This window comes from Dipteris shenzhenensis, chromosome 18 (assembly GCF_047967505.1).
Source record: "Dipteris shenzhenensis isolate YYH24624 ecotype China chromosome 18, Dip_SZ_1.0, whole genome shotgun sequence".
Classification (NCBI taxonomy): Eukaryota; Viridiplantae; Streptophyta; class Polypodiopsida; order Gleicheniales; family Dipteridaceae; genus Dipteris; species Dipteris shenzhenensis.
The window spans coordinates 20,536,740-20,608,828 of record NC_141613.1 but is presented as its reverse complement, the minus strand read 5'-3'; the positions used below and the strand labels follow the sequence as shown (position 1 = coordinate 20,608,828).

Here is a 72,089-nt window from a genome sequence, read left to right as displayed (position 1 = left end):
TATCACTTTTGGAACAAGAGAGGAAAGAATACAGATCTTGAAACAGTCTAACAAGTTGAAAGGACTTCCAGTGTGGATTGCAAAGGAACTCACAAAAACTCAGCTGAAGAGCAAAGCCTCAGAGCTTGCAAAGCTGAAGGCGGCTAGAAAGGAAGACAAATGGGCTATCTACCGAGATGGCAAGGCATTGATCAAAGATTTTAAAGAAAAACCAATACACCCTTAGTCTATAACTGATGTACAACCAGTTGTAATTGGAACTTTATGTGATTATTAGTCTCTTGAGACATAATATAAAAAACTACTTTTTTAGCCCAAAAAATACATGAGCAATTTGGATCCCTTATATGGATAACACAAGTGCCATTTGGAGACAAATGAAAGGTTGAGAGTATTAGCATATGCCTTGGTGCCACATGGGCCCAAGTGGTTGTAAAGAGAGAGAGAGAGAGAGAGAGAGAGAGAGTGGTATAAGGAATAGGGTTGGCCCTCCCTTCAAAAGGTGACTTGTATAATAGGCCAAGTGGTTGACTTTGGTCTTCATTGTGTAGTTGCAACATTTGGAATACAAGCTCTCATTCTCCGACTCTTGTTCATGGGTATGGTTGCTTGCTTTCTTAGTGTGTTGCCTTGTGATTGCCACTCATCCCCTTACACTTCACCTCTTCTCTCCCACCCCCTTCCCTCTCTTCCCTTCCCTTCTCCCTCCCTCTTCCTCTCGTGGAATGACTTGTATACCTTCCGATAGGCACTTGTGTGACACAAGTGTAGGCTTCTGCATTAAAGGCTCCCACAAGGAGTAGCTCGGGAGTGGAGACTCCGACGGTGTCCCTCCAAGATCCCCATGACATGTGTGTTACCGCAGGAGAACACACAAAGCAACAAAGATAATATCGTTGTGTGTATGGAGTAGTGGCAAAGTTCGGCCTGTAATATATTGAGCTTGAAAGATGGTTTGATGGGTCTAATAGGGTAAGGATTGCAAAATTATCTCTACAAAGGATTTGTTCATACTTGTAAAATCATGATCTAGAGTAAAAAAGACTCCCATTTTCATGGAGGAGAGAGAAATACACTTAAAGTGTACGTGTGAGAAAGACTTACACTTTTGTGTAAGAAGGAAAAAGCCTTACACTTCTTGTACAAGTGGGAAATTTGGGAATTGCTATCCTCACTTGAAATGTGTCAACTCTATTGTTAATATTACAACATCACTTCTATTTCATGTATTATCTAAAGTCATAGTACTAATGTGTCTCTATGAATACCAATATCACCTAATGTTATATTAATAGATTAGTACTTTTATGAATTTCTTATTAACCTAGTGAACAAAAAAAAGGTCACTACCACCTACCATTGATAAAAATAGTTTTGGAATGGGTAGCTAGGTCAAAAGTATATAGCTTCTTGGATGGGTTTAGTGATTACAACACCTAAAGATCAATATAAGATTGTCTTTGCCATAAAATAGTGAGGTAAAAATGATCACTTGAAATGTCTTGAAGATGTATTGAAAAAAAGCAGAGAGTATGGCATCTCCTTGGCTCCTCTAAAATTCCAATTCTTGGTCACACATTGACTAGTCTTGGGACACATAGTCTCTAGACATGAGATGGCTACTGACAGATTAAGATCATCATGGAAATCCCCTCTCAACAAAATGCTAAGGGTGTCCAAGTATTCATGGGCCATGTAGAATACTATAGAAGATTAATCCTTAGGTATTCCATGATTGCAAGTCCCCTATACAAGCTACTAGTAAAGTTCATTTGGATAGAAGATATATGAGTAGGCATTTGAAACCGTCAAGTGGAGATTGCTCATATCTCTTGTACTAATGGCTCCAAACTGTGACATTGAATTATATCTCATGTACTCATGGTTGCAATCGTGCAGTAGAGAGTGTACTTTGTCAACCTGGTAAATATAGCAAAGACTACCCAAAATACTTTGCACAAGCAGGCAATTGAATGATGCAGAGGTGAATTACAACACTACAAAAAGGGAAGCCCTAGCAATGGTCTACAGTATGAAGAAAATTTTGGCATTATCTATTGGCCATTGACTTTGTATTTTACACTGATCATCAAGCCTTGTTGTATCTTGTTAATCGACCATGTACTACTAGACAAATAACTAGGTAGCTTCTACTCCCACAAGAATTTAACTTCAAAATAGTGGTGAGAAAAGGAGCTCAGCTTTACACCATAGATCACATCACAGGCTTGATGACAAGAGAATAGCCAAACGGAGTAGAAGGTGACTTGCCAGATGTAGCATTGTTTCAAATTAATGCTGCCCTCACTGGTGCATAGACATAATTGGTATTTCATTATATGAAGACCACTACTTGAATTGCAATCAATGGATGTGTGAAAGTTGATCCTAAAAGTTGCCCCAACCAATTGATAGCAGGTCAACTACACAAGATGAGGGCATAGAAGGAGATCACTTTGCAGGTGAAGCAACAGCAAGGAAATCCTCGTGGCAGGATATTGGCGGCCAACACTTTGGGCAGATGCCTATAACTATGTGAAGAGATGTAATGTATGCCACATAATAATTAAGACCCAACAAAAAGACTTCAACCCCCTAACAATTGTTGTTACACAAAAACCATTTGAAAAATGGGGGACTATTTTTGTGGGACCCATACATCTAGCTGCAAAGGGAGCACAAGCATGCTACATCATTGTGGCCATGGACTTCTTCACCAAGTGATGCTAAAGCATTATGAAAAGCATATGCCCCAGAAGCACAGCAAAGTTCTTGTATGAAATATGATTATATGGTATGGATGCTCCATCAAAATTGTGTCAAATAGAGGCACACATTTCAACAATGAGGTAATCAAGGAACTTTGACTAACTTTATGGCTATCCATTAAAAAAAGCAGAGCCTACTATTCCCAAGGTAATGGACAAGCAGCTTCCACAAACAAAATACTATGCATTTTCCTCACCAAGATAGTGGAACCAAAGCAATCTAATTAGTGAAAAAGCTAAGTGTAGTGTTATGGACATATCAAACCACACTCAAGGTCAGCACAAGATTTATGCCTTTTCAATTGGTGTATTGGAGTGGAGGTAGTGGTTCCACACGAATTCATCATACCCAGCCTATACATAGCAATGCAAGAAGGTATGGGATATCATGAGTCCCTTCCAAAAAAGTCTCTCAATTGGAGAAGCATACATAAATGAGTTTAGTATCGTAGAAGAAAGGCATGATTTGACAAAGACCTCAAAGATAAAGATATCAAGGAAGGTGACCTAGTTCTACTCCACAATGACAAAGTTCACAAGGGAACACTCAAATACCTAGGTCAAGGGCCTTATAGAGTCAAAAAGATGAATCCAATTAGAGATGTGCTACTAGAGACAGTTGGATGGAGGCCAATTCTCTTTAACAATCAATGGAAGCATACTAATGCACTCCTATATCAACATGCAAGCCTTCCACACAAAAATTGAAAATTTGGGAGTTAACTAGATTGTAATATTGTATCATGAGCACTCACTTGCATATTTACGTAGACACTATAGGTAGTCTCAACTGTACCTAGGGCCTAGAGGTGATGACTAGGTCCTGGTTGCCCTATGAACTTGCATATTTACGTGGATACTATAGGTAGTCTCAATCATACCAAGGTCCTAGAGGTGATGACTAGGTCATGCCCTATAAACTTCCTAGAAAAATAAGCATATAGGAGGAATTCCCACCTCACTAGTCATGCATCACTCACACATTTTGAACACCATGAATAAATTTGACAAAAAAAAGCCCCAAGGGAATCTTGATTTTGTCTGCACTTATGACACCCTCATTAAAAAAAGAGTAAAATGCATCAACCACTCACAAAAGAAGCATGCAATATTGGAACATGGCACTGTTGGCACAAGGCATTGTAAAAAAGGGAGCTAATCAATGTATGCAAATGCTAGGCTGAGGATAGCTCGATAGGATGGAAAAAATATCTACATTACCATTGTCAAAGCAAAACCACGTAAAACGACTACATGCTCAACATTGACATCCCTCCCCAAATCACCAATCACCCAAAATGCTAGCCCAAAAACGACCTAAGATAGTGGTTTTGGACATTGACATTGATGAGGAAATGTATTCAACATGCCAAGAAGAGCTACTACAAGCCCTCAAGGACCTACAGTTGGGAGAACTATAGGCAAAGTCACCAACCATGCAAAATTTAGATAAATATCACTCTAATATTTGAGCTAGTGTGGAGCCAAGAGAAGAAAGTACAATACAATACTTGTATGGCCAAGAGTCTCATCGTATAACATTTCACATACATTCTTGAAGTCCAAGCGACCATGAGGCTTTCTTAAGAGGTTAAAAGCTCTCATGTGTACACCAAAAATGACTGAATATGTCATTGAATTCATTATTTCATGTCAAAGTAGAGAATCACAAAAGGATAAATATGGTATGGTGACTCACAATGGGAAGCCTACTCATATCTACCTTAGGACTTCAAAAGTGTAGGAGGCCTTAGCATTTTCAACTCCAGAGGAACCTTATCCTTTGAAATGAGCAAACTGCAAGGAGACTGTAAGAGACTCAAAAATCCCAAATTGATTTCCACCTAGCACAAAGTCAAAATGCGATGTGACATGTTTTTAGATCCTCCATGCAAAGAAATAGCTAGGTTCGTGGCAGAGGTACTAAACGTCAAGGGAATACAAAAATAATTCATACATGTAAAACCCTCGATACTCCTCGGTAAGCAAAAAGTGGTAAGAGCCCACAATTGTAAGAGCCACATTTTGCATCTACTGGCTAGCATAATTGGATTTGAGATACAACAAGAGAAAGACCCTACACCAATCTCACCACAAGAAATAGAGGACTTCAATGCCTTGCTATTATCTCTTGTATGGAAATGGAGCCACCACCCACTCTCAATGAGAATGAATGGAAGTTAGTCACTCAAAGCAAATACAAACTACTGAAATTGACAATCAGGAGCTCCGCAAAAGAATTCTACAACTCTTAACTATGAGGAGCTCCACAAAAGAATGCTATAACTTAGTTCAGCCATCATAGATGGACTTGAGGGAACAAATACAAAGGTAGCCATGTCTCATGTAGACTTTGCTAGTGGACCAAATAGAGCATCTAGATAGGAAACACAAGTCAACAATGTCATTGACCTTCTTGTCTGATTAACACAACTACAAAACAAATATAGTGAAACTCAATAGCAAGCTAAAATTCAAGATTGAGGAAAAGATGCTACATGGGTGCATGGGAACCAATTATATAATCAATACAAGCAATCATATGGCTCACTGTCAACAATTTCAACAACTGTAAGAACTATTGCTAGTATGGCATTGGAAGAGTAGCAACAAGAAATGGAAAGGCAATGATCCCATCACTTCAAGCAAAGTTGCAAAAAGTAGAGGAAGAAATTCCAAGGCTCAAAGAAAGCATGACATAGTAGATATAGCAACAAATTCTTATACAAAGTGCTCTAGAAGAAAGTAAGAAGGATGCAATACAAATCACAGTGACCCTACTACAAAAATACATGTAGCTTTCATATGCCTTAAATAGTAAGGAAGAGGTAGAGAATTCACTCTACAACTACAAGTGTCTTGTGATGAACTGAAAAAAGAAATAGTGCAATTAAAAGAAAGCTTGATGCAAAAAGATGATGAAATACATGAAACAAAAGACATAAACAATGAGTTGCAGATAAGTCTCAAGGATTGAAACATCAAGTGCAGGTGCTAAAGCAAGACTGTACAACATCAGCAACTCGTGAATGCCAATGTAGAAACCAATGCTTAGGCCCAAGTGTTAATATAGCTACCGAGAATTGATGATTAATTGCCAACACAAAAGAAAGTAGCTCAATAGTTCAAGGGTCTACAACTTGACTATACCTCACATTTAATAAGTACAGAGAGAAATGCACAAAGCTACAAAAGTGAGAAGACTATAATTCTCAAACTGGAACTCTAGCTTACTAAACCAGATTGATGGCGATCTAGAGGAGTCCGTAAAGATCTATTGCTTCAAAGTACCATAGCATTGTACCAAGATCTTGTTACAGTCCTAAGATAAGATGATCATGTTGAAGGAAGAGCTTAAATTCAATGGAGACACTTGTAGCTTAAAATTTACAGACATTGCCTAAATTCAATTGGGACCGGCCATTGGGTGAAGATACTCTCCTTGATCTATGCAACAAGATAGATGAAGATGAGGAAAAATTGTTGTCTCTCAAGACATGAAGGCCTCCTACGGATCAAACAAGGTATAGTAAAGATCTATGAACACTTAATGGGAATCCCTCCTCTTTAAGTAGTAATGGACTATTACCCTTTATTGCAACAGCCATCATCACCATCCTTGGGATTTTCTTCCAAGTCAAATCCAACGTTGAAGGTTACAATGCCTTTGAAATTCAAAACAAAATTTCTTGAAGAATATGTGGTCTACCTCAAATCCAACATTCCCTATCTCACCACTCTACCTCCTAACATCCCTCCTTGACTCAAGTAGCATACATCTTACCTTTCCTAAAATCCAGGCTAGCCAATATTCCTTACCATGCCTCTTTTCTCATGCTTCTTGCACTTTCAACTAATCCAAGAGTCTCAATCATGTGATCTACTAACGCCTAACTTTTATCCGCCACTTGAGAACCCTTCCTTATAGGACTTTCAAGTAGCCCAAGCCATTTTCCATGCTCTTCCTCCACTTCTCGCCATCCTCCCTCCTCCCCCCTTCTCTAATTCAGTACTTGCTTCCACCTCCTATCTATCCCCTATAACTTATTCCTCTCCTTTAAGAGCACATCTTCCTCATACACCCATATTGGAAAGAACCAAAAATGTTTCCATCTATCAGCTTCACTATCTAGACAATCCAAGTTGAACACCCACATGGGAGTTGGATCATGCTACATAGTACAGAAAAAGAATTCCAATGCCTTGTAATCCCATTGGCGACTTTTGGAGACAATACTTAGAAAAGAAATCAAGAGGAGGATGGGACCTCTTAAAAATTTCCATGCACATTTGCCAAGAGTAGATCACTCAAGCCATTAGTGTGACAAATTAGAGCCACAACTTGCATGGAGGAGACCAAAGTTGCTCAAAGAAAAATACCTCCTTTAGTATCTCCAAGCACCATCTTCCTTCAAGATGCATCCCATGTTTGATGTGGTACGTTGTTGCTACAGGTGAGATACCAGTAAACATGATCTAGATAAGGAAGATGCTCCTCGTAATTGGCCCCTAATAAATAAATCCTCCAGGGTGAAATGGACAATCCAAGACACTCATAAAAGCCTTGGACAACCACTTGTTGTGATAATACGCCAGTTTTGCAAGCTCAACAAGGATATAGTCAGTAATGATTGCAAATTGTATCTCCAAAGTACCCAAGTTTTGCATCAATTTCTCCTTAGCTTCTAGGATCAACCAACTAGCTACCATTCTGTTCAAGCCTGAAAGACTAGCAGTGAATAATTCCACCCCTTCTTTAACAAAAGATGAATAGAAGTTTTCAAACCTCCAAGGTGGATAAGCTTGCATAGTCAAAGCTACATATTGCAAAGTGAAATTCTCCTTGACTGCACTTAGAACTTCATCTCCAATGGAGTCATATATTCATCCACAAGGCTCACCTTCCCTCAATTGCAGATCTGCTGGTAAATCATCATGGACAACCCTTCTCGTAGGTTCCATCAAGTTTAGGATATGACTATGGTCCATTATTCCTCCTTCATTAATGTGCCACCTGCCCTATTGCTTGCCTTGATGCCAAAGTCTCATCATTACTGACAACTTTTGATTGCTTTGTATCAGCACGAGGTTTACTTTATAACGAGTTTTTTTGTAGCGAGTCCACAATTTTTTCTAGAGTATCATTAAAACATGTCAAGCCATAGCAAGACAAGGTATTGAATAACTTGATTCCAGATTTCTCATCTCACTTATATAACAATGCCTTTAGTTCTCTACTTTAATATTTTCACAACCTCAAAAGAGATTTTTTGTTTTTCTTCTTCATCAAAATCATGCACTCCATCGTCACCCTTCATATGTTTCTTCTCCTCTCATTGTTTTGTCTTCCTTTCTCTCTCATAGTTCCTAATGATAGTAAGAGTATATAGGTCATGTGAGTTAGGATCCACAATTCACAATGCAGTCCTTCTACAATCGACTGCAAATGCTATAATAATTAGTCAAGGAAATAGCCAAGATATCGAGAATGTCTTCATGTAAACAGTGGCTATTGACATTTACCTCCATTTAAATGTATTCTCTGCATTGCAATGATACTTGCCTAATCAAATGCTAATGCATAGCTTTCCATATGTCTGTAGATAGGGGGAGAGTGGAAAAATAGGGAGAAGATGAGGAAGGAAGGAAAGGAGAGAGTGTCAGAGACTGCAATGATGCCGAGAGAGAGAGAGAGAGAGAGAGAGAGAGAGGGGGGGGGGTTGTCTCATGGTATGGCATAACTAAATGCCAATCCTTTAAAGGCACTATTTTTTGAACTTTTTAAAGGAAGGGACTAAAATACACAAATACATTTGAACTTAAAAAATTAGAATGTGGGTTGTTTTGAAACACCCTTGCAATATGGAAGCTGAAGCGTGCTCTTCCACATAAACTAGAAATATGCTGCACACCCAAGCAGTGCATGCATGAATACAAGATGGAGGCTCCCTTAAACCTCAAACTCTAACTAAATTTCAAAATCAAAGCAAGTAGATACCTCGATCCAAATGCAAATTAAATTTCAAAATCAAAGGAAGTGTAGATACCACATAGTTATCATCAAGATCATCCAAAGCTCCCATGCCTTCTAGGTTCTCTCCATCTGATTCACATGTCATCCTCATGAGGATGTATCATCACCTCAACAAAAGGGGGGCCTTTTGTAATGAACATCTTTCACATGAGACTCTTTTCCTAGCCATTTACCCAACTCCAAAACAACACCATGCATCTGAGGTGTGTTTAAAAGCTCTTGATATGCACTAGAACCACTACTTAACTTCATGGAAAGCTCAAGTAGAGTGCATTCACTCCCACATGATAGTACAAGAGTATGCCTAAGCCATATTTGTGAAGATCTTGGTGGCATTGAAGCATTAAAAAACATCAATCCATAAATATCACCAAAAGGAGTATTTTAAGAGAGTTGGATGCATACCATTAAGTTGGATATGCTTTGATGTGACTGGTCGTTTTGAAATCCCCCAAAAATGATTTCATGGACTGCTCTTTTTGACATCCCCCGAATTGGGACATGCCAACCTAGTTTACAAGAGCGCTATGTTTAACCAGTGTTTAACCCGCTCATCCTTGTCATGTAGAACAAAACTATAATGGATATCACCTTTCACTGGGTGCAAAGATTCATCTTCAACAATTTTGGATGAGAAGATTAAAGATTTTTCATTAGAACTCGTGATGAGAAAAGTTTGAGACAACAAGGGAAACAGCGGGTGAGAAACATGGGAGGGGTGTCATTATTGGCATAGCATCTGAGGAGGAGATTCGGTGAAAGATTGAAGCTTGTGGAGGAGAAGGTTGAACTTGAAGAGATTAAGAGCCCAACCAAATGTAGAACGTTGAGGGGAAGAAGTTTGCATAAGAGACAAAGCTTGGAAGAAAAGCTTCATAGAAGCTCGTGTGTCTCTACCCGCACCTGCAAGTGAAAAAAGTAGAAAGAAGTAGCTCGAGCAAGTTTGAAGATGTCCTCCATCAAATGTATCGTATGTATTTCCCTCTATAGTCTATAACATTGTGTTGTTTCAAGCCTGAATAGCATGGTTATGGGCACCCAAATTATCCTGTTGCTTACAATTCTACCATCCAACAGCTCAAATTTATGACTCTACAGCTCTTACTTGATTCTTACTGTAAACTTGAGCACGTTGATACTTGGTGCAACCATTTAGGATCATAAGGATTCATTGAGCATTATGAATTGTTTCAAGAGTATGCTAACATTGGCAAGATAGTTGTAGCAACAAAAAGCACACTTCCAAAGCAAAAGTCGTGGGGTGTGGCAGTGGGTCTGCACTTCGGCACATAAGAGCACTCTTGAAAAGTGTGTAAACAATAGCTCAAAGGTTCAATCATTCAAAGGTGTGCAAAGCTGAAAAAAAAGCCACATGAAAAGCCAAATACTTCACGAGAATATGCTCCTTCAAGGATAGCTTTCCCGAAATCTACTTGGCTACAAATACGTTTTTGCTTTTCAACGGGGTGTCTTTGAGTCCAACTGTGTGTGGCGCCACATGCAGTCAAAGGACAAGTTAGGAAAGATAGAGAGTTTCAAGGGCTTCTCAATCTCAATGTAATCTTAGACTCATCATCGTTCACACAACCTGCAACCATGGCCTTCATCATTGCCTTCCTCTCCTAATTGTCACTTCCTCCTCCTTACTGAGATCAGTCAATTAGTCTCTTTTGTTATATAAGTTTGGTAATGTATATGTTCTTAATTGACTATACCTAACACTTTTTTTCCCCTCACATCCATTTGATGTTAGACTTAGTCGTTTTGGTTCTTTTATCTCTTAGGTTTATCACCCATTGTTAACGTTAACATGGTCTAACCTAAGGGTGTGGATTACCCCCCATTTGATTATTTTCTTGTAAGGGTGAGGTCTACCCCTCTTATTATCTCACACACTTTAGTCACAGATGTATCTCTTTTATGCTAGATCTGTGACACCAATTGTACATATGGCATGGTATTTTCAAAAATTTACTCGTGAATCTAGACGGTTGTTTATGTTCCTAGGTAAAGTAATAACATGCCAGGGAATATAGGCATTACCTGTCTACCCAATTGAGACTATGATGTTCTAACACCTATTTTTTCTTGGATGGTGGCAGGTAAGTGGACCCTGACCTTGGAGCTTGGACTACTTGACGAATTCGACACTTATGTACCAATTGCATACATATTTTATGTACACCCATAAGATGAGAAATTTATAATCCACCCTTATTTAAGCATCGTGTGTCGTGTGTGTTAGTTAGCCAGTGGTAGTTAGGTTAGTTAGAGTAGTGCTAGTTAGCTAGTTAAGTTAGTTCAATTTAGGGTTAAAAGTCTCTTAGGACTTAGTTCTTTCTTTCTCTCTCTCTCTCTCTCTCTCTCTCTCTCTCTCTCTCTCTCTCCTACTTATCTTTCTATTATATATATATATATATATATATAAAGAGAGAAAAAGTAATTTAGAACGTTTCCCCCTATTTATGAAATCGTTGTTCCTCTTGATATATATAATGATTGACTATATATATAATTATATATGACATATATATAGTATTCACATTCTATCCATTTCTTAGAGCTTATATATATAGATAATAAAGCTTTTAGACGTTTTAATTTTTAAAAAAGCCCTTTTAGGGTGCTCTTTTAAAACTTTTCTTTATGATTTCCTAGCTAATTTCTTTTAAAGTTTTCTATTTAGGTTATGTACATGTTTTAACTCTTTGTATAATCTCTTACTAAAATTATTTTACTGCTTCCTTTTGGACTTATTGCATCAACACTTCTTTTTGTCAACATTAACTTCTAGTTAAATCTATTTGGTTATTTGCTTGTTATTTTGGATGCACCAACACTCACTCTCTCTAGCACTGGGCCCTATGGGCACCCTTCAAGCTGCAACTGACAGAAAACTAATGTGGGAAACACTTGCATGAACTAGGCTTTCTTAGTTTGCTGTTCTTTCTTTTTTACTTGTGTACTCTGACTATGGATACGGGTGCATATATGTGTGCTTGAGTGGTGCAAAGTGTTCCCTCAAGCAGGGCTACGTCTAATGATGCACTATGGATCTTCAAGTTGCCCCTTCGAATGTGTGCGGTGTTGCACACAGTCGAAGGGTGTGGCATGGACCATGAATGCACCTTCAGGACCTCAATGATCTACCAAATGCTAGATTCAAAACACTTTACAAATCAGTGAACTACATATGCAGCACCAAATAGAGATATATTTATTCTCCTAGGACCATTCCCAGATCATAGATTCCACACTATTTAAAATCCCACTATGTGCGGGATCTTCAACTGTGTGTGACGCCGCACATAGTCAAAAGGGGTTGGCTCATGGGCTCTCTCATTCCACACTATTTAGAATCCCACTATGTGCGGGATCTTCATCTGTGTGCGAGTGGCTTCCTTCTTTCCTTCAGAGCATGTCACTTCCCCTTTGCTTTTTTTATGGAAGCCCATCTTCATCATCAGAGAATAATACAGGATACCACGTGCTAACACATCACATGACCATTGCAGTATAAAACATGCACACAAACCCAAGGTATTTTAATGTGAATGGAAGTGACATAAGCATCAATTATGTTTGCAAGGTTGTTGGGGTTTGTATCATTGGCAAGAATGATATACAATTCACATGGCCATTTTTTGAGAGGCAACGATGGATGTGAGTGAAGCATCTTGTGAATAGAATGCATCGAGAAAATGTGAGGAAAAGTCATACATACACTTTGACCATGTTCAAAGGGTGCATGGATGGATATAACCCATGGTATGAGACTAGACTATTAAAGAGTATTACTATCTTGATAGTGGATTGCAAGTCTATTTCATAGTGGAGTTTCTGTTAATAGTGTGAGGGAGCTACTAAAAATTTCCATGTGTGAGTCTAAGAAAGAGGACATAGAAGCGCTACTGTTTTTACCACCAATGAAATTGTACAAAAACTTGCATTAAAACCATCACAATTTCATGGGTTTATGGTAGATGAAGCTGTAGCAAATTGCCAAGCAGTGAGGACTATATATAATGGAGGGCCAAACAATGTCATTAAAGGAGAAGAGCGAGCATGTGTTTTTTCATTGGAAGCAAGGATTGCAAAGAGTCATATACAAATACATACACCAAAGACATTGACAAAACACTTAGAACATTGTAGTGCCTAGAGAAATGCAAAAATAAGGGAAGAGGCAATATACAACAATCACGTATCTTGAGATCATGGTGGAGAAACAAGGAAGTGACATCCCATTCTTGGATGAATGGATGTCTGTGGAGGAGAGGATAGCTCATTGGGCTAATTTCATGGTTCAAGCAAGCAACATATATTTGTGTGTGAATTTTGTTTTCTTTTGGATTGCAATGCAATTTGTGTTGCCTTATTGGATTCATAAGGACTTATCAACACTCTAAAGACAAACTTATCAAAGTCTACATGGAAGCTGGCTAGCATTGGGACCGTTATATAAGACAACTATCATTGTATGATACTTTTGTGTTGGGGACTTGACTACTGCATCATTGCAAATTGCACAATCTGAGCAACAATGTGAAATATTATTGCATATTGAAAGAGGTCCCTCTTTGGAAAATCTTTTCCCCATCAAGGATTGGTCAAACTAGATCAAGCTTTGATTGGCCCATATCAAGCAATCAAATTTGCAAATTCTCCAACTAGTGTTGCAGTTGTTGGCAATGACCCTAAATTTCTTCCTAGTGACCTTAAAAGTGTAAAACTGAAGTAAGGGTAGGTGAAGGATTCAGGATTCATGACAGCCCCACCAACAATAGCTATGCATATGCAATGCATCCGATAAGAAGACCTACAACATCTACTGCCAGAGAAGAATTCTCTAGCAATTGAGAGAGGCCTCCAACTTCCTCCACCAGGTGTGTAGAATGCACCTAATTTTGACAATATAGTACATGAACAAGGTATCGGTGATGTCTTTTCGTCCACACATAGGGTTGAGTGAGGAAGCAAGGTGTGTTGTCAAGCATGTCTCTCACATATTGGTCGCAAGTGTGGAAAACTTAATAATGAGAATAAAACGGGAAAAATCCATAACATGCTCTAAAGGAATAATGGACCACAATTAGGTTCAAAAGCTGCAATTCTTCTAGTTTTGTGGAGATGATGTCTCCCATGCATGGTCACCAAACAATGTAATCATTATTGCACCACCTGCACCCTTGATAGGGCTATTAAAAAAGGGGTACGAGCATTTTCTGAGCAAAATCTTCCGAGCGTCCGAGCGAAGGGAAAAAAAAGCTTCCAACTATGCAAAAATATGGCAAAAATGGATCAGAAGTAAACATAGTTTCACTTAGAAATATGCAAAGTATCATAGCAATACCTATTTTATACACAAATCTTTACATGAATCTTTGGGAATGGTGAGAACAGAATGGGATGGCTTTTGAAGAAACCCACATGTAGAGTGGACTTCTCCATGAAAGTTCCCTTATGATCCTTCTTACGACTTTTACTTAATAGGGGGTGACATTGAAAAATGTCTCTCAACCAATCTTCATGAAAGGGCTCCTCTAAAGAAAACTCATTGAAGCAAGCCATAAAGGTAGTTTCGCCAGCGAAACCCCTTTGAAGTAGTCTTCCAAGGTAGTTTCGCTGGCGAAACTACCTTGGATAGCACTTTTAAAAGTGACATAACTTTCACATCCAATGTCCAAATATAGTCATTCAGCCACTCAAATTGATCGGAAAACCCCATTTGAGCACATCTATGGGATTATATTTTGGAAAATCTTGCATATATAGTATCAAATATTACATGCATTTTATGAAAGTGATATTTAAGCCCAAGTTAATACTTGTTTATAGTAATTTAAACTTCTTTAAAAACATGTCCATAAATATCTTGTTATTAATACTATAAAAACAATAGAAAGATATTGCCATATGATATAAATGTGTTTAATAAGTAATTATTTATGTATAATATTATTACATTGAGAGTGATTATGAGGGATGTTTCTTAAAGGAATTATTTTTCAACACGTTTTTAAGGTAATAACAAGGGTACAAATGAATGTCTATGAATAAGAAGATTTATGTTATGTAAAAATGAATGAGTGACTAGTCTATATAAAATAAAAGTGAAAATACCATGTTTCCTAAAGAAATACTATTTTTTAAATCTCTTGAAAATAACGCTCGGATAAACCTGCTCATAGGTTTTTGCTCGTAAAATTGATGCATCCTTAAAAAAGGGAGTAGATTTGCCATCTTTTGAAGCAAATTTTTTTTACATCTTTTCAAGTAACAAAAGTGTAGCCTCATATCGATAGAGGTCTTCCAGCTATTGACCTTTCAAGAACTAGCTTGATATCATAGAGCTTTTTTGGTTATGCTAACTATGTCTTTAAATCGCTTTGCATAATTTTGGGATGTTTTAAACCTTTGATAGGAAATGCTATGTCATTGTAGTTTTTGGATTATATCTATCAAAACCTTCTACTTCTCAAAATTATTTTTCTTGTGGATCAAAGAAATGGGTGGTTGGGTGTGAAAGAGCATGGGCAGGGGGGCGTTGTAACTTTGTTTGAACATTTCATTACAATGAGATTGCAATAAACCATATGGATTGTAATTTGATGGCTGCAATTGCTGTCATCTATGATATATGACTCTAAAAAAGGCAAAAAAACTTTCAAATTCACTGAAAAAAAGCTCGTCAAAAAAACACCCCCCGTATCAGCACCCTCCCCTCCACACCTATCTGCCTCACAGTCCATGTACTCACACATAGAACCTCCCTCCCTACCTAATTGTGCATAGCCTGGGATGTCTCCCTATACGAGGCCTTTCTTCATGAGGAACTAAAGTGAGCATTGCCTGAGGATTATGAAAATTTAAGTCCAAGTTAAAAAGTGTCTCTACTATCTGCTTTAGTTGAAAGTATTTGGAGCTCTACATGATAGGGATGATGAATATGAAAATTTGAATCCAAGATGGGATTGTATGATGGCAACAAGCTTTAGAAAGTAAGTTTGATGGGTTGAAAACCATTTAGGACTCCTAAGTCCAAGAGCTATATGAGACTAGTGTTAGAAGCAAGTTATTCAAGTTGCGAGATGGCAAAATCAAAGTGCTAGTGCAAGGCTAATGTTGCATGCTTAGATGAGAATGGACCGAGTCAATCAACAATGAACAGACCCACAACTAGACAAGCATGTGCATTGGAAAATGCAATGAATCAAAAAATAGATTCAAAAAAGAAGCAACACTTGTGATACATTTTGAGAAGATGTCATTGAATACAAGTTAGTATACCAAAAGAAAGCTAAAGCATGCAGTCCATTGATAAGAAAGAAGCTAAACAAATAGTCCATTGATAAGTACAAGGCAAGGTTGGTTGCCTAAGGATACACTAATAAGAGCGGGGAGATTTTGTTAGGTGGCAAAGTCTAATATTGTCAAGAGTTCTTTTCATGGTTTTACAACTCTCATGGCAATGCCAAACATGCATTTTAAATGAAGACTTTTGCATGGAGCATGTACCATACATACATACATACATACATACATATATATATATAATATATATATATATATATATATAGGGGATGATAGAAACAACTCAAGGCTACTTTTTGCACGTAGAGTGAGATGATAGATTTGGGGCAATTGCACCAAGGTGGCATCTTTGTTAGGAAAATTATGCTAAGGACTTAATTTAAAAATATAAAATAAAAAGAAAATTGAAAATTTGTATATAGTACTACAAACTATTTCCCAACCCAAGGAGATAGAGCTAAATTGGGAGGCTAAGTCGGGAGAGCCAAATGTGGATGGTAGTCTTTATAGGATGCTAATTGACAACCTAATCTATACATTGAGCATTAGGCTAGATATTGCTCATGCTTTCAATTGTGTTAGTCAATACATAGCATATCCCAAATTGATCCATTAGAAGGGTGCCACAAAAATCCTCACATGCATCAATTGTACTACTGTCTACATTGTTGCGATTTTTGATAACCAATCCCAAACTCTACGGCTAGAAGAGGTTTTGTGATAATGGTTGGGTAGGTATAATGACTAAAAGTCCACCCCTAGACATGCATTTTCACTAAACAATGGAAGTATTTAATGGGTTAGGAAAAAGGATAACACTTTCTTCTATGGAATCGAATATATGGTTACTACCAAACTAGTGTGTAATGAGTTCTTGTTGAGGTTGGCCACGTGTTAAGTGTTTGGGTCGGAATTTGAGAATATTCTAGCTCTTGGCCTTACCCCTCCATGGCCCTCCCCTACCTTGTCGAGGTCGCCTTTCTGCTCAGATGTGATTGAGCCGTTCAAATTAAGCGGCTCATTAGGCAAACGATCCCGTAAAAAAATGGCAGAACCTCAACAGGAAATCAAACGAACGAACGATGTACGTACACATCAACGAATGAAATAAATGACATTTTTACAAGTCAACAAAACCACAGAGAATATTTAACCATATATCATGAGGTTGTGATGGGACGAAATGGTAGCGAAGTGACTATGACAATGAGGTGTCGAGCAAGTGGTTGCCACGTGGTGAGCAGATGACACACAAGCACACATGGCAGACAACCAACCAGACTGTGCATGCATGGCGACGCACAAGCAGAGAAGACATGTAGTGACACAAGAGGTGAACAACGTGGCAGAGGTGGGTGCCACTTAGGCGAGGTTCATTAGACTAGGCCGGCGGACACAGGTGGTGTGAAAAGAATGCAAGACAAGTCCGCCGGTGTGGTAGTTCACACCACCCGATAGACAATGCTTATAAAAAAGAAAAGTATGCATGTTTGGGTCTCTCCACGCGGGTTCAACCCCCACTTAGCACCTTTCGCGTGCTTTTTTATTTGGTCGCCCATCTTCACCCCACAAACAACTCAGGTTACTTTGAACGTCCGGGCCTGTGACCGCATGGGCGATGGCGCCCTTGCAAATTGCATTTGGGAACATGTTGGTCGGCCTAGTCTGAACTCGCCCTCTGGCACGTGTTGGCCATCCCAATTGAAATCCGGGAAGATTCTGGTCTTCGGCCGCGAGTTTGGCACGCGTGTGGCCCTTCCCTACCCCATGTACTGCACGGATGATTCTGCAAAGTTCCACTCGCTTTTTTTTTTTTTTTGACGGTTGATTTGGTACATCCATCTTTTTGCTCTGGAAGCCTGCATTGCTCTGATGATTCTGCACTGCAAGTTTTTTGACGGTTGATTTGTTACTCGAGAATTTTTTTGCAGATCATGGTGCTCCTCTGATGTTCTGAAAATGCAAAGAATCAGAGGTAGCAAGTTTTTGGATCAGCTCCTTGCCAATGTTGCTTCTGTGCCACCTGCTTCGTGGAATTCACCGGTTGTTTTTCAATCCGTGAAATTGTGCGGGCAGCCTGCGTGCATTCAGAAAAGCCCTATCGAAGACAATTGGCGATGTAGAAGCTGGCCTCCTTTCCAAATCTGTTTGCCTACGTATGGCGCCATTCTCTATAGCCCTCAGTTTTCCGGTGGCATTGTTATGCGAAATCATCGGTTGTCCTGCAATTCCAGGAGACTGTCTTCGCTGGCTGTATCTGCTGGCGAAAAGGCAGAAACCTTTAAACATGTTTCTTCTGTAACCACTACCACAGATCTAGCGCGCATCCTTAGACATTATGGGCGGTGCTATTGGGAGCTGTCGAAAGCACGTCTCAGGTACACTTGTTCCCCCTTTAAAATGCTAAACTCAATTGCTTCAAATGTGAAATCCCAGACATCAAGATTATGTATTGTATTTCCAGAGCGTTGTAGGGCTGGCATACGGGTTGACATTTATAAAACATTTGCATGTTTCTGTCGTGTTTTGTTAATTGATGAATGCTGGGACACCAGATCTCACCCTGCCATATTTTCACCCGGTTGTGCCTGATATCGCGATACTTCTTTGTATCTATACTAGTCTATATTTCCTGTCAACTAATGTGTACTAAAATTTCTCTTCAAGTGGTGGCTTACATCATGACTAAGCTTGCCCTTCGATATTTTCAACCTTCTAGAAACTCAGTAAAATTGTGTATGGACGTTTGTCTGCAGCCTTGTAACATGAATGCGAGGTAAGACCTCTGACAATCTTTCTGTCTTATGACAGAGTATCGAATTTGAAGACTAAATGAGATAAGAGAGAGAACAACATTTGCATGCAATGTCTAACACATACTAATAGACTATTGGTCACAGCAGAAGACTTGAGTATGCATGTAAATGACCAGGTGCACATAGATCTATCTGAGCCTTCAGGGCTGGTTATAACTGTGTTTCCTTTCTTTTGTTTACTTAGCATCAAAGCTGCTCATTTAGTATTGATTGTCTATCCTTCTTATTTTTGGATAGGACAACTCCACACATTGTGTTCTGTGTTTCTGAGCACACATTTCTGTCTCTCAACACAACACCACCTCACACTATTTTGTGTGTTTGTCAACACACAACCCGGTCTATTGATTTGTGTTTTTCAACACAAAATAGTAATTGCATTAGTATCATGAATACCATGAAAATTAGAAGCACCCAATCTTCTATTAATGGAAGGAGCCGAGATTCGCATGGCCTATTTAGAAGACCAAGAGTGTTACCAAACCCTGCAGTAGTGGTGGTTCATCCTCCAACAGCTGCATGTGCACCCCCCGGCAGCTGCACGTGCAACCCCACTAGCAAGCAATAGGCTGAAAGCTGCATGCTGAAGGACTGGGGTAGGCTGAAGCCCTCGTCCACCACTGGCTGGACGGCTACTGCTGATCTGACTTTGGAAGACTACGGTGATGTTCGGCTGCTGGAAGCTGATGACTGAGGAGGCTGATTGAGCGGACAGGTCTTTTCTACAGGTTAAACCTCCTCTGGAGTTGGATCATTGCATCTAGGTCTGACTGATAGCCGATTGCCCACTCTTTGGCCTGTTGTGGGCCTGTCTGCCCACCTGGCACTCGACGTGGCAGTCCCATATGGACTGTCTTCGGTCGTGATAGATCTATGCTTGCTGCTGCTGTATGTAACCCTTGTGGTGGCTGCTTCTGCTGTTGGGAGCCCCTGTGGCAGCCCTAGGCAGATGCTCATGGACCTGTAGCATTCCCTTGTGCTCAGACTCAAACAGACTTAGAGACCTCTAAGATCTGCTCTGGAATCTCCTGCTGATGATCTTCTAGGATGTTGGATTTGACTCGACTGTCACCTAGGAGACAGTACATACTTGCTTTGACTGGTACCGCCATATCCTGTCTGGCTTCAACTAGATGCCTTTCAATTTCTGGCATTCTCGGTAAGAGAGAATCCGGTCATGGAGAGATCTGCCGCTAACTTGCGACGAGGGAGCTTGGGAACCATCATAAGAATTCTAGATTGTATTGCTGTGTCTTGGATTATGATGGTGCAATCTTCTCAACTCACTAGCTGTATGTGGACCGCAAGCCACTGTGCTCCGTCCCAAGCTGGTGATGATGAATGCTAGCATCAGTGCCATCCATAAAGATGGATCATGACATCTGATGCTGCCTGATTGCTAACTAGATGCTGAGTGTCACCAAGTGGCTGTGCAGGTTAAGTACATTTGCAATGTGCTTTGTAAGTGAGTTGGCCGCCATGGATGTATGCTGAACAACCAAATCCTTGGATCCGCTGTCATCAAAGTGAACAAAAACCTTGATCCTTTTATTTAGATGTGCACAGAAGAATGTCTTTGACTCGCTGACCTGGTGGTGCTAATGGAAGGAGGTATCGTGACAGAAACCGTGCCAAACTGAGTTTCTTTGGAATTGAAGGAGATGCTGTCTGTGGTATGGTTGTGGTTTCTTGCAGATGTAGGTGATGTAAGCTAAGGCCTTCTCTCACAAGCCTGCCTAGTGCCAACTGATTGAGTGCGGAAGTGTGAAGAATGGCTGACACAAGAGAGAGAACATGTGCATGCATCAGGCCTACTATGGGTAATACTTACACATAGATTACTGCTCACTGTGGAAGACTTGAGTATGTTAATTATGGCTCTAATGCATATGGCCCTGACAAATCACTTATCACACAAAGAATATATCTGAGCCTCTAAGGCTGGATACAGCCATGGCTGTTCCTCAATGAAGAGGCCAAGAGCTGCGTTGACACATCCCAGCACTCCTGAAACCCCTGATCTGCAAAATAACCACACACAACATCAGAACTGAGCAGGCTGCTCACCACCCAACCGTGACATCTACGGGATATGATCCCGAATCAGAAGATGTCCCCCCGAGCCACGAGCTGAGCTACTGGCACGAACTCCCAATCAGATCCCAACCAGCCTGGTGTCCCATACCACCAGGTGGCGCTGTGAAGCCCTGGATCTGCCACTGGGCCTTGGGCTACGCTAAGATGCAGGCGCGCGTCCGCGACACAATCCAGGATCAGACCTAGCACCTGGGAACAAGACTTGCTCCCAACTGCACTCTGAGAACTGAACCCCCTGGGCCTCTTTTATAGACTCGGGCCCCGGTGCCAAAAATAGCGAAGACCTATAAATAGTTCGTACCCTTGCCACTCAACCCGAGAATCAAGCCTGCCTAGCTCTAAGCCTCCCCAGGCTAACCTGAGCTAGTTCTGTGTACCTAGTACACGTCAGATACCGATCCGTGCACATGACATACTCCCCCTCCTCTAAGAACTCACTCCTGAGTTCGCTAAGAAATCGGGAAATGTTCTTTGGAGGTTTTGTAATGTCTCCCATGTTGCATCCTCCTCAACACGATCCTTCCACTTAATCTTGTATTCCGTGATAGTACGATTTCGAATCTGTCTTTCACGAAATTCAAGAATAGATTCAGGTTCGTGAGGAATAAAAGTTAAATCTGTAACTTCTATAATCTCATGAGGAGAAACAATTTGATCATCTGCACCCAATACTTCTTTCAGTCTACTGACATGAAAGACTGGATGTACTTTAACATCAGGAGGCAATTCTAGTCGATATGCAGCTGGTCCAATTCTTTTAATGACCTTGAATGGGCCACAGTATCTGGGGGATAATTTCGGAACCAAACCAGTACTTAGGCTCTTGGATTCCTTAGGAATTCTCAAATATACCATCGTTCCTTCAGAGAACTCTCTAGGTGAACGATGTCTATTAGCATAAAATCTGTCCCGATCTTGGGCACTTCTAATAGACTCCTTGGCAAACTGCAACATTTCCTGCATGTCTTGCAAGAAGTTCTTAGCAGCATCATTTTGAATCCCTTTTAATCCAACCATAACTGGTGACTTAGGTTGAAACCCGTACATAAGCATAAAAGGACTATAACCTGTACTAGAATGCTTTGCACTGTTGTAAGCAAATTCAATCATGGGTAGATAATCTTCCCATGAAGACTGTCTCTTAGATACATATGCCCGAAGCATGTCTTCAACCAACTGGTTGACCTTTTCTGTACTGCCATCAGATTGTGCATGATCTGAGGAACTCATACTTAGAGTAGTTTCCAACTTCTCAAATACAAGTGTCCAGAAGTTACTTGTAAACTTTGAGTCCCTGTCACTGACTATGTCAGATGGCAAACCATACAGCTTGAACAAGTGGTCCACAAACTCGTGAGCCAACTGAACAGCTGAAATAGTTGTTCTTGTAGGTAAGAATCTAGCCATTTTTGTCAAACGGTCAACTATGACCCAAATAGAGTCATGACCCTTGCGCGTACGAGGCAAACCAGTAATAAAATCCATGGAAATACTCTCCCATTTATTACCTGGAATCTGTAATGGCTGTAATAAGCCCGCGCTTCTGAGGCGTTCAGCCTTAGTAACCTGACAAACTCGGCAACCTACCACATAGTTCTCTACGAATGCACGCATCTTAGGCCAATAAAAGGTATGCTTCACAAGAGACAGAGTCCTATGTATACCTGGATGTCCCGCACTAGGAGCATCATGACACTCCCAGAGAATCTTGGATTTTAGGTCCAGAACATCAGGCACACAAATCTTTTCATTCCGGAACAGCAAGCTGTTCCTAATCATCCACTGACCTCCCGCCGCCTGTATCCTAGGTGGCACAATCCCTGAGTCCTGGTCAACCATGGAATTCCCATCCTGGACTCTCTGCCAATAAGAACTGAAATGACTATGAGTTGCGTATAGCCCTCTCAAGGATTGAAATAGGTCTGAGGATATTTCCGTAAATGACAAAGCATTTACAAACTTAACTCGACTTAAGGCATCCGCCACACTATTCAACGAACCCTTACGATAACGTATTTCGAAATCAAAATCCTGCATTAACTCTGCCCATCTGGCTTTCCTTCCTCTCAATTCTGATCCATCACACACATACTTAATTGACTGCTGGTGATCAGTCAATACAAGGAACTTTGAACCATACAAGTAGTGTCTCCAAACCTTGAGAGCATACACTACTGCATAAAGTTCCTTCTCAAGTGTGGGCCAACGATACTGAGTGTCGTCTAGCTTCTTACTCTCAAAAGCTACAGGTCTGCCCTCTTGGAATAGAGCTGCCCCAATCGCATAATCACTCGCATCGGCCTCTAAAACATAAGGCCGGGTAGGATCGGGTAATGCAAGAACGGGTGCTTCCTTGATAGATAACTTCAAGGTTTCAAAAGCCTTGTTCATTGCATCTTCCAAGGGATCGGCTGAGTAGACCTGCGTCCACGACCTTTCAATATGTTGGTCAAGGGTACCGTGATTTGTGAATAATCACGGACTGACTTCCGAAGAAATACCGTAAATCCTAGGAAAGAGCGAAGTTGTTTCACAGTCTGAGGGATAGGCCAATCTAAAACCTTCTGGATATGATCCAGATCAATGCTAATACCTTCAGAAGAAATCTTGTGTCCTAAGTAAATGATCTCCTTCATAAAGAAGTCACATTTACTCATCTTGGCATAAAGCTTATGCTGTCTTAGAACAAGTAAGACAACCCGGAGGTGTCCTATATGATCCTCAAGCGTTTTACTATATACCAAGATATCATCTAAGAACACGACAACAAATTTACCCAGATAGTCTCTGAACAAATCGTTCATCATCTGCTGAAATGTAGCAGGAGCATTGGTCAAACCAAAAGGTAATACGAGGAACTCGTAATGACCATACCTAGTCCGGAATGCAGTCCTATCTATGTGTTTAGCATAGATACGGATTTGATGATAACCCGTACGCAAATCTATCTTAGTGAAATACTTCGCTCCGGCCAAACGGTCTATCAAATCATCAGAACGAGGTAAAGGATAGCGGTTCTTAATTGTAACTTTATTTAGTCGTTTATAATCTATACACATCCTCCAGGAAGAATCCTTCTTCTTTCTTAAGAGGACAGGTGCACCCCAAGGAGATTTACTTGGGCGGATATAGCCCATATTCAGGTAATCCTGAAGCTGGATAGCTAACTCATCCTCCTCTACCTGGCTCATCCTATACGGTGGTACACTGATAGGTTGAGCCCCTGGGACTAAGTCTATGCGATGATCTACTGCCCGTTCTGGAGGTAACCCTTCCGGCAGTTGAGCTGGGAATACGTCCTTAAAATTATCTAACAACGTTCTCAATTCGCGGTGTTCAAACACACTTAATTCATTTTTGTTAATTACCGAAACAACAAATGAAGAAAGTGGAATCAAAACACACTGATAGACATCATAATGAGAAGTGTTCAATATATTCCGAAGCTGCATCGCAGATACAATAGGCCCCTGAGAAGGGGTAATCTTATCACACTGAATACAAAATTGGGTGCCTTTGTCTACAAAAGAAAGCGTATGCTCCGTCCATCCAATCTGGATATTGTGGGTTTTAAACCACTCTATCCCGATCAGCAAGTCTACATGCTCTAAATGCATAACATAACATGTGAGAGCTCCCGTGTAGGCTTGAATCCGGATGGGAAGCGCTTCAACCTTGCGATCCCAAAACTGCTTCCCAGCTGGAAGCTGCACCTCGTAGGTGTGGTCGCTAGGTACTGTGGACAGCCCCATCTTCTGCACAAATTTGTAATTAACAAAATTGTGAGAGCTGCCCGGATCAAAGAGAATGTGAACCTGTTGGTCCCTAACTTCTCCATAAACTCGGAAAAGATCATGGGAACCAAATAACGAAGTATTAAAGGTACAATTACAAGAAAGGGGGCAGGTAATGACATTTACTGAAATACCTGTCATCGTAACCTGGTTGGCTCCCTTGGCTGCGGTACGTGGACCTGCCTGGAGCTTCGGTCCTAGCACCAATTTCTGGTTCTTCCGCTTAGGACACTCATTCTTCGTGTGGCCCCGCTCCTCGCAATAGAAACACCGGCCCTCTTTCTTGAGCCTAAGAGTGCGAAGGAAACGGGCCTTACCATTCTTCGCAGGAGTTAAGCTTTTCCTGGAGGCGTTGTCCGTAGACTTCGTCTCCCCAATACCAGTTGCATGCTGAAAGAACTTGCGTTTGTTCTTTCCGCTGGTCTCGGTAACTGTGGTTGCCTTGGTTCCGGCCATGGTATCATCATATATGCGCGCATATGTCATGGCCTCCTGCAATGTTGTGCACTTGTTATTCTTAATCTGTAACTTATAGGAGTCTGGCAAACCATCCACGAAAAAACCTAACAAGGTTACAGGATCCATTTTGGTGGCCCTGGTTTGCAGATCCCTAAATCTCTGAAGATAAACTTTAAAAGTTAAATTCAATTTTGACATATCGAGGGCTTTGAGCTTGCCGACGATATCATAGTCATCTTCCTTCTTCAGGAACTCCTTCTTGAAGATACCCTCAAATTCTGTCCAAGTGTCAGGCTTAGGCTGAAGTTCTTTCCACCAAAGCAAGGCTTTACCTGACATAAACCCTGCTGCTAGCTGAATCTTTTTCTCGTCTGGATAGGGGTGAAATTGGAAGTGTACTTGCCACTTGTGCAACCAAGTGTCAACCACCTCCTTTGTTCTTGATTTCTGGTCACCGGGAAAGGGATCCGGAGTGATATTCGGGCCTAGCACGGAGGCCATGGCATCCACATGCGTGAGTGCCTGAACCGTGCTAGCCAGAAGAGTCAAAGTAGCTTGTATCCCTTGGAGTTGCTGTGTCAACCCCGATTGATTAGCGTTGACCTGCTCAAATTTACCATCCAGAGCAGTCGTGAACTCACTGAAGGCTTTCTTAGTGATCAGGTCGTCATAGAGACCCTGATCATCCTCTCCCACTGGAGTGTAGTCTAATTCCTGCTCCCCCATAGTGAACTCGGGATTCGGAGCATCAGACATGGCTGAATACTGATTCGATTACAAACGGAGAGAAATAAATAACTGAAACGGAGCACGGAGGGAGATGGAGTAGAAGAAAACCGTCCCAGATAAATCTGACAGAAAGGATGCTGGAATCTGGAAGACCACGAGTCCCGGTGCCTCCCCGAATCTGCAACCGGATGCGCAGTCGACAATAGAGGCTGTACGGACTGCTGACGTGGCCTGTACGGCTGCTGACGCAGTCCGTACGGTGGCTGCAGAAGCTGACGCAGTCGCTGTACGGAGCAGCAGCAAGTACAAGAGCAGGCGAAACAGTCCGTACAGGCTGTACGGCTGTCGCTGTAACTGTACGGACTGGTACGGAAACTTTGGGAGCTGTGCAGGGCTGACGCAGGCAAGGCGGATGCAGGGAAACTGCTCGAACAGGGCGCTGCTGAAGGGCGAGGCTGGCTGGCACAGATCTCGAGGTGAGATCTCGAGACTCAAGGCTGCTTGTGGGTAGCCTAGCACCCAGCCCCCACCTATATAGGGTGCAGGGCTGCCTTATTTGAAACCCCTGATCTGCAAAATAACCACACACAACATCAGAACTGAGCAGGCTGCTCACCACCCAACCGTGACATCTACGGGATATGATCCCGAATCAGAAGATGTCCCCCCGAGCCACGAGCTGAGCTACTGGCACGAACTCCCAATCAGATCCCAACCAGCCTGGTGTCCCATACCACCAGGTGGCGCTGTGAAGCCCTGGATCTGCCACTGGGCCTTGGGCTACGCTAAGATGCAGGCGCGCGTCCGCGACACAATCCAGGATCAGACCTAGCACCTGGGAACGAGACTTGCTCCCAACTGCACTCTGAGAACTGAACCCCCTGGGCCTCTTTTATAGACTCGGGCCCCGGTGCCAAAAATAGCGAAGACCTATAAATAGTTCGTACCCTTGCCACTCAACCCGAGAATCAAGCCTGCCTAGCTCTAAGCCTCCCCAGGCTAACCTGAGCTAGTTCTGTGTACCTAGTACACGTCAGATACCGATCCGTGCACATGACATGCGTACTGATGAGCTGGGGTGGGCTGAAGCCCTCATGCACTGCTGGCTGAAGGGAATGAGGTGTGGAGGTCTCTGTTATAGGCTGAAACCCCCCTGGAAATGGCTGATTTGCCTTTCTGCCAAGGGACTCCTGTGAGCATACTCTTTGACACCCACTCCACTAGTGTGGGCAGGACACCCTATGAAGGAGCTTTTGGGATAAAGTTCAAGACACTTCTCACCAGGACATCCGAGAAGGTGTACGAGGCGGATCGCATCATGGCGTCCTATGAGCAAATCATGGAGTCCTATGAGCAAACCATGGTGTCCTATACTCCATCTGAGTTAAGGCATATCAGTTGAGCTACAAGGCCTGCCATGTGGTCCAGAAGCAGACCAGTCTCATCCACATATAGAACTAGATCATGCATATTTTGAGCAATAGCACGCAGAATTGGATAGCAATAGCATCAGTAGAAGACAAAACAGGTTAACATGCATAGTGACTTTTTGGTCAACGTTCGACTATTGGTTGACCTGGTCAGCGTAGACCATTGATAAGGCTTGTCAGAGAGGCCAGGGATGGTGGGTTTCAGCCTATAACAGGCCCTCCAAGCCCTTATTCTATTCGATCCACGGCTCAAGCAGTTCCTAGCCCCTCATTAGAAGAATCAGCCTGTTTAGCCATCAGAAGCAGCAGTTCCAGCACTCAGCCCTCTGCTTCAGTCTGCAGCAGCCCCCCCAGCATCCTCTCCATTCCCTCAGCTTCTCAATATTCAGTGCCATCGTGGGATCTTTCCTAATGCCTTTATTTATCTCAGCCAGTTCTAAGTATGGATGGCCAGCCATAGCCTCTACAGCTAGTAGCCCCAGTGAGGATCTAAAAGATGTATATAATTCCGTGGAGTGAGGGAAGCCTAGACTTGTGTTTAGTGGTGCTTTGGTGCTAAGAGTGCCAAAGAGAATACTTTGCAGAAACTCCTAGCCTTCCCTTATGCAATAGTTACGAGTTTGATGTGATGAGCCTTATGCATGCACACAATGTCTCTCCCTCTCTTCTCAGTTAGCATTCAGGCTTCCACACCCAGTAGATTGTATTGGCACAGCTAGTGAGAGAGCATGTAATCTTCATGCCTGTTACAGGGACTTCCATTATTGTCTGGATTTTGAAATGTGGCAGCTTAAGCTATCCTCTCATAGGTAAAGTATCTAAAAGACCTTTTGAAAGCGTTTGACACGGGGAGTGTAAACCTTAATAAACTCCCATGGAAGCCGAAAGATCAACAATACACTGATACTGATACTGTTGCAGAAAAGCCAGATCCTAATATAGAAGAACCTGATATGATTAGAGAAAAGCCAGATCCTGTTACAAAAGAGCCTGATGGGATTACAGATGAACCAGAGACTTTTACAGAAAAGTTCAGACAACAGGTTACCCCAATGCAAGATGCAAGTCATGGACATGATCATGAAGATGATCCATTGGTTTCTTTGCCAGAAGAAACGGATGTGGAACTTGATTATGTTTAAATGGGTTCAGGTGGCAATAGTTTTTTATGAACAAAAATCCTTGTACCACCAGGTGTGCCAGCTTTGTTGGATGCCACCTGTTATAGGCAGCTTGTTGGCCATTACCATGCACTGTGGATTGGTTTGTACCAAAGATGATGAGATTGAAGATGTTTGACATAGAGATGTGGTGGGAAGAAGAGTCAGAAAATTTTGTGAAGGTGAAGGACAATGATGAGTGCTTGGATTCATCTAGGTGCTTTACTGGTATTGCTGACACAGAGGAGGATTCTTTGACAGGACCTCTGGATCCCAGAGTTAGATGGATGCCTTGACTTAGGAGGGTGGCACGAAAGGACTATACATGGAAACCTATGGTCCATGTAATGTGGATATTGTTTTGGGAATTGATTTATCGAGATTGTTGTTTTATTATACACCTTGCCAGATGGAGGATGGGTCGAAAGAGACCTTGAGAGCATGGTGACTGGAAGACCCCAGGCTGTTCACTTATCATGAGGGGGACAACTGGATGATGTGGGCAACTAGATTGCTTGAGGTCAAAGGCAGGAACGTGGCTAACCAAGGTGGTACCATCAGGTGCTACCAAGGATGGGGACCTGTGTACCAGGGTGGTTTGCTTATGCAAGACCGGATCTGGAGGGACAAGAGCAATTGGTTGAAAGACCAAGAAGTGACATCGACACCGCAATATTCAAGAGGGCTTCATCATGGGAGTTATTGGAGCATCTTCTTTGACAAGTTGGGATCAGGCCAAGATGTGTTGGTGGGAGGGGGTGTTGGAAAAGTCACCTCCATGTGTATGCTGCCATATGAGGGAAGCATAGAGAAGGTGTACTTAGGGTTTATGGGGCTGCCATATGGGCAGCACATTGGCTGCTATGTGTAGACACAATCCACACATAACACACAATGCTCATGAATTATGCTCCTTCATTACAGGATACCCCCCTCCCTTACACCTTTATTGCATTCTCTTACACCTCATGAACAAGAAGATACTTAACTCTCTTCGCACACTTACTTCAAAGATGCCACATCACCCTGGCTATCCACACTCTATATCCATATATATACGCTCTATACATCAACAATCTCCCCCTCAAGCTCAACATGAGATTGTACATCACATTGGCCCAAGGCCTCTCTAAAAAGACAAAACTTATCTTTACGTAATGAGTTGGTAAAGATATCTGCAACCTGGGCATCTGTCCTGACAGATCTCATGTCAATCTCTCCACTGATCACCTTCTCCTTGATATAGTGATGGTGGATCTCTATTTGTTTAGTCCTTGCATGGTAAATGGGATTTTTGGCCAATTCCATCGCTGTGGTCGTCTTCCTCGTCGTCATCATCACCATCTTGAAGAACACAGGCAGAGGATCTTCATGGCTTTTACTGATGCAGACTGAGTTGGCTCAATGGATGAAAGGACAGAGCTGCTGTTATGTCAGTATGTGAAGCCACATGGCTGAGGCTTGCTCGTAGAAGATCAGAATGATATATAGTTTTGGTTGCTGATGATAGACGCTTTATATGCTTTGCAAATATTTGCCTTTGCCTCCGCGGGTCTTTAGAAACCCAGTATAGCTGCTTATGCTTGGGCACTGATGACGACATAAGTGTTGCTTTGCTTGCTAAGTATGTCTTCCTTTTGTTTTTTTTTTAAGTTTTTGTTTACCTCTTTTTTCTTCTCTTTCATTTTCTCTTTTATATTCTTTGTAGATTTTGATCTTTAGACAACAAAAAATCTAAATTTGTATGATTGGACTTATTCTAGTCTTACAAAGGTATATTTGCCTTTGCCTTTCCATGGGCCTTAGGTTACAGCTGCCTGGTTAGTGCCATTATTACCCTCGATGAGTCGTATTAGTTCCTGTTTCTATTCCTTCTAAGCATTTCTTGCATGAGATCTTGAAGTGAGCTGCCGTATCAAAGCTGGAGATACATTTCTAATTTATGTTAAGAATGACAGGCATAAGTATTTCATTCTATATTCTGTCTTTAAGAGTTGTGATGTATGTTAGTTCACGAGGGCGAATCCCCTCTCATATCCTCCAAGGAGACAGCTTTCCTCTGAGTTGCAGCATTCTGCGAGCATTGCTTATCTACAAATTATCTATCATTTCATACGCTCATGAGGGCGAAGCTCCTCTCATATCCTCCAAGGATACAGCTTTCCTCTGAGTTTCAGCATTCTGCGAACATTGCTTATGTATTAATTATCCTGCAATATCTATCATATATATGTTGAATTGTATACGCTCATATAATGATTAAGGAGCGAAATCTAATGTTGCTTGGGATAACACATGAATTGTCCATCCTTTGCATCTCTTTCTTCTATTGTTCTAGCATCTATGACATGTTTTATGGAAGATTCATTGACAATCTTCCAGATCCCTTGCTAATGAGAAGCATCTTTGATGTGAGCTGTCATACCCATGCCTGTGAGCTTTTTTTCCACACTGTTTGCTATTCCCACAGAATGCACAATATTACCTTAACCAAATGAGTCAAGTACAAGGATTTCTCATCTATATGCACTTTGGTACTTAATCACCGAGGTTCAAATCAAAAAATGCATGGCTCAACTGGCGTTGATTGAGCTCGACGGTGAGCTTGATGTCAATATGTGCCCTCTTTGCGTACATGTCACCGCTTCGATTCCCTTATCACTATGCATATTATATTAAGCCATACCTGCCAATAAAAAGACCACATCTGCTAAGAAAAAGACCTAACTGTGGCTGAACAATTGCAAAGAAGACACTAGTATCTTACAAAGGAGAAAACCCTAGGTGGGTTTGATAATATGCCAAATTGGGATTGTTGGGAAGTTTCCTCCTCACAGCACTTGCAAACTTGCACCAAGTATCAAAATACTACTAACCACCTCATTTGCATGCCAAAACGGTCAAATTGCACTAAAGCTGATATAGGTGGCCTTTAAAAGTGTGCAGTCTGTTGCAAATTGCATTGTTATGCATGCTAATAGTTTGTCACAAGAAACTGCATAAAAATGCTGCATGCATTTTCTTACAGGAAATGTGTTATTTGTGATTTTAACGCTTGCAAAGCTTCTGGCACAATTGTAATTTGTACGACCATTTTGACCATGTTTATATGGCAGCACAATACTCAGGACTTACCTGGGGAAGCACAAAAGTTGGTAAGTATTTTTTAGAAAATGCTGAAATTCAGCTTGAAACAATGCACGGGATGTTTAGAAACTTAAGAAATAGTGTGTGCAATAGGATGAAGCTGAAAGAAAGCCTTCAAATGCAATTGCTTGCTGACCGTGGGTGGGCTTTGATACCACTTAAAGATAAATAGGAAGAAGAAAGAAAGAAAGAAAGATGTATTAACTGTTGGGTGCAGGAAGCAATGGAATGAGAATGAAGTGCAAAGGGAGAAAACAACAAATTGAAGCAAGAACGAAGTACTGCCCCCAAGTCAACCATGTGGTTGACCAGAGAAGTCAATTCGTAGAGTTGACCTGACCTACAAGGCTCATACCAGGGCTAAGTGCTAACAACCCCCCCCCCCCCCCCCCCCCCCCCCCTGGTATGGCTGAAGTAAGGTGTAACTCTCCGAAGAGTGTCTCTAAAGCTGCCCCAAGTTTTCAAAATGGAAGCCATGAGAGGGGAAGAGGGAGACCTAAGATGGGCTGAAGTAAAAATCCATTTGGAGCTGTCCATCGAATCTGCCCCATGAGAAGGTGTACAAGATTGAATGCTGCGTAAGAAAAAATCTTTCCAAGGCTCCTGTCCAGACATCAATCCTCTCACTACAAATTTGCAGAGCAAGGCCATACACTGCAAGTTCAGATCAATAATATTGAGACCTCCTTCCCCTGTGGGGAGAATTAGGGTCTCCCAAGCCACCTTGGCTACAACATCTGAGGTGCCATCTAACGCACTCCATAGGAAGTTCCTGATAGGTCTCATGAGCTGAGATATTGAGTGATCCCTCATGTAACAAAAGGAGGCAAGTGTAAAACATGTGAAAATGCCTCAAACTTGGGCCCAGACAGTCGCTCTCGAACATACTGATAGTGGACCTCAATATGCTTTGTGGGCGCATGAAACACTGGGTTTCTAGCAACCGCCAAAGCACTCTTGCTGTTGGTGTAGATCGTAGTAGAGTCGGGATGAATGATATCAAGATCTGCAAGTAACTTGCGAAGCCAATCTCACTCTATTGTAGCTGTGCAAATTGCTTTGTACTCAGCTTTACAACTGGATGTGGCAACTGTAGGCTACTTCTTGCTGAACGAATAGATGCATGAAGCTCCAAGCATAAAATAGTTGCCGCTGTGTGACACCCTAGTATCGTAACATCCTGCCTAGTTGCTGTCCGTGAATGCATGCAAAACAAGTGGGGCTTCTGAATCATAGAGTAAACCGAAATGCTGTGTGGCCTTAAAGTATCAAAAGACCTGCTTCACTGCTTGCCAATGCTGCGTACTAGGCTTGTGCATGTACTTGTTGAGCTGGGAAATGGCATACTGAAGATCAGGCCGGGTATGACAAAGGTATATGAGGCAACCAACAGCCTGCTGATAAAGGGATGCATCAAATGGTGGACTTCCATCCTTGGAGGAGAAACGAAAGCCAGGCTCCAATGGAGTAGAAAGTGGCTTGCAATCCTCGATCTGGAAGCGATCAAGGAGCTGTCCAATATACTTGAACTGTGACTGACTCATCATCATAACCCCCCTCAACGTATGCAAACTGTATGCCCAAGCAATAGTGCAACCGGCCCATATCTGTCATGGCAAAAGACTGTTGTAAATCAGCCTTGAAATCTGCAATTTGTTCCATATCTGCCCTAGTGATAAGCATGCCATCCACATATAAAATCAGAATTAAAAATTCTGATGCACTCTTTCGGACATAAAGAGTGGCCTCGGTTGGGCTGTTCTGAAAGCCACAGGCTATCAAAAATGCATGTATCTTCGCATACCATGTTGGGGGTGCCTTCTAGGGCTCCCCTTCTCCTCCCCCGCCCCCTCCCCTCGCCCTCCCTCTCCCCCCCCGCTGCTCTCTCCCTCCCTTTCATGGCATCCATCCATTCCTTGTTGTCAAAGGCATCCTTGTGACATAAAGGTTCTCATTGCATGCAGTAGCAACCAAAGCTACAGCCAAATAGTTGCCATGCATCTGTTTAGTGCACCTCTAGTGTGAGCTGGTAAAGGCTCAGCTTGGTTGCTGTCCCTCAGTGTGTCCAAAAGCCATCTCGGGACTGATTTTTGCTGTCTAATGAAAGCACTCTCCTGTGCAACTGCCTGCTCAATAGCATGGTCATCAAGTGAAGACATATTAGGCTGAGTAGGAGCTATAGGTGGAGAATGGGCACTGCTAGAAGTGTATGGCACAACACTGTGCATTGGCTGCTCTGGATCTGTGGGCGACTGAAAGAGAGGCAACAATGTATCAAAGACATATGAGGAATCAACAGTAGGCTGTTTTTTGCATTCTAGCCAAGGTAAAGGCCCATTTTCAGCAAATACATCATCTCTACTGACAATGACCTTGCCCGTGCTGGGCTGATACAACCTGTATCCCTTGCTCTCTGCACTATAACCAATGAGTATGCATTTTACAGCTTTGTCTTCAAGCTTGTGCCTCAGTTGAGATGGCACATGAGCATAAACCAATGACCCGAACACCCGCATATGAGAAATTTCAGGTTTGCGACTATGCCATGCCTCGTAAGGTGTGATAGTCTTCAATGCCTTTCGGGGTGCCCGATTGAGCACATAGTTGGAGCACATGACAACATCCAACCAAAACTTATTTGGCAAAGACTTCCCTTTGAGCATGCACCTGCCCATTTTCATCTCGGACCGATTTTTGCTCTCTGCCAACCCGTTTTGTTGCGGAGTATAAGGCATTGTACATTGATGAATAATACCCCGAGCTGCCAAAAAATCAGAGAGTTCATGGGACGTGTACTCTTCCCCCCTGTCAGTGTGTAGAGTAAGGAGCTTGTGCCCTGATTCATTTTCAGCCATGGCAAGCTAATGTCTGAAGCATGGGAACACATCAGATTTGGCCTTCGTGCCATATATCCAAGCAAATTTGGTGTGGTCATCCACAAAGGTAGAAAAGTAAAGGTAGCCCCCAAGAGATGCTGTCCGCATCGGCCCGTACACATCACTATGCACAAGGTGAAGCTTCCTGGATGCAGCACCAACTATCCCATCTTTTGGAAATGAGAAACGATGCATTTTACCTAACAAGCATGCCTCACAAACATGTTTAGCTGGTGCATGCATGGGTGGGAGAGCAACCACCATGTCGTGTGAATGCATTTTAACCAAGCTTCTGTAGTTGAGGTGACTCAACCTTGCATGCCATAAGTGGGAATTTGAAATTATAGATTCAGCTACCAAATTTGCGTATACAGCAGGTTGATTGTCATAAACATCAAGATGATGATCCTAGAAGAAAGTGACCCAGTAAGTACTATGCTTTCATCGTATTGGTTGTCATACACGGCACATCGATAACCATCAAAGAGAACCCGAAAGCCATTCAAGGAATGGCTGCAATGAAGATGAGGTTCTTCTTGATACGTGGGACAAACAAAACGTCCATGAGCGTGACCGTATCACCTGAAACTGAAGTGACCTTGACTTGGCCCATGTCTTTCACGGAATATGATGCATTGTTGGCACATGTCACTGTGCCACCATGTGGAGCAGCCACCAATGTCTAAAAGAGTGATCTGCAAGAAGTGGTGTGCTTGGAAACACCACTGTCGAAGCACCAATCTGACTTAGAATCTAAGATAGACAAGGCTGTAGCATGCTTCTCTAGATAGTACTGGCATGTTACCGTGAAAGCCCATTCATGGTGAGCAATGTTTGCTGCCTCATGACCATGATCTGGGGCAGCAGTAGTAGTAGTGACAGCAAGTCCCTTTTGCTTCTTTTTCTTTCCAGAAGCGATGTACTTGTGACATTCAGCAATGTCATATCCTGGCTTCCTGCAATAATTACAGCGTTTGTTGTTTCTCTTCTTTGCATCAGACGGGGCAGAAGTATATGAGCCTCCAGAAGACTTTTGTTTGCTGTAATTGTGCTTATTCTTTCCCTTATTGATGTGTTCAGTGACAAAAGCCTGATTTGCAATTTGAGAGGCAACACGATTTGTGCGACTCTGCTCCTCCTGCAGAAGAAAGGAAACAGGCTGGTCGAAAGTATAAGCAATGGGATTGCCCATGGCAACCAACCTCAATGTAGTAGCAAACCCTCGGTAGGACTCAGGAAGTCCATTAAGTGTCGTGGACACTACTTGAGCATCTGAAATAATTTCATCCACATTGATGAGTTGCTCTTGAAAATCCTTGAGTTTTGTGATGTGTGCATCCATGCTGTCCCCCTCTTTCATTGTGACATTCTCCAATTGCTTGGGTAAGAAAGCAACACTTTCCTCATTGCGAACCTGGTAAAGGTTAGCCAAGATGTCCCACGCAGCCTTTGATGTTTTGCAAGACTGAATGTGAGGAATGATATGTCTCTTGACTGAAAAAGCAATATGATAGAATGTGCTTGGGCATCTCTATCATCCCATCTGGCTGTAAAGCTCTAGAATTTTGACACTCTAACATAATAAATGGATTCATTCATATCATTTTGATCATTTTGACTACAAACATGACCATATTTGGAGTCTGATTCACCAAGTTATGGCCGAAATAAAATTGCTAGGAGGAGCCTTCCAAGAGCCGCGATATCGCGGCCTTCTGGGAGGCTCCTCCTCCCATTATTTTTTGCCTTGAAAATGGAGATTTCACAATAAAACACATACTTTGACCCCTTTCTTCCACCCCTCCTTTCTTGACCCTTGCAAAAATATTACCAAATATTTTCAAAATTTGTTGTTTGTGTGTAAGACAATTGATTCCTCACAATATCATGGGTAGGACAACAACTGTAAAAGTAAGCAATGCATGCTACTTTTTGAACATAAATCATCATACTAGAATGTCAATTTTATGAAAGTCCTCGCTCAAACTGTCACCTCGCTCGAATGCAGTTGCTCGAATCCTAATAATCCTCTTTTTTTCTCAATCTGTTTCTACAAGGCTTAATATAGTAAGCAATTTGAGGGCTCGAGAAAAGATCAGGAAGTGGACTTTTCACTAAGACTACCTTTGTACCTTATTCTTTTTATGTAAAATTATGGCAACATGTATATAGTTGTAAGAGTTCTAATTTGTGGTCAAATGTGTTGGAATAGTATGCTTGTTGTGACAACAGCAGGATCAGGATTCATCATGGGTAGTGGAACATCCATAGACTATGCGGGGCTTTTATGGACATGCCTGGGGACTTTTTCCATTGCTGCTGCAGCTAACACCATCAATCAGGTCATCTTTAAGAATTTATGTATTCAAAGTCTTTCCTTGCTCTGCCTTAGTAATGCATGCTTACTTCTCAATTATTCTCGCTCTTTTGTTGTAGTAAGCTTGATAAAAATTTAAGTTATGTGCTCTGCAATCATATCTACCCTAGGTTCATTTTGATGTGCAAGACAATATAACTTAGGACTGCATTTCAATCATTTAAGATTATTTTCATACTTATTCGAAGACCAATTCATGTATTGTGTGTCATCAAATTGTTTGGAAACTTTTGTAATGATGACTTCAGCATTGAAAGATGCTTTGCAATAGCATTCGCGTAGATGTTGACCATGTATTATCTATGGTTTTCAAAAGCAAAGCATCTACCGTTTTCAAAGAAAAATATTAAATTGGTTCAGAATTGTGCAATACATGTTTTTTTCACTACAATAGAACCTTGATCCAGCGTCCTACCTAACTGAATGAGCGAGACCCCCTTGGCACACCTTTCAAGTCTATCCCAGAAATTACACAGCCATTCCTCAAAGCTGGAAGCTGCAAACCCGCACCTCACTCGAGCCTTTACCTAGCTTTATTTTTTGAACAAAACAAATCGCTCCTCTCAAGGAACATCAAGGCCTTTACCTGGCTTTATTTTTTGTACAAAACAACTCACTCCTCTCAAGGAACATCAAGGCCTTGCAAAACTATATGCAAAAGTTCCATCATTGCCATGGGTGTGAACCGCTGTAACATGCAATGGTTATCTGATCGTGTAATCACAGCAAGGCCTTCTTTAAACCTTTAGCGAGGAATTAGCGTTATGCACCATAGAGAGAGAAAGGAGATGAGGGTAGAGAGAGAATAGAGACAACAACCGATTGGGTTCCTGTACCCACTGAGGGCCCCCTCCCCCAATCAGGGGAGAATTTGCTTTAATACTTGGAGAACTGAAAGATACAAATAACACTCTTCAAGAGAGCACGGAAACGCGCTTCTGAAGAGTACACTGTGCACACATATTGCAGACCCAATGACGTGAGAGGCAACTCCAACCAATACTGAGACCTTGATGCTGTCCACACTGACAATGTAGGGCACTTCTGCAAGGCAAGGAAGAGGCTTGTGCTGTTGACCGGTATGCAGGGTTACTGCGTGAGTGAGAGAGTGAAAGCTAGGAGTAATAGAATCTAAGAGAGAGCTGAGATAGGACTGAGATATAGAGCGGAGAAATGAGCTGTGCAAACTACAAAAGAGAACTTTAAAGAGCTGCTGAGACAGTACCCAAACCTTACTCCATTTGCTGGTCCAAATCCCCAATTGTTGTACATCCAAATCCCCAATTGTTGTGCTGCGTAGACACCTTCCAGAAAGGCTGAACTGAGGGCCAAGAGCTGAGGCTGATCATGGCGAACTTTGGAGGTGTTAAGGGGCTGCACAAGGGGGCTGGAGAGGAGCTGTAGGAGCGGCTGAAGGCAGGGGAGCTGAGGCCTGGAGCCCCCCTTTATATAGGGGGCTGAGCCAACCAGCCCCAAACTGGCCGACTTTCAGTCAACTGGTTTGTGCTGGCTATTTGGGCCCTTTAGCCTGCATCTACTGCCAAGGTAATGTGACAAGTAGTCACTGGTGCCAAACAACCAATGGAAGAGCAAGAACAATAGCCAATTTGCTTAACCTCGGTTACTTGTACCACATGTTCCTAGCACTGGCCACTGCTGTACCATCTAGGTCTTACATAGGATGGGAATATTTTTGTAACCAAAATATCAGGTAAAGCATGACAATTAACATATTACTGCAGAGAGACTGCTTTCAGTACTGACCTTAGATGCCATAAGTTGAGGGCATACAGATTCTGACCTGTCCCTCCACGCGCTATGAGCTTAGGGTGCCTTAGTCATGTAAGAGTTGTGATTTTTTTTTGCCGATGTACATTGTTTTCCATGATTGGATCACCTTTATGCTATTTCGAGATTCTATGCAACTTTCTGCTTGGATCTAGAACTTGTGGCTGTAAAAAGCTCTTTGCTTGCCTCATCTCAAGAAGGTGCATGCAAAATGGATACGAAGCTCAGCTTGCCTCCCTTTCATTGAATAAAAGTGCTCTTTAGCCACCACTCTGAATATCTTATGTGCTTTCCTCTGTTAATCTTCATAGAGGTAGGATCATGTTGAACAGGTCCCACAAATCTGTGCCATGTCTCTTTAGTACCAGCTTGTTTTCCGGCTTCATTACAACATTCAAAGTGGCATAACCTGTTCCATGCATAATATCAGTTTTCTAGAGGAGCCTTGTATGTAAGAGATATTTTGATTAGATCTGTTCTGAAAATAATAATACCAAAAGTATCATGTGCTTGATTGGAATGACAGGAATGTATGAGGGTAACAGCAAATATTAGATTGTCTAGCTTTCTAGTTACTGTAGCTCCCAACCTTCTCATCGTGTCTATGCTATTCATGCATTGATGTGGCTATGCTCTTGGCCTCTCTCCATAGCCTCTCCACCACTCCAAAGGTTCTCCATTGCTCAAAGCATCTCTCACAAGCTTATCCACACTCAAACTCTCTTGGCCTCTCATGCCCACATTCTTAGTTTATGTGCTGAATCATGACTCTCATATGTGACATATTCAATTTCTATTCTGTATTATCTGCCCATTGCTCCTTCAAATTGTGGATGATCAGGCATTTTATGTTTCCTATAGATTTATGTGCATGCCTTTAAACACTTCCCCCCCACCCCCCTGCCCCCCCGCCCCCGCCCCCGCTCCCTGCCCCCCCCGCGGCCTGTTTCTTTCTTGTCCTCTTCTCCCTTGTATGAAAATTTCAGGATTGTTGCGCCTTTTGGCAAGGGGAGTTGACACCTGGATAGCAAATCAGGAACTCCCGAAATAAAAAGAAAAATTTATGCCTCGTAAAGTCTCTAAAAGTTTGAAAGCCTTGCAATGCCTGGTTCCTAATTTTTCAGGGAGCCAAAGCTCATCAATCCAAGGCATCATATGCTTTGTTGAATTGGACTATACCAAATGGTTTTCATGATAAGATAAGATAGTGGACTGCCTTAGCTTAGTTCTGTGACTGTGGCCAATATAAACCTTGAAGAAAGAAAAGTTAGGAATTTGTGCGGCAATGCTTCCTTGTTACAAAAAGCTTCTAGTGCAAGAAATGCAAATGTACCATTTAAGCAGTCTCCAAAAGCTTCAAAGGAGGAGCTGATATTGTCATTTTTTATAAAAATTTCGTTTGCTCTTCTCCCTTCCACCTTCTTCATGTGCTCCTTTTTTTGTTTCCATTTTTTCCTTCTCAAGGTGAAGTGTCCTACCTTCATGCAGCCCAAGGCTGCCATCACCCTGGGTGTGTAGGGCCTGTGCCTGGACCAATGAATCTCATTAAAAACAACCCTAATACGGAAGCCCAGCAAAGGGACTTGGACACTATCGGCAGAGACAGGGACCCCTAGTTGATGGATTGACGGTATTAATTAATTGTTTGCCGGGCGGGGGGGGCAATGAACGTATGCAAAAATTGAGGGGGGGGATTGATTAATGTAAGCGATTGAAAGAATGCGCATCGAGAAATGTGAGTGCAGTGGCTTATTGGAGAAGTCAACGTGCTGTTTGCAGAAACTTTGTGCGAATCCCAAGGTGCTGATTCGAGAGAGTTGGGAGGGAGGGAGCTGAGGATGAGCGAGTATATATGGAGGGGAGGGAGAGGGATGAGGAGGAGAGCCTGAGAGAGGAGAATGATGGATAGGAGAGAGGAGAGCGATGCAAGGGAGAGAAGGGAGGCGGCGAGGTGCAGGCAGAGGCAGGGTAGAGCAGCGCGGCATAGGTTAATTAGGTTAATTTGATAGGGAGGCGGTGAGACTTAGGCTAATTAGAAAATCCGGAGGCGACAAGAGCTAATTAATTAACTGAAAGGCGAGTAGAAGCAAATAGGTGCACAGAATATGACGTTGAGGTGGAGATTTGACGAAATTCTTGTCATTATCTCGAGTTTATCTTTAGTCCTTAATTTTGAAAATATGATGTTGATGCGCAAATGCATGCACATTTGTTTTAGTTCTGTATGCGTTGAAATCCCTATGCCTCAATTAATTGAAAATATGTTCGTCATATTGTTGTCGTTGGAATAGTTTTGGCATCAGGCATGCATCCCATCTGTTGGTTTGTTACCTTGTGACAATCCACCATCGGTTCTATTGGTTGCAGATCCTTGAAGTTGGTAATGATGCGAAGATGAGGAGGACAATGCAGAGGCCACTTCCAGCAGGTCGAATAAACACACAACATGCAATGGCTTGGGCTGTAACGACTGGTATTGGGGGAATTGCTTTGCTGGCAAGCCAGGTGCAGCCAAGCACTTTCATCAAAGGAGAGAGTGGACATTGATCTCTCAGTTCTGAGCTCAAGGAAACAATTAATAAAATTTTGATAGTGATTATTTGCTGCTATTCTGTAAGGATTTTGCAGGCCAATATGCTCGCAGCTGGGCTTGGTGCAGTTAATCTTGTCCTTTATACACTTGTGTACACTCCTTTGAAGCAAGTTCATCCAGTAAATACTTGGGTTGGGGCCGTGGTCGGTGCTGTTCCTCCACTTTTAGGGTACATTTATACTTCACAATTTTACTTTGCTTGTGGATAAGGACCTCTTTAAAGTTGATTTGCTCTGTGGCTTAGTGTGTGCAACAGATGAGCACTCAAATTGGTGCGTATTATAATGAGGATGTGTGATCTCTTTGGAAAAAGGATTAGTTGAAACCATTATTTGAGATGTGCAGCATTTAGGTAGTAGATCCAGGAGGATTCAGAAGTACTTCAAGCTGCCTGAGAGAAAGGAAAGATATATTAACGCCCTTGGAAGCCTCATGGGCCTATGGGACAAAGTACATCAAGAGAAGAAACTCATACAAGCCTGAAGCAAAGGGCCCTTATTGAGTGCGATTATAAGTAAAGGGATCAAGAGCTCAATCTGAAAATTGAAAACTGAAAACTGAAAACTGAAAACTGAAACTCAAGCCCCAAACTTTCTTTCTTTCTTTCTTTCTTTCTTTCTTTCTAGCGCCATGGTGGCTCTCCGGTGGGCTGCAAAGATGTCCCGGATCTGCGGAGCTGTCTCTCTGTGGTAGAGGACGTGGTCTCCTTGGCCTCTATATCCTATGGGCTATGTCAAGAGTGACACCTAGTCTCTGGTAGTCTCCTCTGAGGATGGCTGAGATTGACCGGACATTGATAGTGCGTGCTCTGGTCACTCTCTGTTTCCTGCGTGTCTCTGTCCTTGGCTCGGCAGCATCGCGTCGTCTCTTCTTGCTGATCCAGATTGACCTCATGTCAACTCGCTTCTCCTCCTCCACCCCACTATGCCCTGGAGCTGACTCTATCCTCTACGTGGTCCGATGATGAGTCCATCCTCCAAAACTCTCAAGAACTGGATCTTGGTGGGGAACGCCTGTTCCCCCCCCCTCCCCTTCCCCCCCCAAAGTCTGAGACTTATAGAGTTGGAGGAGATCTAACCGTATGATACGGTTAATCTCATGTCATGGGGATCAAATGCTGTATTGGAAGGGGGGAAGCCGATCCATCTGAATACCCTGATTGGCAAACCATGTGGATACGTGTGCATACCAAGCAATGTTGACCCCTCTCTCTGCTAAGAGCTTGGGCAACTGCCTCCAGTGTAGTAAGGCCCGAACTTCGTGGAGGAATGTCACTCTCTGAAAGATGGCATCAATCTGGAGTGGTGTCATGGCAAATGCTGCCTGTACTATTTGGAGGGGGATTGAGGGCTTACTACAAATCATCCTAGACCCCATAATCACTTGTAGCTGCTCAAATCTCCTCCAGTTTGTCGCCCGAGAGATCACCCCTCCCAGGGGGTGCTGCATATATAGTAGTTGGTCTCATTAGGGTGTTGAAAAGCCAGCTCTTCATCGGTGTGCACCTGAAAACATTGCCTCTCTAGTCGGGGCCAAAGCTCCTCATCCTCGTGTGACTTGTGCAGCTGCAAATCACCTCTAGGGCCTCCTAGTGTCTTTGCGAACCCTCTGTTGAGAATGATATGAGGACTATGTCATCCGCATATAGCAGTGTCTGTATCATCAAATTGGCCAGTAGTGATTCCTCACCTCCTAGACGGTCAATAAAGGACTTGATCTTGTCAATGTAGAGCCCAAAGGGAGTCGGTGAAAGGGGACTTTGCATAAACTGGATGATGCTTTGAGTCATTTACGTAAAGGCAGCTCCCCTGGTTGGGATGGATTGACTGTTGAATTTTTCCTTGCATTTTGGGATGATCTCAAGGACACTCTTCTTCTTATGATCAATCATGCTTGGGCAGAACAATCTCTTCCTCCTTCTTGGAAGCATGGCCTTGTCAAATTGATCCCAAAAAAAAGGTTATGTGAGACAATGGCTGATTGGCGGCCCATATTTCTTATGCCAATCATTTACAAACTCATTGCCAAGATGATTGTCCTTAGGGTTCGATTTATCTTGCAAGCAAGACTTCATCCTAGGCAGTATGGGTTTGTTCCCAGAAGGCAGATTACTGACAATATCTCCAATGTTTTTCTTGCAATTGAGTATGCCAAATATTCTAAACAAGATGTTCGCATTCTGCAAGTAGACATTGCGAAAGCATTTGATATTGTCCATTGGGATTTTATTTCTCAGACTATGCATAAATTGGGATTTGGCCCTCGGCTGGTTCATGTTATTTACTGGCTGTATTCTCAAGCCACCGCGCAATGTCTGCTTGGCAGTGAGTTGTCAAGGACATGGACTATGACCCGCTCAGTGAGATAGGGATGCCCTCTTAGTGCGCTACTATATGCCATTGCTACTCATCCGTTATTGTTGCATATGGACCATCTTGCAAATACTGGGCAGCTTCATGGCTTGCAAATTCCAGGTGCACAGCCGCTTCTTGCACAGGCATATGCTGATGATTCATATTTTATGCCCAAGAATTCCAACGTGACCTCTCTCATTTGATGCATACTTTGGATGATTTTGGCATAGCTGCTGGCCTGCATATCAACTTTCAGAAATCGAATCTTCTAGCTTTGAAAGAAGCTGATTGGCATGCACTTCTGTGGCCAGGCCACATTATTTCTTCCCATACCATTGTGAGGCATTTAGGGTATCCCATTGGCTGGAATATTACCCCTCAACAACAGCTTAAATGGGTGCTTCAAAAGATTAACAAGAAGCTGGAATATTGGCACTTGTCAATTTGGCCTTTACATGTTCGACTTCAGATAGTGCAGTCTATCATTATGGCATATGTGCAATTTTATTTGCCTCTTCTTCACTGGTCTTTTAAGCACTTGGCTTCCTATATGTCCCAGGCTATGGAGATACTTTGGAAAAGTAAATCTCACCAGAAGGCTTTGCGACTACTTCCCATGCAGTCTGTTTGTTCTCCTAAGACTCATGGGGGACTGAATATTCTCAATCTTCGGTTTCATATGTTGGCAAGAAAGAGTACTATGATTGCTGATTTTTTTCAGCAAAAACAGCCATGGGCTATTATGTTAGCAGCTATGTGTGGAAACATGAAGTCTCACGCATATGGGCATTGGATTACAGATCACTGGGAAGCAGTAATGACTACATTTTAGGGGAAAATTCCTGGCTGTCCTGTTTCTACTGCTTTTATTCATGATTGGAAGAGAATTCTCTCTTATGCTAAATGGTCAGGTGCTTCCTCCCATCATGGTAATTCTCTTCGTTTGGAAAGTATCCATTGGAGCAAGGTGTTTGATTCGCCACTTGCTTTACAGGCACCTATTTAAGCATATAATCTTATGAAATTGGGCATAAGATTTGTCGGAGATGTGGTGGATCAACATGGTTATGTGCTTTCATTTCCACAAGCTTGCAGGACATTCCCCTTGGGTCTGCATCATAGGCCCATTTGGAGGCCACTTACTTCTATGTTGCAGCATTTTGTTCCTGTTCCTCCGTTGTTTGTACAGGACAGATTACTGGATTGGAACCTGACTTCCTTGTCTCTGCTACCAGTTCACTTTCAATGCATAATTTGACATCTTCGATGGTCTACAGATTTCTTCTTCCACCGCCATGGATTGATAAGCATGCCAACACTCTTTGGAATTTGGATAGGCCTTTATCTTGGTGGCAATCAAAACTCATGAAAATTTGGAAAGCTAAATTGCCATTGAAACAGAGGCTTTTCTTTTGGAGATGTATAGTGGGAGCTTTTTCCATTGGGGTGAAATTGGAAGCACGTCGTATTGCTTCCTCTTCCTGCCCCCGTTGCTCTCATCATCGTGAGACAATTCCCCATCTGTTATGGTCTTGCCCGCACTCTCGGATATTGATCACTCATGTCTCTCATTTGCTGCAGCTTCGGTTTCCCTCTATCAAATTCGGGAAACTCTTCTGGATGTTTGGATGCTTCTCATCTGGTATGTCTCCATTCCTCCTTTTCTTTCACTGGGCTCGTTTTTTGGTACTGTGGACTATTTGGACACAGAGATGGCATTTTAGGATGGGACAACAGTTCCCTCAGGCATATGCTTTCTTCAAAATGTCCCTCAAGCAATCTTTATATGATAGTTATGCTGTGAGGGATTTGGATGCTACTAGCCTTGAAGTGTTTTCTCACTGCTTTTGAGTGCTTCCATTAGGCTCTCTTTTGGAGTCTAATGTCATGTACATTGATTTTATGTTAATTTTATAGTCACTGGTTTCACAAAAAAAGAAAGGGGGCATTCTTGCTTCACTCCGATTGTGCTATCAACCCAATTTGATAGGCCTCAAGGGACACTTGACTCTCCCTCTCACGGACTCACATAGACTCATCTCCCTCAAATCATGACCTTTGGAACCAACGTCTCCTGAAGTCTCCTGATCATACGAGATTGTGGGACAATGTCAAAGGTCTTCCAGAAGTCTACAAAGCAAGCGTAGACTTTTCGCGTTCTGGACATCGTCTCCTCAATTATAGCCCACATGGTGAAGATGTGATCTAGGGTGGACTGCTGTCTCTGAAATCCTATTTGCCCTAGAGCCCGCTACCAGTGTGCCTCTGTGTAGCCGTTGATCTTCCTCTCTAATACTGACTCGTAAATCTTGGCCAAGGTATGGCCTATCATCAATGTGGTAGTTCCGAGTGTCCATGGAATCCCCGGCTTTGTGTATCGGCACAATGGTGGTTACTCTTGGCAGGTGGAAAGCCGTGGCATACAACGTGGTTGAACATCTGCACTAAAATCGGAGCCATGACCTCCTGCCCATGCATGAAATGCTCAGTCCATAGCTCCTTATGATCACGAGCTCTCAAGTTATGGAGCTGATTGAGTGTAGATTGCACATTCTGTGCCGCGAACAAGTGACAAGTAGTGGGCCTGGGCATAGCGGACGTATCAGGTGGTGCCTGCATTGGAACGTCGTAGAGTGAGGTCGTATATGTGTGTCAAACATCTGGATCTGTGATGGTAATAGGCGGCTTCCTCTCATATAGAAGTCCCCACCCAATGGTAGAATCTCCCCTTCAAAATGATCGGGTCACCTCATCCATCCTATGCATGAGGAAAGTCCGCCTCTTATGATGTGTTAGTCCCTGCCAATGCGAGATCTGTTGTGCCTCGGGTGTTGTCAGATGGCCCAAGGCTAGCTCATGTGTGAGGTGGGGTCTGATCTCTCTGCTCTCGTCATTGAACCAAGAGCTTTGATTCATCTTCCCTGTTGGATACATGCTGCAGATCGAGTCGTAGGAAAAGATCTAGTAGCAGCGTCCTGTACCATTGAGACAAGGGTGTCCAAGGCGTGCGAGGTCTGCATCATCTCGAAGTAAGGTCGGATGCTTCTGACCCAAGTGGCTCACATAGATTGGATCAAGAGCATGGTCAAAGTGGATCTGGACATGAGTGGGTGTGGGAGGGGCTCTTCCTATGGCTGGTGTAATAGCAAAAATGCTAAAGGCTAGGTATGAGTAATCAGCGCCTCAATCTTTTCTATCATGCTCCCATCAGGCCAACCCTTAGGTAACCCTCCTATGCATAGACACCGGGTATTAGCAGCCCTTTTTTTCTGTTCTTGTACCTCTTTATACAAGTGGGTTTTGTGATTTTATTGTCCATTGTTGCTGTAATTTCCTGTTTTATTGTATTGACCAGATCACGGGCTGCAACCATAATCCTGAGCTTTCTTATTTCTTGTTGTAAGTAGTAAATCTGCTCTTGTGGATCTGTGCCAGTCCTCTGCTTGAATGTCAATGCATATTGGTTGGGTGTCAATGAGGCTGCAACGTCAGAGTGTGAGGGCTTTCCGATGGGGGTCGTGGTAAACACCATAACCTTAGGAAATTCAATCGCGATAGCCTGTACAAATTTGGGGAACCCCTCTGCTGAAAACTAACCCCCAAGCAGGCCGGGGGTTCAGCCCATCCTGGGGTGAGAGGGGAGCTAAAGGGCATGGATTTTAGCCCAAAGCTCCACCATCTATAGGGCTTCAAAAGGAAAGGGTGCAAGCGGTCAAAGGACTTTCTCTAAGACATCCAGCAGATGTTGAAGAATGCCAAAGGTAGTATTGAAAAAGCTCAAGATAGAGCTAAACGTTATGTCAATGCAGATAGAAGAAACGTGGAATTCAAACAAGGTGAGCAAGTTTATTTGAGAGAGTGAAACGAGCAAGTTTAAGTGGAGTTCAAAGAAGGTGAGCAAGTTTATCCTTGAAAACCATAAATACTAGTGAGTTCTCTAAGTTATTTCCGAGACATTATGGTCTATTTACAATACTTCAGAGGGTTGGTGAGCTTGCTTGCAAGTTAGCCTTACTTGAAGAACATAGAGTGCATCCAATATCTCATGTTAGTCATTTGTAGAAGAGGCAGCTTGAAGGTGATAGTTTGGTAGGAGAGGAGCTTCTTGGATGAACCTTCAATGCTTCCACATGAGCTAGAAAGAATTTTTGATATTCAAGAAAGGTGCCTGAAAATGTGTCATGTTCACACAGTTGGCTGAAAGCTTTAAGCTGCGTAAAATTTGACAAAGGCTGGTTTGTTGATGATGGGGTGCAATGTTGAACTTCCGTAGCATAAACATTTCATATATGTGTGCTTTATGCTTTGATTTTGTACTTATAATGGACTGGCACTTATGATTATTGAAGCATTCAAGAGGGAATGTTTCTTGGGCTACAGCTATAAATTTCTGCTATTTCAGATGGGCGGCAGCAGCTGGTGAAGTAAGCATGGGTAGCTGGCTTCTAGCAAGTGCTTTGTACTTTTGGCAAATACCACATTTTATGGCAGTTGCCTATGTATGTCGTCAGGATTATGCAGCTGGAGGGTATGTCTCTGGCCTTATGCTTGCTGTCCATCCATCATCACTGTCATGGCATTATTTTATTATTATTTATTATAATGTATGCTTCTAAATAGAGTAGTTGAATTTACTCCGGAACTTATGAAGGTTACTTGGGTCCAGCTTCAAAATGCTCTCTATGCAGGATGATTCAGGGCGAAGAACTGCTCTTGTGGCTCTCCGCAACTGTGGTTATCTTCTTCCTTTGGGATTTCTAGCACATCAGTGTATGCTTATGCTCTGTGTGCTCAGTATCTTTTGCTTTTCAGGGAAACTAATAGTGGAGTGAATTGTGATACATCTTTTTCTAATTCTCTTTTACAGTAGCAAAGCAAAGGATGGATGTAAGTGGGAAAATTGATGCGCTGTAAAATCGTTTCAGTTGTTTTTTCCAAGAGACAAGCAGGCCTAAATAGAGTGATTTGACTAATGTAGGTGGTGTAACTACACAATGGTTTGGATTGGAAACTGCACTTCTCACTGCTGGAATGGGAGCCACGGCAGCTTTTTTTTATCAAAAGCCAAGTGCAGACAGGGCTCGAAAGCTATTTAGAGCCAGCTTGTTGTATCTTCCATTTCTCCTGGCTGCGATGTTGTGCCACCGTTGCCCTAATGAGCGGGAAAAACAAAATCTAGGGGATAGTCTAACAACTAACAGCTTTGATACGCAAAACGTTTCCTTGGAACTCAAGGAAGACATTGCAGGGGAACAGAATTTGGAAGATGGTGCTAGAAAATCATCTCGACCTCCCGTTGCTGTTTTTTCTGTGGCACCCTTTCCATTTTTACCAGCCCCAGATTACACCTCTAGTTAATAATTCGGATGTTCTGGTTCTTTACCATCGGGCATACACATTGCTGTGTGTAATTGCTTCAATACGTCAGATGTTACAAGATCGGGTCTGCATGCATTGGCACTGCAGCGATCCAGTATTTTTGAAGTACCTTATCAGGACTTTATGTGATAATTAGGAGATTTGGCTGTACCTTCAGGATTCGGATTTCTTTATAGAGTGTTTAAAGAAGATTTTCTTGGTTACATCTCCTGGCATGTAGTCTATGCAAGGAGACGTTATTGTTTGAAGCTTATGAACGGACTTGTAGATAAAGGGTGGCATAGGACTAAATCTTGATGTCTGTGACGTCCAGGTTTGTAGTATTTGTACAGTAAGCTCTTAAATTTTGAAAGTGTTGAAACGTCAGAAGGTAATCATTCACTGGCCCTTTATGACCTTTCTCTTCTGAATACAGGGCAGTATTTGTAGAGTCTGAAGTACTTTAGAGCATTTTCTCTTTACATCTTTGTTGGAAGGCACAGTTTGGAATGACTATTGCTGGGTAGGAAAAATTGCTTTATTTCTCATTTCCACCCTTGATGTGCTGTCCATGGAATTTCAAAATAGCAGATACACAGGTTACTGTTTGGGGCATTCCCTTCTTCTAGACGAGCTAGCTTTGACAGCCCACCCCTCCCTCGCCTCTGACTTGCCCTCCTTCATGTGTCATCCTCCTTCCTCTCCCGCTGCAGTCAGTCCTTTTCCCCGTCACTGGCTGTTCTTTGTTCCTGTCGGAGGCGTCTTCTTTACTGCTCTCTGTTCCATCACTCGTGGGCTTGTGACGGGTTTGAATACTTCTTTAGAGATTCCCCATCGACTTCGGACCACACTTGGTTTTCCTTATTCATTGGTACCGTGGCTTCACAGTGAATGACATGGAGGCTCCTCCAGCTGTCTGGATGCATCTCCTCCCTCCTTAACCAGAACGACTTAAAAAGCTTTGGGCTAGTCTTGGCCAAATGTCCAAGTTCCCTACAATGGTGGCACTGTCTTGGAAGTCCCACCACCTCTGCTTGCTAAAGCACCCTCCAGAGAAGGTCTCCAAAGACATACAAGTAGGAAAAGTGGATGGGTCTGTGACAATCAAGCGAACCCACCATCACTTTTTTTCCAATTTATCCCTAGATGACAAGTTTGATCAATGCTTCATTAATTTGCATTCATCTATCCAAACAAGAATGCAAAACCTTCACGCCACAAAAGCATCTTCTCACACCACAGAAGGGGCAATTTCACAGTGATATTCTTTTAAATGTACTACAAAATAGCAAGAGCCCAAATTTTGGATAGCAACTTTTCCAATTTAATGTAAAATTTCTGAGCTAAATATTTTCACGCATCCCAAATGTAGCCAAAATTTGCATTTTATAGTGCCACTTGAGATCAATACATAATTGCAATACATCATTTCTTTTTTGCTTGACACACAACTGGAATCAACCAAAATTGGCAAATTTTAATAAAATTGTTCAACTTTTTGCACAACATTGCATTTTTTGTGTATTGAAATATGCAAATCATCCACAAAAGTACAATTGTTTGAATTCTCACATTTGCAAATTTTAATTTGTATTTTCTAAGCGAAATCTCTAAAATTTACAATCTTTTTACAATTCCTATACAAAATTCAAATATTAATGCAATTGCAAAATCTTATACAATAGATCTCCCAAATTTGTTAAGCCTTACAAAATTGTGCTTGAATGTATGAAGTCTTGCAAAAATTGTCATGAAATTTAAATGTGTGAATTTTGTTTGATTTTTTAATAACAAATGTAGTCTGCAAGCTCAAATTTGCAACTTTGTATTGTTGTGTGTTGCAAATGCATCTCTTTCTTTAAAAATGGGTTAAATTTTGTAGAACTTTGATTTTCAGTTGCAAGTCTCACGTGTGATAATTGCCTCTTTAAGGTTGATGATTTTTGCACAATTCACCTACAAATGTTCTTAGCCTTGCAAGAGAGTAACACAAAGAACTTATTAAACAATGCAGTGAGGTTGTTTACTGAAGGATGTTATTGAAACGCTTGTAGATGTTTCATGTGAGCTCCAATTGTCGATGACTACATTCTTCAACAACAAAAACGAGGTGGAATCTTTGCAATTGTTGCATTAATTTGCTCCTAGATCGCTTCACATCATGTTGGGACAATGGAAGCAAGTGGGAACAAAAAATAAGGCAACTATTGAGTTTTAACAATTAGAGAGGCACAACATACAAAATGCAAGGGAGAAGTACGCACATGAACAAGTCACTATAGACACATGTAGTCTAGAGCTTGTGATGATTTGGTAATGCCATATACGGCAAGCCAAAAAAGAGTTTTACTACCCCTTTGTGATTTGGTAAGGTGAAGACATGCAGAATAAAGGAAAAATATGTTCCACTTTTGAGCACATCAAGTGGTAGTGAACTGCAAGTGCACTACAAAGGAGTCATCATGTTCATCTCCTAGATGAATGAGATGAGTCAAGTCTAGCTAAAATAGAGTGAAATGAACTTGTTGGCAGTGAGGAGCACGTGAAATAGTAGCATACGTCTTGAATTGGTGTTTGCAGGCTGTGTGAGCTATTGGATGCTAACAATAGATGGGGGGGAGAAATGGTTAAAGTATGCCAGGATATTGTTGGAAGTGGATAGCCTTTCCAGAGTGTAGGCTAATAGCAAAACTTTTGGTAGGTTGATGTCAAATACTTGCTCGCATGAGTAGTGATGTAGCAAGGCTTGCACCAAAAGCAATAATGTGAACATTTTGCTTGTTGCAATGCTGTAAAAGGGTCTTCTTGTCTCCAAGTGTTTTTTGAGAAAACATCTTCGAGGAGGAGCTATTGCACTGTGTCTAATTTTCTCAATTCATGGTTGTGCTAAGAATTAGGCATGAACATGCACGTAAAGTTTCTTGGATTGTGTTGCTGGTTTGTTTTGAGGAGGCCCTCTAGCTCAACGCATAGGTCGAAATCTTCATTAAGAGCTGACTAGTTGTCGAGCATGTCTATGGTCAATGAGAGTGGTGTATTGCTACTCACATGATAGTGAGGCAAATCTTATCTACTAAAATTTTCCCTGTTGTTTTGAATTATTTCTTGCTCATGATGATACACGTCATGCCATGTATGAAAAGTGTCGTTTGTGCTGGGCTCCTCTTGGTTGAATGGTGAGGTAGTTAGAAAGCTGAGCCACTAGAAGCGAGACAAGTAGAAAGTTGAGCCGCCAGAAGCACGCCAATCTATGTACGAGCACATAAATGTAAGTTCTGAAGGCTTTTCATTATTCTCAAATTCTTGCCATTAATTCTACTTCCTGCCAAATCCATGAACTTCATTGATAGCATGAGTGACTTCATAAATTACATGATTGCCTTCATTGCCATATCATGAACTTCGGTGACTTAACAAATTACTCGAGTGAAGAAATTTCATGACTGACTTCTATGCCATAACATGGAATATACAACCATAGTACTCAACAAAGGAGAATAATGTGAGCCAAAAAAGTCTCTCAATAGGACTATTTTAAATATTCATCAAACCAAAACTTTGTACAACGTCCTTTGGAAATCAAAGCTATGGAGTTGTTTTGAAGAAGCCAAAATGAGATGTTTTCTAACGAGTACAAGGTGAGGCATGTGCTACACGGTACACCTTAGAGCATTCATCATCATCGACAAACAAGCATTGAGCAACTTTCTTATCTTTTGTCCTTCTATCATACTTCCCGCTTGCCTCCATTTGCTTTGCCATGTCTTCCGCATAGCATGGTAGGAAGCTACAGAAATCAACATAAGAGACCAAGTCAACTTGACATTACAATAAGCACAAACTTTCTTCAAGTCATGGATTATTAAACTACCAATATAATCTCCTTACTCACAAAACAACTCATTACAAATTCTTATTAAGCATAATCAAGATATCATATCACATGTCACCCATATGGATTTTCCACTCTCAAAATGACATTTTACTTTTAAAGCTCTCAAAATATGAAAAAGAGCATATGCATACAAACAATGAAAGTTTGAATATAGCTAAACTTTTCTCACCTATTGTGATAAATGCAAACAATGGATGAAAGAAGACCAACCATCAAATCCTCTCCATTCTCCATGGCATGTCCATAAGGCGCTCTGTCCCTCACGACATGTCATGCAACCTCTAAGCCCTGAACATGAATGTATTTCTCCAACCATGTAATGCAAGGTCCTTCAAACAAAGATTATGCCAACATGTTAGAACTCAAGCAAAATCTCATTCAATTAAGACTCGAGAGAGTGTTTAAAGTTCTTTTACCTATAAAAGGACAAAAGAGAACTAGCCATTCATCATCACCAAGTGTAGTAGCTACTACACTAATACCATATCTAACATGGTCCTCTGTAAGCTTATTCCATGTGGGAATCCCAACATGTCCCTCCATCTCCAAACCCGTAGGGAAGTCTAGCAATATAAAGTCTACAGCCCATTTACTTTCCTGCCCATCCTAGTATAATCCCTCCCCTTGCTAGCAACTCCAAGAAAGAACTCATGTACCTTTGTGTAGGCATCATTCTTCTTGGCACTTGCAAAATCTAATCCCAAGGTAGTGTAATCACCTACTGTTGAGTCAAACTTAGACATGTCTCCATGGACATCCAAAGGTGATGGGGGGTGATATGCAAATGTGTTGAAATCTTTCACCATTTTCTTTTTTCTTGCAATTTGTTCAGATGCTTTAGTAATAAATGAGGAACATAAGCTTCATACCTTTAAAAGAAAAAAAAGTTGAGATTTTGGCTCCACAAGTTGAGATTTCTACTTGGAAGAGAAACCTCAACGAGACTAGTTCCTCATCCCTAGTCTCACGAGGTGGAGTATCCATGTCCTCTACTTCTGCAAAACAAAGATTCCAATACTTTAGAACTATAACTCCCATAGAACTTTTCTACCAACAAGGCTACAAAATAACTGATGGCATACCTTTCTCTTTAGCTTTGTGTTTTGTCTGCCTACAGGACATTCTCTTTGGAGTAACTCCTTTACTAGTCTTCTTACTTGTTGAGTGCTCATTAAACATATCTCTCTCGTGTGTAAGTACTTGCCCAACAGGAAAGTAAATCCACCATGGGCAGTTCCTAAGCTCCCATTGGGACAATCCATGCATCAAACTAGGGTACATGCATGGATCAAACACTTAACATTTGATCATGTTGTTAGTGTTCTCCTTAGCAAGAAAATGCAACGAAAAAGCATAGGTGAAACATCCAGTAAATGTATTGATTCTTGAGAATAGGGGAAGAAAAAGGAAGAGAGAAAAGAGCCCGGAGCATTGTGATAAGTCAAGAAGAAGCATTTAGATGCAAATCCAAAGGGAGCCTCGAGCGTTGGCATCACAGGAAGAAAGGATATCTGAAGAAAGAATATTGGTTGTGAAATAAAAAGGAAGGATATGGACAACAAGAGAATATGCAAGAAGAAAATGTAGCAGGTACTGTGTTGCAAGCTTCCTTAATTCTTTCATTGGATACTATCACTTGCTTCTATTATTACAAGATGAATGGCATACAATTCATTTGTTAAGAATTTTTGGATTAGTTATGGGATTTAATAAAACCAGAACAGTGGTTGTTCGAGATATACTAAAAACAAGCATGGGATTTACAAAAACAGTTATAAAAATAAGCACGGTGGTTAGTTTGGGATTTACTAAAAGAAGCGTAGTCTCAAATCCATTTTCCATTTTCCAAGATAAGTGGAATATTGGTTCCTTGCAATGAGGCTACGTTTTCTTAGAGTAATATCTTAGTCATCCTCGTTCACTACTCCAAGACACCCCAAGATGTGCTCATGCATGTCTAAATCCAATTTGAAGATACTCTTTCCTTCTTTCATTGTGGCACAGGTTGCATCTGAAACTTAATAGCTCTTACTAGATGAGAGTACACAAAAGTTTGAGGACTCTTATGTAACAGCTCGTAATTGTGGCCTCTCTTGGATTTTTTGTTGTACCATAAAGCTCGAACTACTACATCCCACTTCTCATAGGTTGTTCCCCAATCATGCTTAAATGCTTCCTCAACCTTGTGCTTAGGTTTTGTGCACTGTAACACAAAGTATGGGCCATCTTCCTCGTTCTTCCTAGAGGTAGCGACAACTGCAAAGTTATCTCCCTCTTCCAGATAGTCAATGAGGTCATCAAAAATCTCTCCAAATTGTGGCGGTTGTTTGTCACTTCATTTGAACGAAGAGGGAAAACTTGAACTCGCTTCCATGTCTTCATAGTTGCAATGTTCTCACAATTGTCATGATCCCCTATGATGCACGCACTGCAGAAATAAGAAAGTTTTCTTGTTTTAATCAGATGGTTGTTCAAAAAGTCCTATATGCTGTGCAAACCACAATCCACTTTAATTTTCTTGCAACTATGTTGGCTTTTCCTTTGCACTTCATCCACTTTCATGTCATGGAACACTCTGCGTACTACACTATTCTTAAGGATTTGTTTACTGTATGTTGAATGTGGAGAGGTTGGTTGTAAGCCATGTTACTGCATCATGGGCATCATTGAGCTGTTCTTCAGGACATATTAATTGGTGTTTAAACTGTTTAAACATAGCTTGCTTAATATAACAGCACCACATCCATCATGTCCACCCTTGCCATGGCTAGACCCAAAGAAATTCCACATCATGTCTAGACCCTAGTCAGGGATTTGAACCTTGAGACAAAGTAGAATCCATGGGCTGATTTAAATTGAGAGGTGTTAAAGATAGTGTAAATTGCACTATCCACATAGGGCATAGGGGCAAACCCTAACCCTAACCCTAAGGGGTTCACATGTATATCTTCATGTTCATTGTTAATACACTTAGTGTACATGTAGCTATATCATGTGCACTCCTGCTATTATTCATGGGCGGTGTACCAACTGCATCTGCAGCTAACAAGTTAGTGACATAAATGCACAACGGTCACCCTGGCATATCACGAGTGGAGCTTGATATCTCAACACCGGGCTGGTTTAGGATAATCACATTAAGTCCAAGCCTAGTTTAAGAAACAACCATCGGGATGGTTTAGGAACCATTGACATGTGTTGTATCCAGCATGTGTATGATGTGCTCATAAAAAACCTTACGTCCCATCTGCTTTTTATAGATGTCCTTTCTATTTAGATAAATCTCATATTTTCTTGCGAAAACGTTATCACTCTAGCAATTACTTCCACACTTAGGATGTCTCTCATTTTCTTGCATTTTGTTGAAGCCCATAGACTTCTTAGGATTGGGATGATCGTGCATTGCTTCTGCTCTACATTCAACTGCTTGAGCCACGTTGGTGCTTCTGATTGACACATCTTTGACATCGTGCACCCAAGTCATTTCTCCTTTGTTTTAGTAGACACCAACATAGATAATGTCGCCCTCTTTGCAATGAGTTGATCTAAGCTGTGCACCCCTTTCGCTTTCTGTAGGCCATTTCTCAAGTTAGGGAGCATCATCTCTTGGGCATGCATCTCCCAAGGTGTTGTTAGGGTTGTTACTCTATGAACTTTAGGGTGTAGGATAAAGCTTGTGAAGACTCAGGACTAGTATTCACCTGAATGTCTAAATGTTGTTGCCTCGAATGCTCCAACCAATCGTGACACCATAGCTCGTGTTCTTTGCTCCGATGGCAAAGATTGAATATGTGCATCTGCAAAACTACTTCCTACTGTTTCTCTCCAAGGAGTCTTGTTTCTTCTCATTGTTTCTCCCTTCAAAAATGTTGCAAAAGTGTCTTCCGTTGCTATTGGCTCTTTCCCACGGCTTTCACAGGAAGAGCAGGGTATTCTCAGTATGCAGGGTTCTGAGGCTTTTTGTCACCTACAGATATATCGGGGTTGTCGTTTGTAGTATACGTGTAGCTTAGGACCTCGAGTTGTATTTCGATGAGAGACATAAGCTTAAGTGTGGTAGGCAAACATAGTGCATGCATGTGTAAAAGGATCGTGCATCATCATGGTTGAGGTAATGAAGGCTTTTGCCTTCATTGGGGGTTGCACGGTTTAGGAGAAGTTTAAGGGTTAGAGGGAGGTTCAAGGTTTAGAAGAAGATTCCAAGTTTAAGAAGGAGGTTTCAGGGTTTAGAAGAGGTTCCAAAGTTTAGAAGAGGTTCCAGGGTTAGAAGAGGTTCCAAGGTTAGAAGGAGGATCCAAGGTTCAGGGTAGAGTACATAGTGAAGAACTCGTCTCCCTCGTAGATCATGGAGGTTAAGGGTTGAGGAACTAAGGGTTTAGGGGGAGCATAGGAGTGGGAGAAGAAGAAGGTGTAAGAGCATGGGGGAAAGAAGAGAGAGGAGGGAGGAGGAGGAGGGAGGAGGAGGAGGAGGAGAAAGAGGGAGGAGGAGGAGGGTGGAGGAGAAGGGAGGAGGAGGGAGGAGGAGGAGGAAAAGGGAGGAGGAGGAGAGGGAGAGGATGGGTTGCAAGGTTGGAGGAGAGGGGTGGAGGAGTTGCAAGGTTAGGACATGCTTTTGGACATGGAGTGTAAGGAAGCATGGACACTTGAGACAATTGCTTAGAATACCAAAGTAGAACTCAATACAATGCCCCAAAGAGTGTGGGCTTCATTCCATTACGGAGTATTTATACAAGTTGGAGAGCTTCTCTCTGTGCATGTAGGAATTGTAAGACATTCTCTCTCTACATGTAGAACTTGCATATAGAAGTTGCATGTAGGAGTTGCATGTAGAACTTGCATGTAGAACATGCATGTAGGAATCGCATGTAGGAGCTGCAAGTAGAAGTCGCATGTAGAACATGCATGTAGGAATCGCAGGTAGGACTTGCATGTAGGAGTTGTAAGTAGAAGTTTCTTGTAGAACTCGCATGTAGGAATTGCAAGTAGAACTTGCATGTTGAGGATTCCTAAGAGAGATTATTCCTAGCCTTATGCAAGTACAAGCGGAGCTTTGCTGCTACTCTACACACACATTTTTTACTACCTAAATCCATGTTGGCATAGAGACAACATACTCTCGGATCCATTTTATTACCCATCCTTGGTTTATGGCTTATTGTGAGCACATACCTGGGTTGCCATGCGTGCAGTCCAATGGCTATGGAACTTGTGTCATGCCAGTCGATCCTGCTGTAAATCCTTGGCACCATACAATTTTTGCTCAGTTTCCAAGTAGCCCGTATCCACCACCATTTGTTTGAATAGAGATATGTGGCGTGCTTCTAACAAGATGATTCTTTGATAGAGTTGGCTTGTAATCTGAGCATCGACCCATTCATTGGGATTGAAACTGAGTGGAGGCAAATTGCTATTGAGGTAACATGGGACCTCTAGAATGTATTTCAATGTTTTATAAAAGATAGCACTTAGGCGGAGGAAGCAATCAATGTTGCCGCACATTATTTGCTCATGCTGCTGAAGTGCTTGGATCATTGTGCCTTGGATATTCCATTCTACACTAGAGTATGGTTCGATCATTGGCCAATTAATGGTGTGACCTTCATCCAAAGTGTGTATGTTGGCTTTCCATTTTTTATGTTGTGGAGCTGCATAGAACTTGGGATGGGTTCTGAGACATGGAGGTGCATGTAGGTACTCTTTCAAGAAGATTACATCAAAGAGCTTGGGATGGTGCCAATCAGGTTGTGGATCCACCTTGCTTATCCAATCTTCATTAATTTGACGTTGACGAAAGTTGGTAGGGAAGTTGTCCAGGGTCCACATCCACCTCGAGTTTTCATATCAGGATATTTGCTCTAAAATTCCTTGATGGGCTTAGTGGAAAGTGGTATCTCATCAAAATCATACCCATCATTGGAACTTGGCATGTAAGTACGAATTGGATTATCTGGATCCTGATCTTCAAAATCAAATACTGTGTCATTTTCTATTGATGGAAGCACAAGTAGTGTCGGAGGTGATAAGGGGCAGGGAGAGAATCTGGGGACATGGGGGATAAATATGGAAGAGTATTAGTTGTGGAAGGGGGAGTAGAGGAGAGGGAGAAAGAACTAGGCAAATGGTTTGAGCAGCTTGGTAATCCTCAAGGGTAGGATTGGCAAGGGAAGGGAAGAAGCTAGGTGTGAGGGGTTCATAAGTTTGTGACTACTGGGTTATTTGAAAATGGTGAGAGGCATGAGCAAAGAGACGATGGAGGGAATAGATGTTAGGATGGATCTCGGGGAAGGTTAAGAGGGTGGTAGTAGCAAGGGTAAGTGAGGTTATGAGGTTGGCAAAGAGAGTTGTTAGATATGGGAAGTTGGATGTGAGATAGGCCCAATCCTTCCGACACTTCTTTTTGCTGGTGCGATGGGATCATCAGCTGCATGGGTGGGATGTGCGATGGGATCATCAGCTGTATGGGTGGGATGCCTTGCAAATAATAGTGATGGCCTTTGTAGCAATGGCAACAAACCAGCAATAACCCTAAGGGGAGGACTACCCATGAGGCATACATATGCAATGAAAGCATCTGTCTTGAGTGCTATAAAACCAGCGTGTGTAGATAGGCAGAAGATATTTTTCTCATCTTCAAACAAGTCTTGGCAACAAATTATGCATAGAGTTTTGGTCCCTATGGAATGTTCCCATTTGATTGTTGGATGAGCGGATATGATCCTGATTTGGAGTTGCTTCCATTGGATAAGCATGCGTGCGTTGAGGTGATCTTCCACTTGTAGAGCAGCCACAAGCTCTTGGTACACCACCACCATTGTGCATTGTAGTGGGGCTTCATTGGTGTTGTCTTCCATTGCCTCATTGTTGTGCACTAGCAATTGGAGTTCAAGCTTGGAGATGATTATCTTTTTGGAGTGCATCTCATTCATTTTTTCTTTGCATTGATGGTAGATGGTTGTATATGCCTCCTTAAGCTTTCTCATTTGCAAGGTGACCTTTGCTTGTTGAGGGGAATGTCTTCAGTGGTATTGGATCATTGGTGCAAGACTTGTGCTTGTGAAGTGCTGGCCTCTTGAGTGGTAGCAAGTTGGTCCTTTAAGATTCTGCATTCCCTTGTAAGCTCGTCAATGCTGAAGGCACGCACTGCCAAAGATTGTTTCATTTCTTCAAGCTTGTCTTTGCAATCCTGGAGCTCTTCTTCTTTGTGAATTAGAGTGAGTTGAGCTTGTGCCACTACCTCCATCTGCTGAGCATGTGTAGAGGTCAAGGAGTTATAGTAGGTCTGTAGGATTGCCGTTGCTTGTACTGTTGCTATCAGCTGTGTTTGGATTTGGTGGAGATTGGAGGTCACATCCCTCATTGCCTTCTCTTGAGCTTGGAAAGCTTGGTTCATGTGCACTTCTTCTACCTCCATCTGATCTATTTGCACCCAAAGTGCCTTGATCTCTATGGCGATTTCCTGGAATTGGTCTTTGATTTCTGTTGCAGTCTGTCTGTCCAATTCTCTTGCATATTCTTCCTTGGCCAAGCTAGTGAATAGTTTGGACATTCGGATCATTTGGCTAGCTTAATGTTGGAGAATGACAGACGGTGATGAAGATTGGCGATACTGTTGATACAAGTGGTGCCCATGTAGCCATTGTGATGATTCTATAGTACTTGTGGGAGGTTGTTCCAATGGTATTTCAGTCACTCATGTACAATGGTCATACTGTTGATTAGGCACTAGCTCCGCTTGTGGCTCATGGATTGGCATGGCATCGATGGGCAGTTCTGGTGCTGACATAGCCTCAGGCTCTAGTGCCAATCTTGCCTCAGGCTTTGGTTGCTACTGCTATTGTTGGAGATAATAGGTTGTAGTTGTGCACCGAGCTGTAGCATCTCCTAGGGCAATTTCTCAGTTCTTACCTCCAGAATAGGCATTTCTTTTGAGGTTCCTCTTTAGTGGTGGCATTTTTTCTGAACCTACATCCATGTGCATGTGGTGTACCATTGGTCATTAGATTAGTTGGCATGCAGGTATGACCTTTGTGTGTGTTTGTGAGAGATCTTATTTTTATACATGCTTTGAGAGTGTGGAATGAAAGTGTGTAGTATAATTATTCATGCAATCATCTATGTATCTAAGCGAAAGCGTGTGAGTGCATGTGACCTAGTAGCTAGGTGACTAACAATATGCTTTATTTTGTTGCTAGGATTTCATAGGGCAGCTAGAACTCAGGCATCACTTCTATGCCCTCGATTAAAATCAATTGATGCTACCTATATGTGTGAAGATGTACATATGCAAGTGAGTGCTCATGATACAATCTAATCCTAACTAAGGAAGACTTGGGTTTCCCAAATCTTTGTTTTTGTCGGGGATGGCTTGCGTGTTGTAGTAGCGCTTCAGTCGGATCCCGTTTATTGTTGTGTTGAATTGGATTCCATCCAATGTTTCTAGTAGCACAGCTCCGATGGGATTCATCTTTCTTACTCGATAGGGTCCTTGACCTAGATACTTCAGTTTCCCCTTGTGTACTTTGGCATTGTATAACAAGACCAAGTCACCTTCCTTGATGACTTTAGCTTTAAGATTTCTGTCGAACCATGCCTTTCTTATGCATTTTTTTGTTGTCATGGCATGGTAAGCGACTAGTCTTGTCTTTGTATACTTCTCCAACTAATAGAGTCTTTCTTTCAAGGATTCATGATGTCCCATGCATTCCTGTACTGCTATGCGTATGCTTGGTATTGCAAATTCTAGTGGGACCATAGCTTCGAGGCTATACACCAATTGAAAAGGTGTATTCCCTATACTGACCTTGAGTGTGGTTCTATATGCACATAAGGCTGCATTCAGTTTCTCTAACCAATCAGAATGATGTGGTTTTACTACCTTGGTGAGGATAATGCATAATTTTTGTTGGTGGATTGGACCTGTCCATTCCCTTGGGGGTAGTAGGGTGTGCTTTTTCTATGGATTACCATAAAGCCAGACAAGAGTTCTTGGATTACCTCATTGACAAAATGTGTGCCTCTATCCGACACAATGGGGCATCCGAATCGGGTGATCACATTCTCGTATAAGAATCTTATTGTGCTTTTGGCATCTGCCTTTCTAACTGCTTTAGCTTCACCCCATTTTGTAAAGTAATCAGTGGCCACAATGATGTAGCATGCATGTGTTCCCTTTGCTACTAGATGGATGGGATCCACATAGTCAATCCCCCATTTTTCAAATGGTTTTTGTGCAACAACTATTGTTAGGGGATTGAAGTCTTTGTGTTGTGGTTTAGTAGTCCGTTGGCATACATCACAGCCTTTTACATATTCATAGGCATCTGCCCAAAGTGTTGGCCACTAGTAGCCTGCAAGGAGGACTTTTCTTGCTGTGGCTTCCCCTTGGAAGTGTCCTCCTGCAATGCCTTCACAAACTTCACTTAGGATTGGCATGATCTCATGAGGCATTACACAACTTCTTAATACCTGGTCCTTGCCCATCTTGTAGAGTTGTCCTGCAATGAGTTGATAGGGTGCAGCATTTAAAATTAGTTTTCTGGCATCTACTACTTTCATTTCAGGGGGTGGTCTTCCTGCCATTAAGTACCCTATGATATCTCCACACCAATTTAGAACAACATCGATCTAAAATAGTGTGGCATCTAGTAGGTCATCTTCTACTCCAGTGGTTGCTTCTCTCGACTTGACACGAGACATGTGATCAGCAATGTAGTGTTGGGCACCTTTGCGAACCACTATTTTGAAGTTGAATTCTTGAAGCAAGAGGAGCCATCTGGTTATTCTTCCTATTGTACATGGCCAGTTCACAAGATAAAGCAATGCTTGATGGTTGGTATAGAAGACAAAATCATTTGCTATAGTAGATAGTGCCGAAATTTCTTAACACTATACACCATTGCTAAGGCTTCTCTTTCTGTGGTGGCATAGTTGATCTCTGCATCATTGAGTTATCAATTGGCAAAGTAGAATGGGTAGTCTTTCTTATGTTCACCAGGTTGACAAAGCACACTCCCAATTGCATACTTGGATCCATCGGTATGAACATGAAAATCAATATCCCAATTGGGAGATATAAGGATGGGTGCTATGATTAGGTGCCACTTTAAAAGCTCAAAGGCTTGGTCGCACTCTTCTGTCCATAAGAATTCCACTAATAATTTGTAAAGTGGTCTGGCTAGCATGGCATACCGCAAGATAAATCTTCTATAATAGCTAGCATGTCCCATAAAGACCTATACACCTTTGGAATTTGTAGGAGAAGGTAATTCCATGATGATTTTGATTTTGTCCATGTCAGTTGCAATCCCATGTTGAGAAATGATGTGTCCCAAAACAACTCCGTGGGTGACCATGAACTAGCATTTTGTTGGATTTAGGGAGATGCCATACTCCCTGCATTCGATTAGTAATGTTTCAAGACATTTGAAGTGGTCTTTTTTGTTCGAGTGGATCCAAGAACACCTATAAAAACTTATTCAGAAATGACTTGAAAGCTGTGAACATGACTCACTGGAATGTGGTCGGGGCATTACAAAGGCCAAATGGCATGACTCTATATGCAAAAATACCCCATTCTATAGCAAATGTTGTTTTTGATTGGTCTTTAGGAGCAATATGCACTTGGTTATAGCCACTGAAGCCATCTAAGAAGCTATATATTTTGGAACTTGCCACCTTTTCCAACACTGTTTCTGTTAAGGGTAGGGGATAGTGATCCCTAATTGTGGTAACATTCACATTCTTTTAGTTTATGCATATTCTAAGCTTCTTATTGCATTTAGGTACAATGACGATGGGTGAAACCCAATCAATGTGCTCTATCTCGTAGATGAATCCGGCATCTAAGAGTTTTTCGAGCTCGTCTCATAAACCATGGTGCCATACTTAGGATTTGTGCGATAAGGTCCACATACCTTAGGGTGGGCACCTTCCCTTATAGATATTGTGTGTACTGCCACGTCTAGTGAAATTCCTTTCATCTCTTTGTATGACCATGCTAGGCAATCATGGTATTTCATTACGAGTGCTTTGAGTTTGGTTTCATCTTCTTATCGAAGCTGTTTCCCAATGAAAACCAGTTTTTCTTCCTCCCCTTCAAGGGCGAAGTTTATTGTGCGAGTTTTTGCTGGTCCCTCATAGATTGGGGTTTCTCCAATGCTATCAGTTTCTTAAACTTTAGATTCTCTTAGTGATCTTGAAATTTATATGGGGACACTGCCACTTGTGTAATTCTCGAAGTACTCTAGCACTTCTTGAAGGCCTCTGATGGTGTTGAGCTAGCCTGATATGTGCCATATGTACTGGGTGGCATAGTTTCATTTACCAATTTGTTAGGCTCTTTTTGACTTTCTTTTTCAAAAGTCTCTTGATCGAGCTTCATTTGCACATGTGGTTTATACTTCCGAAACTTCTTAGGTTGGGAACCATGGGGTAAATTTTCCACTAGTAAGGTGTTCCCAAGTAAGGGTTCATTTGTTGCGCATACTCCTTCCAGTCCCTCAGGAGACCATTCAAGAGGCGGTGGTTCTGATTTTGAGGGAGTAGGCTTTGCAAGATACATTTCAACGATCCTTGTTTGAACTCATTCAAATTCATCGAAGTGTTCAGCCTTAGCTTGTCTGCGAATTCCTCCTTCAGCTTTCTTGCGGGATCTTCTACTGTTATTCAACTTTGGAGGTTTAATTTTTGGGAGCTCAACTGCCATTAGGGCATGCAGAATGGCTAAGTCATTGTCAAAGACTTGATCTTCAATTTCAGCATTCTCAGCCTCAGTTTCAAGGTCCCAAAGGAAATCAGATTCTTCATTGGTATGGGTACCTTCTTCAGGTTCATTATCCCACTCGAGGTCAACCATAAAGAATGGCACCTCTAGATCGATTGGTTCTTTATGTGTGAGTGGAGGATCTACTTGTAGCACTTTAGCATCTATTTTTGAGAAAATGGGGTCTAATGAATGGTAGTTGTTGATGGTTGCCAATGTTTGTATCCAATTATTGACATTGCTTTGGGAATCGCCTGCTATGGCATGTTGTTGCAAGGGAGCTGATTTGCTTGAGATCTTAGTTGAAGATGTGTCATCCAACACTCTAGGCACAATTGGTTTTATAGCTCCTGTCCCCACATTCACCTTGACTGTGGTGTCCTGATTTTGGATTTTCAGTCTATCAACTCCCCAGTCATGGAGGACTAATGCTTCCCATAACCAAGGATGTCCCAGTAAGATTTGATAGGATTTTTTGGGGAGATCCAAGATTGTGAATAGAAGGGAAAAGCAGACTCCTGCGACCTTTGTGGACATGCCATTCACTATTCCCAAGGGTTTAGCCCGTGAACCATCGGCAAGGCGTATGTTGAAATTAGCCCTTTGCTTTGGTGGGAGATCCCATTCATCGTAGAGCTCCTTTGATAGGACATTTACACCTGCTCCACCATCCACTATGGCTTGGACTTCATTATATGCCTTGTGGATCAAAGGCACAGTAATGTTGCATATGTCATCTCTCTCACCCATCCACACAGGGATATCTTTGATGTCGTCCATAGGTGGAGGGGGATTTGCGAGTTCAATCCAGCCTTGAAAACTCTCCCAGAGATTGGGATAATTCCGTAGGAGGAGGATTCCGATGGGAATTAGCACAGGATGACTCAGGATGCTAGAGAGTGCGGCTCCTTCAAGTTGACATGGCCGTGCATTATGTTGTGGAGTCTGTTGTTGGAACAGAGGCTCGAGTACAATATCAATACTTTGTGGGGCCAAGTCATGGATTGGGTCTTTCTCAGCCTCAAATTGAGCTTGTTCCTTTTGTACCCATTGTTGAAGTGCCTGAAAACGAGCCTTTTCCACTTCTGCATTTGGGTATGGAGCTTCTTTTATTTGAGGCTCGAGAGCTGATGTGGATGAGCTTGACTGGTCATTGCTTGGCAGGTGGAGGCACTTGTGCTTTCTTTTTAAGAAGTCTCTTTGGTTGGATTGGAATTTTATGGTCCTTGGTGGCCTCTTTCTGCTGGCGTGTAATTACATTCACAGGTTGTGATATTATGCTTACCGGCCCTAGACTTTGAAGGTCCACCCCAATGATGCCGATTGGGACATCAGGCTTAACCTCTGTTTGTTGTGGGACATTATTTTTTATGGGACAATCCATATAGGCATGCCCTATGCCACAATCTCTGTAGAGTGGTTGGAAAGTAGCGAGGCTACCATGATGAGGGCACTCTGCGATCTAGTGATTTTCTCCAAACCTGTAGCACTTGACGCTTGATATGTATTGGGTTGAACTTGATTTGCATAGACTGGTATTAGACCCTCTGCACCTTCTACATAGTACACTAGGTACTTTGCTTCATACTCAAATGGCAACTCTACTTCCTTGACTTGCAGTTGATGTTTTGGAACTGCTTGAGGAGCTAGATTTGGTGCTCTTGGATATGATCATGGATTTGGATTCCTGAGTAGTTGCAGGACTTGTGTCTGAATAGGAATAGGACTTAGCCTCGGAGCTAGGGGTGCTTGTGCAAGTGCCAGTTGCCTATACACTAGCATGGGTGCCGGTTAGTATTGTTGAGGTCGAGGCAGGTTGTTGTGCATGTTGAAAATGCAACTGTTTTCATCATGGCCACCAATGATGTAGATATGGCACCATAGTCTTGGTGGTGGATTTGCTTGTGCAGTGATCCTGGCTCTTAGGACTAGGCACTCATTTGCTGTATGATTGGCCATGCAGTGTGGACACCAGACATTTTCTCATTGTGAGGTGGCGGCTGAGACAAGTGAAGTTTTTGTTCCATGGCTTGCATCATTTTGTCTTTTAGCTTCATGGTCATGGCCTCTAGGTGATCCTCATTTCACGTTTCGGTAGTGGACTTAGATTTGCCCTTTTTAGAGTGCTTATCCTATGCATTGGATTTTCCATCATCACTACTAGTGTCAGAGTCGGTCATGCCATCCTCGATGTCAATGGCTGCCGCATGAGCAGCACTGAACGTTTCATAGTTCCTAATCTTTTTCATGTCCTTGCGGATTTTCTTCCTTAGATCTGCAATGAACCAGGCCATGAGGTACTTTGCATCGGGGTGTGGGTCACATTTGGTGATTAATCTTTTCATCTTGCCCAGGTATGTGCATGCATCTTCTCAACGGCCTTGTTCGATCTTGCTAAGTTGGAGAGCAGGATCATCTTGTAGTCTCTCCGTTTGAAAGCTTCTTTTGAATTCTATTTGAAGCAATTCCCATGTGGCTCTCTCTTCCACTAGAAGGTCTAGGTACTGTGACATGAAGTTGGGGGTAATGAAACTTCACACACCTCTTCCCTTCCTGCTCTTTCCAATCTTAATAATAGAGACCCTTATCACTTGCAAAGAGAGATGACAAAAATATTTTCAAGCAAAGAAAACCACAACATATCTTTCTCCTTGCTTTAGGGCAGTGAGGATATTGGTGGCACCAGTGGAGTTTGCAAATTTTTTGAAAAGATGAGGATCTGCAAGAACATTTGGAGGAGCGATGTTTTGAATGGCAAGATCGTCGAGAGGATCTAGGAGCCACAGTCGGAGAAGTGAAAAAGTTTTTGTGGCCAACAAACTGCTCACAAATTACAGGAGAGCCAATGCCATTTTTCTTTAACTTTTTGCGGAGGGAATACTCTATACACTGGCGGGGGATATATACTTGCACCATTTGAAATAAAATAGCGATAATTGTTTTCCCCTCTTAAAAATTACCATGATTATGTTATGTATGGACCAAGTCGTCTAAACAAAAAATTTCCATATCTCTTTTCTCAGAGAAAAGGTACACTTCGACACCATGAACTCCAATTTTAGAGCTTAAAATTACAGTGGCTTCAAGCTTGGGTAGGTGTTTGGGGGGGGAGGGAGGGGTCACCTAAAACTACCACAGAAGTTTAAATGTAGGGGTGTTGTAACTAAAAAATTCAAGGTAATTTTATAGAAATGTAATTACAAATGGTTTTTTATATTGAATTTTGAACAAATTATACGTTTGCATAAACAATTTTATATTAAAAACATATTCGCAAAAATTTCAAGGAAAAGAATTGGATCGCTGAAAACATAACTTACTCATGTCAGATTCTTGATAAAAGTAGTATAGATTTAGTACTTTCAAAATGTGTAAAATATTTTACAAGATCAGAACCAATGTTAGATATACCTGAAATCATTAGGTTCCATTATTGCACCATGGAGAAACTTCCTTCTATGTAGTTGGAAATTTATGTAGTTTGAAAATAAGTGTACCTTGACTAGAAACTATAGTAATGTGCCATGGGAATAATGTGCTTCTACATAGTAGAAAAATAAAATACTTTGAAAAATAAGAGTATTCCAAAGAGGAAAAAGTCACTCATGCCCACATTTTCAATTTATACTCTCTTCACTAATCTGAATTTTTTCCATTATGAACGCCATGAAGTTGTAAGGTATGTCACAATCCCTTCACTAACCTTAATGTTTGATCTACCAGGAATGCTTTAAATCCTCTAGTTAAATCTCACAGTCCCTTATCAAAGTATTATTTCCCGTTGTGAGTCTCTTCTTTCTTACAATTGATTTCCTTCTCCTATACATATCACTATGCATAAAGGCTTAACCAACTTAGTCCTACTATAAGAAACCCTTTTTGAATTACATATATGTTCACCTAGGTACACACACATACACCTAGCTCCCCTTCTTGCATTATAAGGAACCAAACGATGAATAACTCTTTGTGACCATTAAGTAGCTATTGGTGTTGTTCTACTCAAGGACAGAGATTCATAGCCTATGAATCCAAAAAAAGACCATGCACATATTCCAATTTATGTAACAGACCTATAGACTCATGGTTACCTTTCATGTATTTCATAAGGAGTAGACTCAGGAGAAAAATCACTCATGCCCAGATTTCAAATGTATACTCTCTTCACCAATATGACTTTTCCCCATTATGAACACCATGAAGTTGTAAGGTATGTCACAATCCCTTCACTAACCCAAATGTAACACTTATTTTATTAGTTTTGTACTTTTTCTGTTGTTTTTGAATGAAACCCAAAAATCCTTCCCAAATGTTAGTTTACTTTGTGAAAATATCCTTCCCAAATCAAAATTTTACTTTCAGAAAACATTATTCCCAAATCAAAAGTGCACTTTGTGGCACTATCATATTCACATAAAAATCTTGTTTTTTCAATCTATACTTTTGCACTAACATGTAAGAATTTGAAATAATCCTACTTTAGAAATTCTAGCTCTACCTAAGTTATTTGTTAATTTAATTGTTTCTTTAATGTGATAAATTTATAAATCCATGAAAGGAGACTTAAATATTTCATGTATATTTCATGGAAATGGGATTCTTGTACGTGGCTGTGGTGGCATAACAGTGATCCCGAGCATGGAGACGTCAGTCCGCAAGAAGCTCCGAGAGGGGTTAATTGGCATTAGAGTCCACCTGCTCAGTCAGTTTCACCACCAAGGGTGCGGGTGTGAGTGCAAGTCACACGTCGAGTGTTGAGTGCATCTTCATCTCCAACTACAGTTTCGGTGGCTTCTCACAATCTCTTCAATCAAGGAAGGCCATCTGGAGGAGTTCCAAATATTGGAGGCGCTGTGATGGGCTGCGGTAGGCCACATCCAAGTATGCCAAGTTTGCAGGGCGAAAGTCGAATGACCTCGATGCACATGTTCGATAGTTTGAGAAGGTGTATGAAATCAACAATCCAGGAGTTGTGGTACCGCTCTGACAAGAGGTGTTTTTGAGTCAACTTTAGCGGGCAAGGTGGCACGTTGGTTGGCAGAGTATGCAGTGAACCATTTTGCCACATATGATGCAGCCCTCGACACATTCTTGAGATGGTTTCATCGAGAAAAAAACTCTGGATATATTGCGCTGCTTGGAGCAGGGAGATCAGGATGTGGAAGGTTATGTGTTCAAATTCAACACTCACTTGCATATGTACGTCTTCACATATATAGATAGCATCAGTCGATTTTAACCTAGGGCTCAGAAGTGATGCCTAAGTTCTAGCTACCCTATGAAAATCCCAGCAACAAAAAAAAAGCATATAGTTAGTCCATACCTAGCTACTAGGTCACGTGCACTCACACGCTTTCGCTTAGACATGTAGATGATTGCATGAATAATTGTACCACACACTTTCATTCCACACTCTCAAAGCATGTATAAAAATAAGATCTCTCTCACACACACAGAAAGGTCATATCGGCATGCCAACCAATCTAATGATCAATGGTACACCACATGCACATGGATGTAGGTTCAGAAAAGATGCCACCACTAAAGAGGATGCACAGAAAGAGCCCACCACCTCAACCACGAGACCCCCTCTAGAGTTCGCAGCCATCTACATCCTGTCAACCATGGTAACCACAGCCATTCATGGTCCAGAGCGATACCTCTGAAGAGGATTCAATGCATGACCTCTGAAGAGGATGCGCAGAAAGAGCCCACCACCTCAACCACGAGACCCCCTCTAGAGTTAGCAGCCATCTACATCCTCTCAACCATGGTAACCACAGCCATTCATGGTCTAGAGCGATACCTCTGAAGAGGATTCAGTGCATGACCAAGACGAACAAATGCCACCCCATTCACCACCGGCCTACACAGCCATTGATAGGGCCTAGTCACTGGAATTTGTTTGGCCACCCACATCGACTTATGCTCTTTCCCAGGACGCAACATCTTACTTAGAGCAAAGGGGTCTAGCCAGTTTGCATGAGAGCCTAAAATCCTTGGAGCACTGTCCTACAATGACCACATACATCAAGGACTTTCTCCATTCTTACCACTCCAGCAATGCAAAGGTTGGCAAGTATGGTACAATCACTATACATCAGAGCCCACTAAACCTTATCCTTGATAGTACAGTCATTCAAAGGGCTTTCTCACTGCCAACACAAGGTACCAAATACCCTAAACAGCCTATCAATGCAAAGTTTCTCAAAGTACAGTCTCTCCTCACCAAGGGCACACTGATCCATAGAGACAGCATAGTGCACATGCCTTAGAAGAATTACCTATTCTAGAGGTCGGGATTGAGGAATCGCCCCATGAGATGCTACAGCTCGGTACACAACTGCAACCAATATATCCCCAACAATAGTAGCAGCAACCAGAGCCCGAGGCAAGATCAACACCAGAACCTGAGGAAAGATTGGCACCAGAGCCTAAGGCTACATCGTCACTAGAATCGCCCATCAACGCCATGCCGGTCGATGAGCGGCAAGGGGAGCTAGTGCCAGATCAATAGTATGACTATTGTAAACAAGGGACTGAAATACAATTGGAACAACCTCCCCCAAGTACTACAGAATCATCGAGCTGGCTACATGGGCACCACTTGTATCAACAGTATCACAGACCTCATCACCGTCTGTCATTCTCCAACATCAAGCTAGCCAAATGATCCAAATGTCAGAACTATTTACTAGCTTGGCCAAGGAAGAATATGCAAGAGAATTGGAAAGACAGACTGCAACAGAAATCAAAGACGAATTCCAGGCGATCACCATGGCACTTCGGGTACAGATAGATGAGAAGGAGGTAGAAGAAGTGAACATGAACCAAGCTCTCCAAGCTCAAGAGAAGGAGTGAGGGATGTGACCTCCAACCTCCACCAAAGTCAAACACAACTAACAGCAGCAATACAAGCAATGGCAATCTTACAAACCTACTATAACTCCTTGACATCCGCACATGCTCAACAGACGAAGGTAGTGGCACAAGCTCAACTCACTCTAATTCACAAAGAAGAAGAGCTCCAGGATTGCAAAGACAAGCTTGAAGAAATGAAACAATCTTTGGCAGTGCGTGCCTTCAGCATTGACGAGCTTACAAGGGAATGCAGAATCTTAAAGGACCAACTTGCTACCACTCAAGAGGCCAGCACTTCACAAGCACAAGTCTTGCACCAATGATCCAATACCACTGAAGACATTGCCCTCAACAAGCAAAGGTCACCTTGCAAATGAGAAAGCTTAAGGAGGCATATACAACCATCTACCATCAATGCAAAGAAAAAATGAATGAGATGCACTCCAAAAAGATAATCATCTCCAAGCTTGAACTCCAA

The 72,089-nt window shown here is 42.0% G+C and overlaps 1 protein-coding gene across 2 annotated transcripts; it reads left to right on the top strand.

The window, feature by feature from the left end:
• Positions 1-17,865: 17,865 nt before the first annotated feature.
• On the top strand, positions 17,866-49,532 carry COX10 (cytochrome c oxidase 10). Of its 2 annotated transcripts, XM_087389451.1 has the most exons (8): positions 17,866-17,948; positions 18,048-18,494; positions 36,837-36,966; positions 41,157-41,294; positions 41,418-41,551; positions 48,139-48,264; positions 48,403-48,506; positions 48,715-49,532. In XM_087389451.1, the coding sequence occupies exons 2-8, from the start codon at positions 18,076-18,078 to the stop codon at positions 49,092-49,094; spliced, it is 1,431 nt and encodes a 476-aa protein (XP_087245577.1). In that variant the 5' UTR covers positions 17,866-17,948; positions 18,048-18,075; the 3' UTR covers positions 49,095-49,532. The 2 variants fall into 2 exon arrangements, with proteins under 2 accessions (XP_087245577.1, XP_087245576.1); XM_087389450.1 differs by lacking the exon at positions 17,866-17,948 and having other exon boundaries at positions 17,958-18,494.
• Positions 49,533-72,089: the final 22,557 nt, after the last annotated feature.

What these genes read in the sequence shown, in the direction of transcription:
- COX10 (XM_087389451.1), top strand. Translation starts at nt 18,076, where the DNA reads ATGCAAAGAATCAGAGGTAGCAAGTTTTTGGATCAGCTCCTTGCCAAT. An exon ending in GCTGTTCCTCCACTTTTAGG is followed by an intron (nt 41,552 to 48,138) that starts GTACATTTATAC and finishes CTGCTATTTCAG; the next exon opens with ATGGGCGGCAGCAGCTGGTG. An exon ending in GGGATTTCTAGCACATCAGT is followed by an intron (nt 48,507 to 48,714) that starts GTATGCTTATGC and finishes TGACTAATGTAG; the next exon opens with GTGGTGTAACTACACAATGG.